The sequence below is a fragment of the Glycine max genome, chromosome 6 (assembly GCF_000004515.6).
Source record: "Glycine max cultivar Williams 82 chromosome 6, Glycine_max_v4.0, whole genome shotgun sequence".
Lineage (NCBI taxonomy): Eukaryota > Viridiplantae > Streptophyta > Magnoliopsida > Fabales > Fabaceae > Glycine > Glycine max.
In genome coordinates this window covers 10,490,029-10,551,739 of record NC_038242.2, presented here as the reverse complement: position 1 = coordinate 10,551,739, position 61,711 = coordinate 10,490,029, and the positions used below count along the sequence as shown (strand labels likewise).

Below are 61,711 nucleotides of genomic sequence, written 5' to 3'. Positions count from 1 at the left end.
AGAGGAAAAATAGGGCACTACTGGCGATTTGTGTTTATAATTTACGTTAGAACCACTGGTTTTGAAATATTTATCGTTTTTTGTATCTATAGCTGTTATTGCAATAAAAGTTTCCATACATTTTATTTTACACCTTTGAAAAAATAAAGTGTGATAATCATAATTTATAATTAAAATATTTTTTATTTCTAACAAAAGAATATATAAATAAAGTAAAAAATAATTTAAACAAACACATCAAAAAGGTAAAAAGATTATTCTTTTTTAAAAAGTGTTTTTTTTAAGAAATTGACTAGATTTTCTTCTTTTTAATTTTTTTAAAAGAAAAAAAATTTAAACAAACACATCAAATAGTAAAAGTAAGTTGCTTCTTTTATTAAACGAAACATTTTTTAATAAGATAAACGAGCTCGATGTAACTATTGTTTATTCAACCAAAGGTGTAATTTTAATTAGGAAGATTTTTTTTATAATTAAGAGAAATATATAGTAACATTTATAAAAAAAAATAAAATGTTAGCATATTACGATTAAGTTAATTTATTATTATTTAAAGAAATTATAAATAAAAAATATTTATTAGAAATAAAAATGATTTTTCTTATTTATTTAAGAAAAATTAACCCTCAAAACTGATTTAAAAAACAAATAACTCTCAAACAACCCTGCTTCGAGATAGGAAGGATCCGATACGAGTTACAATCAACCAGCAGTTTGTTAAATCAGTTTATAAAACGAAAACCACGTAGATCAAAGAAGTACGACTTACGTACAAATTTAATTTAATAATGGAAAATCCTTTCACTCTTAAGATGAATGAATAACGATGGGTGATCCAAAAGATTAATAATGGAAAAGGGAGTATAAAAGTTTAAAGGAGGAGCCAAACTAAGATAAACATTAAAATAAAATTAAAATATGAAACCCAAAACTTAATCCAATCAATTTTTCATTACAAGATTTAGGTAGACTTTAGATAAGGATACAACCGGCATGAAACGTTGAATATCAGTGCTAAAAACAGTAAGGAAAATAAATGGTGTATATTTAAGTGTTTGACTGCAAAGTGCAAAGTACTGTGCCAAAACCATTTTGTAAGAAATCTTTTCGTGAAGCAAACCAATTTTATTGGATGCATATTCAAGTGAGTCAATGAATATTTATTTTCAGTTTATATATGACATGGTTTTTTTTTTTAGTGAATTATATGACATAAATTTTGACTTTATCTTGCTTATAAAATAAAAGAAATTGGACTTGATTTTAAATAATTGAATGTGCCAATAAAATCATATAATGGAATTGGGAGAGGGGGTGGTGGTGGAGGAGGAAGCAGAAGAAGGCGGTAGGGTGTGTAATTTTAAAAATAATAATAGATAGAATGACGGTTAAAAATAATCATTATTTTTAAAAGAAAATCATTGGATTTTGTAATTTTAACAGATTAATCCAATTCAATAAATATGATTATATTGATGCATACTTAAAATTTTAATGACCAAACTAAATCGTTTAAAAACTTAGAATTAAATTAAATTTTTAAAAACAACTTGAACAACAAATCGATGTTTAAACCTTTATTATTCTGTCTTACTTTTTTTGATTATTTTAGTCCTCCGACCTCCTCCTCTCCAAATCAAGTAACTATGCAGTATGTTTTAAGAAATAAAAATAGAAAGGAAATGCTATATAGAATTGTATATTTATTTTTTTGGGGGGCAAAATAGTATTGTATATGCTTATGTATATACATAATTTGGTCGAGTCGTGTATAAATTGGTAAGGTGTGGAGTCATAACGGGCATTGTTGGTGGGGCCAGCTACCAGCTGGAATAGATATAAAAAAACACTTGAAAATTGAAAAATTTGCGACTCCGATTACGATTTTACTCTAGAGTCTAATGGTTCTCTTGATTATATTATAAATATACAACTCAAACTCCGAATTGCAACCCAAGCTATAGGTTTAATAAACGTTGAAACTATTCCTCCTGCGCCATCTCCATTGCTGTTTTCTCTCTGCTTGCTATTACAATCCAATTCAAGAAGTTCGTTCAACTTTGATGCTCAAGTCTAACAACATATATAACCATTGACAGGTTAGCCTCTCTCTCTCTCTCTCTCTCTCTCTCTTTGTTTGTTTTTGCAGCCATTCATTTCATTTGTGTCTGTTGGAAATGATGTCTTCCTCGGTGCTTGTTTGCCTCCTTCTTCGGAAGAGAGAGATTCTGTTTGATTCATTTCAAGTATATGTATCCGATCTTGTCCTTTGTCCATAGCAAGAATCTCGCTTGGTACAATTGATTTTGATTTAGATGGAAATCTGCATTTGAAGTAGTCTTAACTCTCAAGAACACAATCATGTTTCTATTATTTGACCGTTCCTGAATTATCCCGCGTAGATCCTCCTCTACAATCTCCCTCCTCTGCTTGCGCTTTGTTATCAATTATTCACATTAGATTCGAACAAATCTAGTTTTCCTTTACACTTTCTTTACCGGAGGAATGAAATACACAATAAAGAAACATCAGAGATAAAGTAAGTTATTTAGATGAGGAAAAATAAACAAATTATATAAAAAATTATTATTGAAATTTTAAAATAATATAATTTTTTCATGAGATAAATATTTTGTTATAAAAAACTATTTAATTTTCAAGAAAACTAAGAAAAACTCTCCTCTTGTAGTAAAAAAAGAAAAAAGAATAACTCTCCTCTATTTGTTCGGTTGAGGGGCATTTTTTTTTTGTTAAATTATTGGGTCGATCCTAAATTATTTGTGATTTTTCAAATAAGTTAAACTAAAATTTTTTAATTGTGTTCTTGATCATGTAATTTTTTTTAATTGAGTCATTAGAATTTTCTTATTTGTCAAAACAATTATCATATTCTAGCAGTTTCAAGTCACTGTAAAATCTTCACAAAAAAAAGGTCACTATATAATCTAGTTCATTAAGATTAGCTTAGTGGTCCGAAAATAAAGTAAATGTACGAGGACTTAAGTTAGTTGAATCTTTTTATCTAAAAAAATGTTCTTTATTGTTATAGTTATACGTAAAAAAGGTTTGATCTACCTAAAAATCTCCCAAATAGTTTAGAGAAAAACGGAGTAATTTAATCTTTTCTCACTTTCTAAAATTTTGTTTTCTTAACCAAACATTAACAATTTAATACTTAATTTCTTTGAAAAAAATTCTCCTATTATTTTTAACATAGACAAATAATTAGTAATGTAAAAAGGTGGGAGTTTTTTTAGCAGATGCGAATTTTAAGTAGAAAATTTGAACTGTAAACTTTGCCCCTCGTGAATAGAATAAATATAATCGTCACCTACAGCCTCGTGTATTGTGATTTTGTGCCTATTGAAAAGGTGCACGGAGAAAAAGAAGAATGGTCTCATTTTATTTTTAAGAAAAGAATTGCTCCTATTTTTTTTGGAAAATAAAAGATTTATGAATTTCCTGTGAAATTATATACTACTATTAAATAATGCTGTTTCTTTTTTAATATCAAGCATTGTCGAATTTGGGCAAAATCACAGAAATGAGTTTATTTTTAAAAAAATTACAGAAATGAATAATTTTTTTAAAAAAATATAGGATATAATAAATCGTTTAGAACGTCACAATTTTTTTAAAACAATAAAGTCATATTCCAAAATATTACTTTAAGCATTTTTTTTATAGAAATTGTGTTCTTAAAAATGACTTTACTATTTTTTTTTAAAATTTTGGACCCTGAATCATTTTAAAAAAAATACTAAAGTTATTTTCAAAATCATGACTTTTATAAAAAAAAAAACTAAAATATTTAAAGTCGGGATCTAAAATACGATTTTATTATTTTTTTAGAAAAACTATGACATTCCAAAATCATGTTTTAAAACATATCCATACTCCTATAATTTTTTAAAAATCTATCCATCCATTCATGTAAGTTTTAAAAATTGTTTATTCAGCAATTTGGTAATTGGTTGGTTGGTCACGAAAGGAACACGCGCGTGGCTACCAAACTGAGAACCTATGATAACTGGTGTCATTACAGTATGAGACCATGCCTGCCGAGTGCCGATCCTTGTTTACTTTGATTTGGAGTTGGTCTCATGGGTTTAAAATATTTTTGGTGCGAATAGGACTTGAATTACTATCTTTTTCTTTTTCATGTCCGTTTCATTTGGAAAATGAATTTGAGCCATCAATTAAATTTAACAGAGTCACGTTAAATTGAGATAGTGGAATTGTATAAAAAAAATATGCATGTTGGGTGTGATATCAACGCGATTTTTTTCATTAAATGTTTTTTTTATTACAGTGTTATTACTGCGTCTTGAGCAGTTGAGTATATTAAAAAACCTGGAAAGAAATATTTTAAAGAAAAGAAAAAAAAATGTGACCCGTCCATTGAATATGAGAGCATGTTTCAATCATCAGAGTTGTTTTATGCTATAGATTTGTCCAAAATAACCACGGACAAACTGTTTCTTTCTTCCTTGATCTGATCTGCTTTGTCTTTTTTGAACACTTTGGGAAGTAAAATATTGTGAGCAGTCTGACCCAAATGGATAAACACCAATTATGATTTACTGACCTTTGAAAAATGCGTATTTTACGGCTGAATGTAGTTTGACATATTTTTTATAGATCAAAGTGATCGAAAGTAATAGTCCTGAACTCCGACCCCCCCCCCACACACACACAGTTGTTCCGTTAATTGTAGTTGTTCAAGTTAGTTTGTGTACTAATCTTGTAAGTTAAAGGGTCATTACCTCGTTAAATGAAAGTTAATGGATGAAATGACGTGAGTCAGTAATTAAAGAGATTATTTATATATTTTTCTTTTTCAAGTTTTTGTCGGCTTTATACAATTTATATATGACTGAATTGTTTATTTACATTGTATGGTTGTAAAATGAGATAATTACGTTATCTCTTTGTTAATTTTCCATCACAAGCAAATTGTCTACAACCAGAAGATGAAAGTTGGCCCTCTAGAGTCTCATGTCTTCCTTGGCAGCACAATTGTGATTTAAACTATTAGTATTTTTTTTGTTGCAGATATTCAAATTCAGCATAATTGTGATTAAAATTTTGGTCCTTCCCTGGAATGAAAATACTGTTTGTCAATAAATTTGGGAGTGATTTTTGCGGTTATATTTAATGGGCTGCTACTGTTCAACTTCAAAGAAAACCGAAGCACAAGGTTATGAGGAACCCACTGTTCTTGCATCTGTGACACCTTGTGAGTACCATGATCCATCATTGAATGGTAAATTCTTGCAGCTATGCTGTTAAAATTTTGATTTGTCTTCGGCTGAGAACCATCATAATCCTTTTACTTACCCACGTTTCTTGTAATTCTATTCCATCTAGTTCCATTACGGGCATTATTCTCCCTTGTTTCAATTTGTAGATTTAGTAAATTAATGACTTAATATGCTTGTAAGGTTTGCTAATCTTTAATATACAATACAAAATAAACCAATGACCTAAAACTTCAATTTCAAATTCACTGGATTAGTCCTTTTAGTTGCACTTAATTACTGATAGTTGATTATGACAAATGATAATCTAATGAAGTTGTATTTAAAAATATGGCTTTGTTGCTCAATATCAGAACTTGCAATTGGAGCATCGAAGTATTCAAATCTGATTCTTCTCCATGTACACAGTCAATGTTAAAAATGCAGTACTTGCATTTTGCCAGCGATAGTTTCTAAACTCTCTTTTATATCTTCCGCTAAAGATAGGTACACGCACCCCCCTCTTGGATCAAGAGAACATTTTTAAATCATAATGTTGAATTTGATGCTCAAGCTGTGGAAAACACTAAAACCACAAATTCATTTTTTTTTCTGTACTCTTTTTATCTAATATATTTTCGGCAATGTTATTTTGAAAACATGAAATGTCATTGCAATGCATTGAACTTTCTCTTCAAACATTTTGTTTTTCATTCCAAATGCAAAGCATTTAGTTTCATTCAGCACAAGCCAAGGCGTTAATGACCGAAAAAGATTACACAAAATACAGGCCAGTAATATTTACTGTTGCAGTACATCATAGACAAGGGGCTTTGTAGACTTCAGCTTTATATTTTACATTTCTGTTTGTAGAAACCTCCTAAGTCGTGATTTGTCATTCTCATGAGCAGGATATTAAGTTTCAAAACTGACAAAATAAGTTTTTTTTTTTCTTTCTTCACAGTTACTGTTAGTGAAGTAGAGGCCTTGCATGAACTCTACAAGAAGTTGAGCAATTCAATTATTGAAGATGGTCTTATTCACAGGGTGAGTTAGGCTTTTAAGTTTTCCAGTTTAGATGAGATGTCCTTAAAGTTGGCACCTGATTAATCTCTTAGATAATTCACTTCTTGATCATCTTTCATTCCAGGAAGAATTCCAGCTGGCACTATTCAGGAATAAAAACAAGAAAAATCTGTTTGCAGATAGGGTATGTAAATATAATCCATACTCTTCAGTTTAAGATTCATTGACCTCAAAGTTCTTGGAGACTTTGTGCTATAGGCTAATTACTTATAGTATCCGAAGTTGGCAAGTTGCTCAGGATTGTTTACTTTTCAGTAAAAACTTTTTATCAGATGTATCATTTAAATTTTGTTCTACATTGACAGTCTCATCACTTTTGACTCTGGCACTCGTACTGTTTCATTCTGATGCATACTCACTTTGTTTCTCCACAGATTTTTGACTTATTTGATCTCAAGCGCAACGGGGTCATTGAGTTTGGGGAATTTGTTCGATCACTGGGTGTTTTTCACCCAAATGCAGCATTAGAAGACAAGATTACCTGTAAGATCGACCCTTCCAGCCTAAAGATTTCATGTTTTAATGTCTTATTTTCCCCCGAATTATGGAGTTTCCTGTAATAAGTAGTCTATCTGCAAGAAGTATGTACTGGTTATCTATGTTCAGTTGCATTAAAGATTTTGAGTCACCTTCCAGATTCTTATCTTTTTGCTAAATTGAGAATAATGATTTTGCAGTTGCTTTTAGGTTGTATGATCTGAGGCAGACAGGGTTTATTGAACGAGAGGAGGTATGCTTAATTTTCTTTCATTTCCTTGATAAATTTACGTGATTTTTAAAGTTATTCTAATATCATGCTTTGGTTCTCTAGTCTTATCCATAATTCATAGATATAAATGCTTGCTCAATATACGTTTAGAACAACCCTTTATTAGAATGGTTTATCTGCAGTTAAAGGAGATGGTATTGGCACTTTTGCATGAGTCGGATCTTGAGCTTTCAGATGATATGATTGAAACCATTGTGGATAAGGTTCATAAATCGTAAAAGTTTTACCTTATTTTTATTACTCTTAAAAACTCCCTTGAATTTGGCGTTCCTTAATTAAGTTGTGTACCTTCTTACCAACAGACTTTTAGTGATGCTGATATAAACGGTGATGGAAGGATCGATCAAGATGAATGGAAAGCATTTGTGTCCAAGCATCCATCCTTGATAAAGAATATGACACTTCCATATCTGAAGTCAGTATATTCACTCTCCATGAGCCTTATTTTTGGAATTTCAGAAAACTTTTCTTAGTTTTGATGCTTGTCTCCTCCCCGTGTTGCAGGGATATTACCTTGGCTTTTCCCAGTTTTGTCACAGGAACGGATATTGAAGAGTCAGAGATGTGACTCTGGGAGGTTTTGGCTTCACCAATAATGATGCTATACACTAGCATAGTAGTATTTGAGTCATTTTGAATACAAGGTTAGAAGTACTCTTGAGAATTTTTCTATTGGAAAAAGTTCTATATTTTTAATAGAAAAGCTCTAAAAAACACTTCTGGTTTGTATCCAAACATACCATATATATCTTTGATTTCGTCTCTTGATATATTATTGCTGTTAAGAGATGACCTTACCTGCGGTGCCAATACAAGAATAAAATTTCGTCTATGGTTCCCGGGGAAAACAATTTCTACACCTGGTTTTGCAAATGCTCAGACACAAACTGAAGTTCTTTGTAGTTTGTAGTTTGTAGTAGCTGAACCTATGAATATGATGATAGTAATATCGATCTAAGGTTACGAATTGTTCACATGAACTGTTAATTCCAATGCAAGGTTAGCTTGTACATTATGTATATGTATATACGAGAGATGTGAGTGAGTAGGATGTAGCAACCGGCCCATGTTACTCGGCCATTTTTGCTGCTTGTGAGTTTTTAGGTATATATTGAGAATTTTGCCTTTGGATAGTTGTTTGAATAACCGTTAACACGATTACTATCTCCACTGTGCTTCGTTTGATACAGGAACTCATGCTAATACGGACTAATAAAATAACAGCACGTAGATATTAAGTAATGCATGGTAGGCTGGATTTAAATGTTACAGCTATTGGTGGTATGTGGAAGGCAAGAAATGACTTGCTATGCCTATATTCAATGCTTAAGTTTCTTATTGTCCATTGAGATATTACAGCTATGATCAGAAAAGTCAAGAATTAATACTCTTTGTCAAGCAAAATTTACGTGGCATTCAACTTATCTTCCCTAATTGCTCACCCGGGCATCTAGCTTTTTTTACCCTGCATGCATGTGGATCAAATTCATCAGTTTGTCATCGCTCCTCGGCAAGTATTCTGCATCACGGAATTATAAGATTAACTTGGTGATAAAAGGAAGAGGGAAGAAAAAGTTGTGACTTTTGATTTTTCATTAACAAAATATTAACAATCAAACTACTAACATTTGCCGATAACAAAAAAATAAAGTACCGTGGCATCACATATGGAGGAGGGAAGCTAATCGGTGAGCTTATGCAATTGCTAAACATGGATTGAATATAGACTGCAGTGTTAGACTTTTCAATGTTGTGCTTCCCCCCACCCCCAGAGACCTGGTATAATGTTTTTTATGTTGACGAAAATGTCCCTCACTACTACAAAAATAGTGTATATCCATCGTAGACAAGAAAACTTATTTTCATTTTGTATAAACACTTGACTAACTTAGCTATACTATTGTTGTGTATATATAGTGAACCTAGACAACCAAAACTTGTTTCTGTTGTGTAATTAAGAAAAAAAAATAACTTTGTAATTTCATGTATTTATTTTATTTTTAAAGGAGTTGAATTGAAACAATTTTGTAGACTACTTTTCAAAAAATAAATTCTCCAATTTTCGACTACAAATTATTAGATGAGTCCTCTTTTCTGATGTTAATTTTTTTTAAGCCAGCTAAATATTTAATTTTTCTTTGTTGTCTTTTCTTGCTGTGATTGTTATTTTCTTTTTGGTCATCAGCTAAATGATTGCACCAAGCACTCATTGATTCATGTAAGAGGTGGGAGCCAATCCTTTATGGAGAGTCACTTTCCTACACGACGTCACAAATTTAAGTGTATAATTAATTTTTTATTTTGAAATAAGTTTATGAAAAAGTTAATATAATAGATAGTTACATACAAATTATATCTTCATTTTTAATTAGCTTATTTTTAAAAATTTTAACAATATTTTAATTAAATCAGTAAAAAAATGTTTTAATTAAAGAACCGAAGATTATATTCTAGAAAATTACGTTTTTTTTCAAGATTAATTCTCATCCACGCGTGGACTTTGAGTCTCTTCCGGAGAGGCTTAACTTATTGATCAAAGTCTCTTGGGTAATAGAATTAAGTGCTTGTTTGGACACATGTTCAACATACACGTATAATATGCAAAAATTACGTCACTTTGAATCAAATATGCAGAGGCTATATATAACTTGATGCTTCTAGGTGGACGTACGTGTGTAAAAATATAGGAAGAATCGAAACCAAAGAAGCTGTTAATATTATCACCTCATGATCTGCACTTATACGTAAACTTCATGTTTGAATCTTTCATTTAATTTTAGTCGGTATTTTCAAGGCATATATATCACATGAGAATTGCTTTTGTATGTTTCTTGTTTTTGAACTGGTTCTGGAACGCTAATAATATTAGATCGAGAAGCCGAATTAGTATAAAAGAGATTGTATTTAATCATTTAAATTTGATAAAAATGGTAATTAATTTTAATCTTAATTTGGAAGGATTACCCTATCAATTTTAAAGAATTACAATTTTTTTTCTCATTATAATCATTTAAGTTTTAGATAAACTTTTCTATAAATACTTATACAAAAAAATAGTTATAAAAGAAATTATATCTACTGATCAAAATTTGATAAAATGATTATTAATTGTAGTTTCAATTTCAAAGGATTTCCTTATCAATTTGGAATAATTATAACTGTTCTTTTACATTATAATCATCTAAGATTTAGGTCTTGTTTAGATTAAAAAAATCATAAACAGTTCTCATGAAAAAAGAAAAGAAAACAATAAAATGTTAAATTTTTTACTACAAGTTAAAATTTAGCACTTTAACTTTTATAGAAATTATTTCATATAATTTCTCTATAATAGTTAAGGTGATAAGTTTATTTTAACTTATGAGATTAGTTCAATTTATTTTATCATTTTTATTTATTCTCCTATAAATACTTATGAAGAAATTTATTAAAAAATAATCTCATTTTATTTGAAAATGAATCTGAATCTCATTTATATTGTTTATAAACGCAAATAAGTCAAGCTATGAAGTATTAAAGTTTGACATGTCAAAACCAAGTCTTCTTTCGAATTCAATTAGTATTACAACTACACAACTAGCATTTCTAAGAAAGAAAACATACTATAAGCTAATAAAAGCAAAATAATAATTTTCCTTTAAAAAAGAGAGCAAAATAACCATAATCATTTTCGTTTTAATTACAACCTAACCCTCTATAGATAAGAAGCTATTTGATTATTATAATCGTATCCTGGAACATCTCGAAGACATTAATTAAAGAATATTTAATGTTTTTTTATTACTGCATTCTTCCCATAATTATTAATGTTTGAGATTAATATATACGAAATAAAAAATATTTTATGGATACAACATATTATTTCCTATTCTCATTGTAATTATCATGTAAGAAAAATTAATTTATCCTCAAATAATTGTTATTTTAGTTTTTAATATAATATTAATCTTTTTTTATTTATTTATATCTCTTATATATTAATTATAAACTATAAAATTTAAAAATGAACTAATAATGATATAAGAGTAATTTTATAAAATTATTATTCTTTCATCTATTTATTATTATTATTGTCTGGGAAAAATCATTTAAAATTATAATTATTTTTGGATGGAGGGGTATTATAATATTTGGATTAAAATGTCATTATTTAATATTAAATATTACAGTAAGTACTTATAATGGTTAATTAATAAAGATATAATTAATAAATAGTTAATTTTAATTTTCTAAAATATCAATTATTTTGGAAAAATATAATGACTTACATCATCTAAATTAAAGTGAGAGGATTGCATTAGAGAATAAAATACAACAATAACCATAATTTATATATATATATATTATCACAATGCTGCTTAACTTTTGATTTTTTAATTACTACTTTAAAATAATCAAATTCAAAATAAAACTAGAAGATCAGTAGTTATGAGAAGGAGATAATAATTACCTTAAAAATATGTATTAAATAATATATATATATATATATATATATATATATATATATATAATATTTTAAGTATAATAAATATTTTTAATAAAGACTAGTAGTTTTTATTTTTTTCCCTTAAGATTTGCATTTGAGTATTATTGCTCTTTTTTTTTTTTTTTTTATCGCTGTCGCTATCTATGCAAATGCAATTATTAATGAGCTACTAGGGCGAGATGGCCACGGACGGAATCACCCCCGTCTGTCCTCTTCGTCTTTCTGTTTGATAACATCGAAATCGAAAACTTCTTTTATATATAATATTAATTAAATAAATAAATATAAATTTAGCAAATTTATATTCAACATTTGTTTCCCTATCTATTTATCTATCAGAGTCCAACGCCACCTACTGAAACAACTTAGTTCATCCTCTTCCTTCTTTCTCCACCAAACCTTAAACCTTTAACTCTAAACTCGCATATAACCCAATCAAATTTGCCTTTAGATTCTCATTTCCCATCAAACTATATATATTTCTCTCTCTCTCTCTCTCTGTATCCTTGGAATCCAAAATATTCCAACTAAACGTTTCTTCCTTTCATGGCAGATCCTACCCGTCTTTCATTCAGGTTAGATTCTATTATTCTAATCATCGTAACACTCGATAAAAACTGGGTTAGCTTTAATTAACGTTAATCAATCAAAAATTTGTTTTTTTTTTTGTTTGGTTTTCTGGGTTCAGTTCCATACACAGTTTGCGATCGGATCCGGTTACAGTGGATTGACTTATAAGGTTTTAATGGTCCTGCCATCCTTACTGGTCATAAGGGATTTTGAAAAAAGTTTCTGGTTTATTAAAATCTATTATGAGATGAAGTGAAAACCAAATAAACTCGAAATTCGCATTCTTTTCTTTGATTTGTTACTTACTCAATCGTCTATCTTGCTAGGGGTCCTAGGTTTTTTCGTTTATTTTTAGTTATGCTGCATTAATTTAGTATATACTTAGTAGCTTAAACTTAAAACCAGTTTCGAATTATTCGTGCCTGTCAATATCGAGGTAACTTTTTACCTTCTCTTGTCCCTTTTTATATTTATGTTTTTGGTCTCCTTTTCTTTGTTGTTCTCCGCCTGAATAATATTTTCGAGTTTTTACCTTCTAATCATTTTATGTCCTTTGTTATAAAATTAAAGTTCTGTTATTTTGGTCTTTCGAGTACATTCAGTCTGGCTCAATGGCAGAGGAATTATTCGTAATTAAGCATTGAAGAATTCTTTAACTCCTCTCTATTAATCTTCATTGTAATTGGATCTTGGTGTTAACGTTATTAAACTATTAATACGCTTGCTATTTTCTTTGTAGTAAAATTTTTATTTTTATTGTTAGTTCCTGGGCAATGTTCTCATCATAATTATCCATGCTCTCTTGCAGTTCAATCTCATACTTGTCGGTGTTTCTCTAATGCAATTAGTTGTTGATGAATGAGAAGAGGAACCCAAAGCGTCAAAAATCACTGCCTTTCAACATGCCTGTGACAGACTCAAATAATCCACAGAATTTTGATGACAACATTCTTTTCCCCGTTGAAGAGATTGTACAATACCCATTGCCTGGATATGTGTCACCGACTTCAATAAGTTTTAGTCCAGATGATAGTTTAATTTCTTATTTATTTAGTCCTGATAACTCTTTAAACAGAAAGGTTTATGCTTTTGATCTGAAGACCTATACACAAGAATTGTTATTCAGTCCCCCTGATGGTGGACTTGATGAAAGTAATATTTCTCCAGAAGAAAAGTTGAGGAGGGAGAGGTTGAGGGAGCGTGGTTTAGGTGTGACACGGTATGAATGGGTGAAGACAAGCTCAAAAAGGAAAGCAGTCATGGTGCCATTGCCTGCTGGGGTTTGTTCCCTTTATCATGCAATTGATTAAAATGTTGTCTTGTGTTCTATTCAGAGGAGAAAAGTGGCAATAGTTTTTAAATATATATGTTACAGTTTAGTACTTAAATCTGTTAGTAACACCTCAAAAGCACATAGACTCATATTACTCCAATAATCTCACCATGATGCCTTGTTGCCACCAGAATGTTATTTCTGTCTTGAAGTGCCATGTCTGTCCCTTTATAACCCTTGCATGGAACAAGCTGTCAACATTTAGATGTTCTGTATGAACAAATTAACTGAAGCTTCAAATGCTGATTTTTGTTTATTTTTTGTATAGGGTGGCCTATCATTCTTCAATTGTCTAACATAGTTGAAAGGAAGTTTCTGGAGTTATTTACTAACCTCTTCCATTTCTTTATAAAAACTGAGCTTCTTGTACCTAATTTTGAAAGCTGTGTTAACTACAATGATTTCTGTCCTATCATTGCCATTGAAATTGACTAGGCTTATGCCATACTTGATACTAGTATAGGAATCTTGTTTATGTGTATATAACAATGTTATACCAAACTATATATTCTGTTGTGTTTTGTATAGGTGTGTATTAGAATGATATTTTTTTCTCTCCTTTTGTATTTTTATATTGAATTTGATATTGATTATTTACTTCAAATAGTCAAGTTTCTTATGGTTATTTCCTTTTCCCTATGAACAGGTTTATATCCAGGACATTCCCCATTCAAAAGCAGAGCTCAAGCTTCCAAGTGTATCAGGTTCACCCATTATTGATCCACATCTCTCTCCAGATGGGTCAATGCTTGCCTATGTAAGAGACTGTGAGTTGCATGTTCTGAATCTCTTGTCTAATGAATCAAAGCAGTTGACCCATGGGGCAAAGGAAAATGGTTTGGTAAGTTCAGCATTTGGCTGTTCTTTTCCGTATTTGAGTTACTAAATGCATTTGAGTTCTACAACAAGCAGTTTATGATTCTTATATAGTCACCTGACTAACTAATGTAATCTTTATAAAGAAAAATATTTTAGCAATTAGAAGATTATATGGTAATGTGTCCTTTTGAAACTTTGAAAGGTTCATCTACTTCAAATCAGCTGCACATATCGTATTTAAAGTTTTTATCTCTGTCATATGTGTTTGATTACAATTATGAGGCATCTTACTGCTGAATTTGGTTCAGCTTGGTCCTTCTGTCCTTGTTTGGCTTGTTGCCATTGGCCTGGATAATGGTAGTTTAGTGCAGTGTTGATTTTCTTCTAGGGTCAATCTCTAGTAGGACTCTAAGGTTTTTCTTTTCTTATTTATGACATAAAGCTTGATTGGATTAAAATATTTGAAAATTGGAACTTCAAAAGAGTCAATTACTCTTGATCATCCAATAGGCTTTAGGCTTGGACTTGTAGACTTGTCATTCATATGATTGCATAAAGTTTTTAGTTTGCTTTCCAGTAGATGAAATGTTTTGTTTGACTCTTACATTATTTCAGACTGAGAAAATTTGACACTGGGTTTGTGTGTTGCAGACTCATGGGCTGGCAGAATATATAGCTCAGGTGAGATTTACTTTAAAATCATATATTTTTATATACATTTTTAGACTAAATATGGTGCTTTGCATTCCTTGTACGAATTAGTCCTTCCTTCTGCTTCTGACTGGGCAAGTTGCATAATAGATAGGTTCTTTTTTTTTGGTGAATTCATAATAGATAGGTTTTGAAATGATGGCATTATTTACAATTTAATTGTTAACTTGTTAAATTTTCCTTACGTTATACATTGATAAGAACCAACTCTCCTAAAAGCTTAATTTGTTATGTGCTGGCCCTGGAATGGTTTTTATCTTTACCAATAACATGTATTTTTCGGATTTCAGGAGGAGATGGATAGAAAAACTGGATATTGGTGGTCACTGGACAGTAAATATATTGCTTTCACTGAAGTTGACTCTTCTGAAATACCACTTTTTAGAATTATGCACCAAGGGAAGAGCTCAGTTGGTTTAGAGGCACAGGAAGACCACTCTTATCCTTTTGCAGGAGCTTCAAATGTTAAAGTGCGCCTTGGGGTTGTTTCGGTAGCTGGAAGCTCCATTACTTGGATGAATCTTCTCTGTGGGGGCACGGAACAGCAAAACAACGAGGAGGAATATTTGGCAAGAGTCAATTGGATGCATGGAAACATTCTCACTGCTCAGATCTTGAACAGGCACCACACTAAAATAAAGATTGTTAAGTTTGATATTAGAACAGGTCAAAGGAAAAATATATTGGTGGAAGAAAACAGCAGTTGGATCAATATACATGACTGTTTCACACCTCTTGATAAAGGAGTTACCAAATTTTCGGGTGGATTTATCTGGGCTAGTGAGAAAACAGGATTTAGACACCTTTATCTTCATGATGCAAACGGGACTTGTTTAGGACCCATCACTGAAGGTGAATGGATGGTTGAGCAAATTGCCGGAGTGAATGAGGCTACAGGTCTAATATATTTTACTGGGACCTTAGATGGTCCTCTGGAATCCAATTTGTATTGTGCCAAACTTTTTGTTGATGGAAATCAACCACTTCAGGCCCCTATCAGACTTACACACAGCAAGGGGAAGCACATTGTGGTCCTTGATCATCATATGCAAAGTTTTGTTGATATTCATGATTCCCTTGGTTGTCCTCCTAGGGTGTTATTGTGCTCATTGGAAGATGGAAGTGTAATCAAGCCTTTATATGAGCAGTCATTTACAATTCCAAGATTCAAAAAGCTTCAACTTGAGCCACCGGAGATTGTTGAAATACAGGCTAATGATGGCACTACATTGTATGGAGCTCTGTATAAGCCCGATGCTTCAAAGTTTGGACCTCCACCTTACAAAACTATGATCAATGTTTATGGTGGTCCAAGTGTACAGCTTGTTTGTAACTCTTGGCTTAGTACAGTTGATCTGAGAGCACAATATTTGAGAAACCAAGGCATCTTAGTTTGGAAGGTCAGTTCCCTGAATTTTACATGATTATGGCCCACTTTTTTTTTTTGCTTGCTTTTAAATTTATATGCATCCAGATTTTTATGACTCAGTCTTATGATGAAACTCAAACATACAGGACACTGTTGCAATATATTGAATCTAATTTATGAACCATAGTAACATGATTGAGATGGACAATCCATCTATTTAAACATGGAAAATGTTGACAGGACTAATAGAGACAGAATATGTTTTCAATTAAGAAAATCCGAAATTGTATTCACACTTGCATTTCATATTTCCCGTCTGTATGCTTAATGGTTGTGGTAGTGCTCTGATGGTCCCAAATGCTTAGGCCCTTGTCCCTTGAGCTTTTAAAGTGGGAATGTTTTTCCCTTTTTTGGGTAACAAATCGGGGAGGATTTACCCACTTTTTATAAAATGTAGCATGGAAAAATATAGGTTTTGCCTCTATCTGTTTCCAATTATATGGCCTGCTCATCCTTCCAAGTTAAACATTGTTTTCTTTGTTTACAGTTAGACAACAGAGGAACTGCGAGACGGGGGTTGAAATTTGAAAGCTATTTAAAACACAAACTTGGTCAAATTGATGCTGATGATCAGCTAACCGGAGCAGAGTGGCTTGTCAAACAAGGGCTTGCAAAAGGTGGTCACATTGGGTTGTACGGATGGAGCTACGGCGGGTATCTCTCTGCCATGACACTGTCAAGATATCCAGATTTCTTCAAGTGTGCAATAGCGGGCGCCCCTGTTACATCATGGGACGGATATGACACGTTTTACACAGAGAAGTACATGGGGTTGCCATCTGAAAACAAGTTGGGATATGAAAGCGGTTCTGTTATGAACCAAGTGCAGCAGTTGAAAGGGCGGTTGTTGCTTGTGCACGGCATGATTGATGAGAATGTTCACTTCAGGCACACTGCAAGACTTATCAATGCACTTGTGGCAGCTGGAAAACCGTATGAGTTAATAGTTTTCCCAGATGAACGTCACATGCCAAGGCGTCATAGCGATCGAGTTTACATGGAAGGGAGGATGTGGGACTTCATTCAGAGGAATCTGTAAAATAACTTGTTATTCCATCTTTGGTTGAATGGCCAGAGTAGTTTCTCAAGTTTTTTTTACCCAATAGTTGGTTTTATTTCTTCTTGCCTTAAAGCTACTTTGATGGCTATTTTTGCCCACTTCACACCCTAAAAAGAAACTCTTCTGGCTATCAAATAACTGAATAAGCTTTTAATGTGCAATAATTAAAAAACTCTTTAGAATAGCTATTGCTTCCAAGGAATTGTTTAAACTTTGAGACTTCCGCACTCATTGACTTTAGTACTTGCAAAAGTCGCAAGAGTTTGAATTTCTTCCATTAACATTCTAAAAAAATTAATAACCAACATTTGTTGATAAAAAAAAAAAAAACAGAAAATTCATGAAGAGGCTAGTGAAAGCACAATGACAAAACTACCTTTGCATAGAAGAGTGAGAGCCACTTGATTCCCCTCCTTTGGCATTTCTCCTTTCTTGCATTTGCTTAATTAAAATTAATATTATAAAAATGTCTATATTAATATTATAAAAATGTCACCAACTCACCTAGAAAACTAACGTAGATTGTGATTCTGAAAGATCTTCCTTTACCTCTTCATTCCTTTTTATATTTAAGAAATAAATATCTAATTCATCAAAATTAATAAAATAATTAATATTATCATAAATTTAAATTTTATTTAAAAAATATTCATAAAATTAATTGGTTAAGTGATGTCTATATATAATGACATTACTCAAAATTCAATTAATAATTTTTACAACCAATTGAGTTATATGGTTAATAATTCAGTAAATAGATTCGTTTTCATAGAAAATAAATGATATTTTATTAATAGACTTTACAATAAAATAAAAATATAAAATAAAATTGATATTTAATACATTTAAAAGTGTTTTTTTTTTAATTTGAAAGTGATCATAACAACTTAATGGACTTCACAATATGTTTCTTTCTTATAAAAAAAAAATATTATCATTTACTTTTATATATATAAACATAAGTAGTAGTAGTGATTAAGCTCTATTTTAATATGTTAAGTGATTAAATCCTCCTAATTGGAGGAATACAACGTTGACATGGAATATATCTATATTGCATGGATTGTATATACGAATTTGCAATCCAAGGTCAAACAGATAATTAGTGATCCAAGAATTTGCACTCAATTAATCCATGTTGCTAATTGAGATTTCCTATGAGCCTTATTAGACCCAGTTCTCTGTATAAGTCTGTTGCCGCTTATAGCTTTGCAAGCTCGGAGCACCTTGGCACTTTAATAGAATCCTTGTTATGCTGTAAAGGAACAATTCACATATTAATTAAAATAGTTAAAGGTTGGATTTAAGTTTTAAAAAAAGCTAGAACAGTTAATTACTACCTAAAAGTTATGTATTGGAAAAAATTAAGTTAAAAAGTTTATACATAATATATATTTCAAAAGTACGAAAAAAAAATCTTAATGGATTTCAATCTGATTTTCTTTTTAACTCTTTTATTCACCAAGAAAAAAGATTCTGATTAATTTAAAATTTGACTAAAAAATAAATAAAGTTTAATTAAAAATTGTTTTCACAAAATATCAAACTAAAATAATATATAAACAATTTAATCTTAACTTATATTTCCTTACTCAGAGAGTAATTTTTTTAAAATTATTTTTCGTTCTCACCACTTATTTTCTTAAAATTTAATAGTTATAATTAATTACTTATTACAATCCTTAAATCTTGAAAAAATAAATAATAAAAACAAAAAATAACTCTAAAAAAAAGTTACCCATAAAATAACTAGATTTTAGTTCATTTGCTTTGATAAAAAAGAATCTAAAGAAGCTGGTCTTGGCCTCTTGGAGCAGTAGAATATCCACGATCAAATAAGAACAAAATGAGGTATTTGTCACATCTTGCGTCAAATACTTTTAATATTAATAAATAAGTTGTTTCGCTGTGCAAACAAAATAATGAGGTAAAAATAAAAGGAAAGGTGTGAATATAGTGAGACAAATAGATTTTTTTTTTTTGCTTTTTTTTAATATCGTGGCATTAAGACACTCGTGAGTTTTTTTAACGATTTTTATCAAATTTTATGCAACCTTGAATTCTTAAAGTGGTGTTTGTTTGAAGTTATCTGAATATATTATTGGCAATATATGAAAATTGTGAATAGGAAATACATATTTCATTTCTCATATTTGTTACAAGATTAAAAGGTTTTATTTTCCGATATAAAATATTTTCAAGAAAAGAATAACTTTTCATTTTTGCATGTTTTCATTGTCAAGAGGGATAAGTAAGTTAATTTCTATGGATTCAGAAAAAAAAGTTATTTCTATGGGTGAGAACAACATATTATGTTTTTTTTTAAAAAGAAAATTTTACTGTATTCCATTTTTATTTCCTGACATGCAGTAAAATAGAAACAATTAATTATTTTTCAGTTGAAAGAGAGATTATAAACTAGTGAGTCTATAAAATAAATAAGAGAGAGATAATGATATTTTTAATAGCACATAATTAATGAGTTAATCAAAATTAATTGAAATGGATAATTAATGAGCCTTTAACTGTGCAAAATTGCACACGTAAAAAAATCTTTATCATATACTTGACCGATATGAAACATTAGCATGTGCTTGATTAGATTTCAGCTAAGTAGGATTATCTTTAATTTTCGTCAAATATTTTTTTCTTAAAAAATGCAAAAGCTACTTCATAGTAGAACTTTCACACGTGTCCAAAAGACGCGTAACCAAAAACCCCAGTTAATGGACCCCTTATCTGATATTCTGATGCCCCCTCATTAACTAATGGCTTTCCATGTATGCTCCTAGCAAGTTTCCACGCAATTGCACAAATAAATAACCTAAACTTCCAACATCCAATAAAGGCAAATTAAAAAAAGTCATCGTGTTTTCCTCCTTCCATTTAATCCACATAATTTACCTCTCCATTATAATTCTGGCCAGTAAGATTCACCGCAAATTTCTAAAACAGAGCTGAGTTAAACAAAAATTGAATGTGTCAAACTCCGCAGAACAAGAAAAAAAAGAGTCTCTTTGTTGAAATTTTCCCTTGAGAAAAAGTTTTTTAGTTAAAAAATTATGATAATTATTTCTTTTGAAATGAAAAATATTGCTTTTATCAAAATGTAGTATGAATAGTTTCTAAAAAAATCTCTAATATTTTTTAAAACTTATTCTAAGGCATCCTAAATTTTAGAAATAAAATTAATATCAGTCCAATTTTAATCAATATCAAGAGTTATTCCTTTTATTGAAACCCATCTATTATTATTTGGTCAAGAAACCTCTAGTATAAGCTCCAAATTAGGTGAAAGACATGTTAATGGGGCTTCATCAAAGAAATAGGATCCATGAAGCATAGTTTGTCACAAGGTCGTGTTCAATGCGGATACCCCCACCAAAAAGAAGGAAAGAAAAGATGACAAACCTGAGTATTTTTCGTTTTTTTCCCGACTCTCGTCTGGAGCATTGGTCTTAAATCCTCTTTAGAAGAAAGTCAAGCAACAATTACTTATAAAAAGTAGAATTAAAGATTTTAGAATGTGATTGCTATGCATTGAGAGACAATAAAAAGTAGAATAACGTACAACAATACAACATTTTGTTATGTATATTTGGTACTTGGTAGTCAATACATAACACGAGAATCTTGTATTGGATGGCATTATTAAACTCATAGCAAATAATTAATATAATTTATTATATAAAAATTCTATAATTTACATAGTATTATAAAAGTGGTGGTGATGAACATTAGCGATGATAGAGACTAGTGTTAACTTCTAACAAGTCACATAACCAAGATGCACTGAACAAGTGGCCACCCAAAGTCAATATGCATACATTATGATACTAGCATTATTTTCTGTCGGTGAAATGAAAATGCTACTAACTAGCTAGACAACTACAACAACTCTAACGTGGAGTGAGGCAAGCCAAAAATAAAGAACTATATATGACACTGAACATTGTTTACATACATTCCTTATTATCACCATCATCATTGGGTTAAAAAAAAAACTATATTGTAGTTTAGTACATTTGGCAAATTGATTTGGTTTAAACTATGAAGGAAGATTTTGAAAAGTGTCTACAGAGACATTGGAATAACTCAGGTTGATAAGCCAGCAATGAATGCCACTCCAGTAGAGGGCAACCATGACGAGCCCGATATGAATTGGCCCACCGTAAATCTAGAAGCTTCCACCGTCGAATTGATAACCCGATACCCGGCCCAATTAACCCGTTGGCCCAGACCTGAACCCGGCCCATAATTCATGTATTCACCATAATAACACGTGTCTAAAGCAAAGGAGGAAGTGTTCCACTCGAGCCACCCACGTGGATGCACGTGATCCCCTATGTAAGATAGCATGTAAACAGTTCTAGCGTAAAGTTTCCAGGGACGGCCCAGATAAGTGGGGTAGCTACCCTTGGATGCTTCAAGATCCGGCGTGGCCATGATCCTACAATTGTGGATCGAAATGCCCGTGTTCTGATTCGGGTCCTTTCGGTTTTGGGCCGTGATGGTGTTCTTCTGTTGGGCCATGGGCTTTCGGGCCCAGAGGGTGCAGTTTTGGAACACCACCGCGGCGTTGCCGAATATGAAGTCCACGGTTCCGTAAATGTCGCATTCTCGGTAAAATTGACGGTTCGAGTGAACATACATTGTGTCCTGGTATCCGATGATGTTGCAGCGGTACACCACCGCGTGGTCTGCTCCGACGCGGAGGGCCACCGCCTGGTGCCTCCCCGGCCCGGCGTAGTTCTCGAAAGTCATGTCTTTTGCGATGAAACCAGAACCACTAGCAGCTGCAACACAGGATCAGCAAGCATTATTATTATTATATTGTTGAAATTGAATTAAATTATTGGTAGTGAACTAGTGATCTTGTTGTTTTTATGGATTATATTCTGTTGATGGTGAACAGAAATGTGACATTGTTTAGCGATTTTGCAAGCATTGAATGACCCACTTACAATAATTTGATTTCGCTACTTTAATTTGGTGCCTTTCGTTAGAACTTATAGGATAAGATTAATATTTAACAGCATCAGTGTATTATGTGGTTATGAGATCAAGGTGTGTTTCTTTTGTGTTTGGTGAAGGCAGAGAGGGTCCAACATTGTTATTTTTTCTCATATTTTAAAACAAAGAAACGAAATATATATATAAAAAAAACAACGTGTTGCTTTTCTATCATTAATGAAATAAATTAAAAAAAATATTTTCTCAAATTGAATAATATGATTCATTTGAGAAAATATTTTCTATCTTTAGTTTTAAATTTTACTATTAATTATAAAAATATCACATTATTCTTTTAGATTAAGGAAAGGGAAATTTTCGGGTTTGCAAGAGTAGAAAAATACTGTGGGTTTGAATATTAGGACAGAGACACAAGAAACAAAAGAACAACTAAACTATACTATATTAGAGCATAGAAACTCCTGACACATTAAGGGAAAAAAATACATTTTAGATTAAGGAAAGGGAAAATTCCAGGTTTGCAAGTTCAAACCTTGACTAAAACTGCAATTCGACGACAAATCAGCTCAAAATTTCCCCTGAGTGTGAAAGAAATAAACTTTTTTTTTTATAATTAGAGAGAAATTACCACGGAAGTAAATTTGAGGAAGTTCACAAGATCTCGCAAGAAAAATAGTGCAGAATATTATTTTACATGTTTTACCACTTTATTGATTGGGCTATTTATGTAATTTGAATTCTCTTCCACATTTGACTTGGTTTACCATTTTTTTTTTAAACAAGTAATAAAAAAACAATAGAATTGGTTATGGAGATGGAACGCTCAGCTGCACCAGACAAGAAACTAAACAGCAAGGAATCATAAATATGGCATCCTAGAATAACAGCCCACGTGCAACTTGCTCTGATCTACCTCATGTCGTGCATGTTTTTCAACCTTTTGCTTTCGTGGTTTTTCTCTCTTTCTTTTTTTTTTTTTTACAATATTTTGAAAATGACACAGGTTTTCTTAATTTTGAAGAAAAAAATTGTCATATTTTTTCACATTTTAAATATTGCTAACGTATATTTTTTTATTTGGTTAAATATATATTTATATTTTATCAATTTTTTAAAAATTTATAAAATACAAGCAGTACTTAATTACTAGTAAATTGTTTTCATTAGTCAAAGCACAATAATGAGCACTAAGGAGAGGACAAGGAGAAAGAATTTACCGAAGGACGCGGTGTGAAATGTGGTCAGATTCTGGTAATAATTTCTTCCGCCCGTGATGACGGTTTTGCCCTTCCCGTCCCCTATGAACATCACATTTGTTTTCTTCCTCCCCAACTTTAAATTCTCTTCTTCATACCTGAAATTAAATTTGCACCAACACATAATCTTAGATCTTCTATCTATCGCAACCTTGCCATCACCAAACATGCTTCATTTACATATATTCGGCTAAAAGCAATATCACATCACATAAGACATTTTTATTCGGCGTTTATATCCATCCACATGCTAATTCTTTAAAAAGTATATAACATATATATAATATACTAACAACTTTATAATTTTTAATCTTCAATCCTTAACTTGTACAAATTTTTAACACACTCTTACCGTTAAAATGGCAAAATCATTTAATGAGGATGGTGGCATCGAGACAGTAGTAAACACTACATTGTTCTACACCACATGGAATTCATTATCATCACAATATTACATATTTACATGTTATTGTTTTAAAAGGACATAAATAATGTTGTTAGTACTAGTACACCTCTTTTTTAAGTGCAACAGGAGAGGGAAGAAAATGAAATAGGAAAATAATAATAAATGGTGTGATGGGATAAAAGAAAGATAAAAATTTTGTTGTTGAATTTGTGTTCACGTGACTACAGTGTAAGTCCAAGCATTATGATTTAATACCAACAAGAAGTCCACCACGCAATCACCCCCACAATCCACAGTGCACGGTCCACAGACTTTTTCACACTCAGTTAATACAAAACATGAAAACAACGGTGATTAAAAAAAGAGGTAACTGGTTACGTAGTTAAAAGCAAAAACAAATTAGGAGTGTGAGAAAAGAGTGTATTTTATGAAGAAAAAAATAGTATATGAATTGATATTATAAAATAATTTTATCATAGGATAAATTTATTTATTTTTATAATAATTATTTAAAAAAATATGATAACTGAGTTCTTGGGAGTGTAATTTTTTTACATATACCGGCAATTAAACTAGATATATATTTACCTTCCTGCCCTGACGTAGATAATAATGCGGCGTGAACTATATTCCGGCACCTTCTTAATGGCCTCGGCGATGGTCTTAACGGTTCCGTTACCGTCTTTGGAAACCACAATATCTGCTTGTATCTGCGACAGAGGCAAGATCAGCAATTTCCTATCTCGTCGACTCAACCATGTCGGGAAATTATCCTCTCGCATTTCCATTAACCGCCTCCTATTCTGAATGGGGACGCCGGCGAAGTCGTCGCCGGCACCGGCGCCGGAGAATATCGCGAGACAATTGCTCACGAGCTCGGATAAGTCCCTGAGGTTGCTGGACATATGGTCCTTCACTGTGCCGACGGCGTCAGTAAAACCCTCCGCGCAGGTGTCCTGGTTGGTGAGGGCGGCGCTGAGCCACGTCAGCACGTCGTCGTTGGCGGAGCCGACGGCACCGACGGAGACTGTGTTGAGGGAGCGGGCGAGGGCGTCGACGGAGTCGTCGAGGAGCTCGAGGCAGTCGTCGTAGGCGGCGCGGACGCGGGGATCCATGGCGGTGTAGGACATGGCCGCGGAGGAGTACAGAGCCTTGGAGAAGTGCTGCAGCGTGACGTTGAAGGAAATGTGGACGAGGTCCTTCTCTGACGCCTCTTCAGATCCCGGAAAGTCTAAAAGCGATTTGACACACAAGGTCTTAAAGCGTGTCTTGCTGCACGTGCGTGAAATCGCTTGAGTGGGCTTTCCGAGCCTAGTCTCATGGGCTCTCGTATTTTGTTGAATACGAGAGCGGACGACAACTGCAGTTACAGCAGACGCGGCTATTAACAAGACGCTAAAGAGTGAAAGCAAGACAATCTTCTTCCTCCCGGAAGATGTCGGAGGAACGTTGTTGAGGCGCGAGGAGCCACCAGGATCAGAGGGTCCCAACCTTCCATACTCCATTGTGATGTTTAGAGAGAGAATTAAGGGAAAAGAGAGGGATATTGTGGTGATGTGTACGTAATGAATGGTGCCCTTTTATAAATGACGGTGCTTAGTTACTTATACTGGTACTGAGGAGTGAGTGAGTGTGTTTTTTGTGGTGTTGTGTGAAGGGGGCTGGTTGGTGTGAAGTCGATGTCGCAGGGAATTAGCTGGCTGCTACTAATACTGTGCCCTCTCAATGTTATAACACATTCGCTTCTACTTCTAGTTTCTATTCCTCGCTCTCTTTCTATTATTGCTTTAATAATTATTTACCCGAATATGCTAAGTATGACCTAAGGATGAAGAATTTTCCACAAGCTAGTTGGAAACATTACAGGAAAAGATTACGTACACCACATTTTGAGGTATATATGTAAGTAGGGGGAACATAGGGATAAGAAGAAAAAATAGAAAAGAACGAGAGAAAAAGTAACAATTTACGTGATAAAAAAATTTGAATAGAAAATGAAATGGAAGAGAAGGTGAAGGTTGAGTCTATGTATACGTATATTTGTTGGAAACTTTTTATTTCTTGATTATTTTTGTTTCCATTTTCTATTTTTATATTTAATTAATTTACAAGATTAGTATCTTGTTTTCAGTCTATTAATTTACAGGAAATGAAAGTAGAGTGAAAATTTTGTAAATTACAAGTTACAAGTTAAAAAAAAAATGGAAGTAAGCGAAATCCACACAAAGGGACGTCCATACTGCATGAATCATGATCGATGGTGATGATCTTAACTGTTAAGGGAATTCTCAAGTAATCCAATCCCATCCTTTTCGTTCTAATCTTTTTCGCTAATCCTCTCGCCTTTCCACTTTATAATCATGTCCGAAAATTTTCGTGAATCCCCTTTTGTACTTAAATTTTGATTTTGACGTGCTCTTTCTGCTTTGGACCAAATGTTTAACTTAATATATTAGTTATCTTTGGCGAGATATTTTATTTAATTTTTTGTTTTTTTATTAACTAAATTTATTTTATTGTTTACAATTTTTTTTAGTAATTTTTGAAATGAAGTAATATTTTTTTAAAAATTATTTTATCAATTTTTTTTCTAACTTTTAAATTTTATATTTTTTTCTTATATTTTTAATATATTTATCAAATTTTTTATTTATCATTTTTAAATACTTCATGATTTTATTATTTTTCAATCATTTTACATTTTTCAGTTACTTTAATAATTATTTTTATCAAATATTTATAATTTAATAAGTTAATTATTCAGTTAGATTTATCAAATATAAGTATTATTATTTTTTATTTTTATTTTATTAAAATTCAAAATTTATACTTATTATTAAAATATATATTTGAATTATACGTAACTATTGAAGCAAAAAATATACAACATATATAAAAGATATACGAAAAGATATGAGAAGTTTTTATTTTATATAGAAAATTGGAAAATATTCAAGAATGTAGCAGGCGTTTGTTTATCAAACAAATTGTTGTTTTTCAAAATGTTTATATAAAAATTATTTAAAATTTAAGAATAAGAACAAGAGTGTGGGTGACATATTCCACACGGTGGTGAGTTACTTATGAGTTAGGGAAAATAGACAACTTTATTCCCTTCTAGCTAAATAATTTTTTTTTTGTTTTTTTACTCATGTGCATAATATTTATGAGTTCTGGTTATTACTAATTTATGTTTGAAAATTTGACTGATTAGCTTTAGTAAAAATAAAAAAATAATTAATTTTTTTTTGTATATGTACAACACTAATGGGACAAGTTATATTTTGCAAAATTAATTCGTAAGCCAATTTTAAATTTGTAATTTACTAATTAAAAGTTTATAAACTAATTTATTGAATTAAAATATTTAATAGATTTAATTGTTTCATGTTGTCCACCATACACCACTTGAAGCCCTTGTCCACCTAGAAACGTTCTTAAACTTTGCCTTGCACATGTATGTATTTACCGTTAAGGATAGGGGTGGGTAAAATAGCTCGTTATAGCCTTATGGTGTTTTCTTGGTACACATAGCCATATGGTCTGTGACCCGTAATAGGTCTAATATTACATTGGACTATTTAATAAATAATTAATGGTATATTAACAATTTTTTAATTTTTTATTTAATTTAAAATGTTAAGACAATAAAAAAACTCTTTTAATTTTAATAATGTTACCAATTTAAAAAAATATAACAGTATATTTATACTATTATTATGGTAAAAATTTATTATAATATGTTTTAAAATTCTATATTTATTGATTTATTAGTTTACTTTTAAATAGATTATCAGATTATGTCAAACCTTTAGAAGGATTATATTATATTATATTAGATAAACAAATTAGGCTTATGTTTTAATTAAAAAAAAATCATTTGTATTTTCTTATTAAAAGCTTAACCTTTTCGAATCCATTTTTTTATTACCCTTATTTACTACTAATAAACTACACTCCTTGTTCACTTTTTACTACTAATATTAAACCCTGCAACGTATTTAAGTTAATATGTTTATTTTTACTGCTTTTATTTGCTAAAATTATTTATTTAGCTTAATTATACTTTTATTTTTTTTTACCAAATACTTTTGATTCTAAAGTATCACAATTATATGATTTTAGTTTCCCATATTTTAATTGTGCAAATTGGATTCATTACTTATTGGAAATTGTGCGAATTGGATTCATTACTTATTGGAAATGTGAGATTTTAGCCAAATAAATTCCAATTGAGTCCTTAAAGTATTACAATTATATAATTTTAATCTCATATATATTATTTCTCACATATATATATATATATATATTAACAAAAATGCTTAAATTTATTTTTGGTCCTTATAATTTAACAATGTATTTTTTATCTCTCAATTTTTTGATGGCACATTTGATCTCATGATTTTAAAATTTTGCAATTTTGGTATTACTAGAGTGTCGTCTATATTTTAATGGAAATTGCTTATGCAAAATCTGATTAATGACATGACATCCGTGTACTGACACATATACTAACACAACGTAGTATAAGATTGTCACATCAACTTATTAGTATTGTGTTATTAATTAAATAGTATGTCAATAATTTTTGTTAAAAAATTGGTGATAGACCAAGGTGGGCTAAAATTGTTAAATTTTAAATTGGAAAGGATCAAGCATACAATAAAAGTTTTGTAGGACCAAAATTACACAATCATAAAATTATAGGTATAAAGGTGGATTTAAGCCTAACAAAAATGTTGTTGATCTATTAAATGAAGAGACTAAAATTACACAATTATGATACATATAGGATCTAATTGATAGAATTGTAACCTAAGAGACTAAAATCACATAAATCCCAAGCCCAATCAATACAATTAAAATTTGAGGAACAAAAATTATTCATTAGAGGGTCAAAAGTGCAAATAATTTTATTTATTTTAAAATTTGAATATTATTTTTTTATAATTTTAAAAGACATAAAATATGATTAGTGTATTATCTCTTAATATATAGCTTTAATTAATTTTTTTTATGACTTTATTATAACGACTTATTGGTTAAGATAATCGTGCAATATATTCAGTCAAGGAAATTAGTACAATATAATGATATTTAATTAACACTGATTTAAATACAGTTCAATCATAATTAAACTAATAAGACTGTAAAATTAATACTTTAACTAAAACTGTATGAATCATTAAACAAGTTAATAATTTTAAATTTTTGGAATCGTATTTTAAATTATTACTACAATATAATAATGCATATTTAGTATGTATTGATATTTTTTCATTTTTTAAATTGAGGTGGGTATTTAAATTTTTTGAATTGATTTTCTTTATTGACATTTATCATATCAATTTTTTTGGGGTACTTTATACAGTTAATTATAAGACGATTTAATTTGCACTTTATTAGTTTGAGTTCAAGTACTTACCACCCTTGTGCAGGCTGGCAAAATGGAATGGGGTTGTGACTTTTTTTTTTTTAATAAGGGAATGGGGTTGTGACTTGTGAGATTGAAGTATTGGACTGTTATATTATATCCATACAACAATAGATTTACTAGTACTATGATTTTGCAATTATGCAAATTGCAAAATTGGACATTTAATGTCGATCCGCAAACAAAGATCTAGCATTTAAAATATTACTACCAACTACTAACATGAAAAATTGCATATTTTGCATGTGCTACCAATTATTCACTCTACGCATACACATTATTATAGCAAATGTACTTAAGAAATCAGTGCACAGTATGCTTTTAAATAAGACAAATACTAATAAGTATTTTAAGATAAATGTTAAAGAACAAAAAAATATAAAATTATATTATTCATATTTTTTTAAACTAATATTCTAACAACACTCGTAATTAACAAGACTCATAATCAACATTGGCCGCTGGTTTTGGCACAGAATGACATTCTGGATATATAGGTTGGTTGGCTAGTTGACGTTAACAACCATTTATGCCACCTCAGTACTTAATTTAGAATGCACTTTTTTTGCTTTTCAATTGTTCGTTGAGAGGCTTTTCAGATGTTCCTTCATAGGTCAGATTTGCACTTACTAATTAACGTAGTAATTCCGTAACTGAGTCTTCTTTCTCCCACTTTTCTTCAGGGGCCCCAGTTATTATTACTATTGGAGATAAACTAGTTCCAGCTAGCTATTGGCTCAGTCAAAACTGGGTGGCGTCTTCTCTTTCCCACGAAAATTATTGCACTTTTCCCCTTGAAATCATTTCATCATTCATACTAGCTAGTATGAAACCAACTTAACAAAAAATTTAAGAGCATTTATTCTGTTTTATTTTGCTATCACACATTAATGAAATTTATGAATTGGGATTCTTATTTAAGTCTTTTCTCATGAACAACGAATCATTTTTTTTGTAAGCTGGCTAGTTTTAAAAATGTTTCAACTTATTAAGAAGTGTGTACATAGTGGTCCAGCTTTGTCAACTTAAACTTAAATAGTATGAAATTATTTCAACTTAATTAATAATTTTAAGATTGAGATCTAAATATACAATTGTATTAAATATTTTTGTTATTTATAATAATTTTATTTGCTTCAATAATATTATTTTTCATAAAAAAATCTGAGGCTATGACTTCGTAAAAAGTGTATGTACAAATTTTTATCGTTGATCCAAAAGATAATTGAAAAAAAATAAAGACAAATGTTAACCAAGTATTTAAGGATTTGTTGAGAAATTAAAAATGAAAAAATATTAAAAATATTATTAATACATTTTACAATATTTTTAATACGTATTCAATGTGATTTTTAATAAAATAAATATTATTAACAATTTCTTAACCAATAATTGAATATCTCGTTTAATATGGTTATGTAAGAATCAAGAACTTAAGAAAACAGTTTGTAAAAAAAAAAAAGGAACAAGAAAACAATCTATAAATATGCTTTTTCTGAATTTTACATAAACCTATAACTTTTTATTTTAGTATTAAATTGAGAAAAAAATCATTATTAGACAAAACACATGTTATTTCCTAAACAACACTTCTATGTATGGAAATATTATATTTAAATTCCTCCACAATACTAAAAATTTGACATTATAAATGCTTAAAGACCAAAAATTCTAAGATAATATTAAATAATATATGAAAATAAATCATGTTTTAATTTCATATTTTAAAAATAACAAGAACTATTGTGTTTTTTAAAAATAAAATTCATACAAACTATTAGCCATAAAATAAATGAATGAATATTTCACATATATCATGCTGATAACAAAAAATTGAATCATCATTTTAATATTTGATACTGTAATGGTTGAACAAATTAGTTGCTAAAAATGAACAAAATAGCAGTATATTCTCTAAATTATTAATCAATTTAGCTAATGAAATTGTAATTGTCAGTTAAGTTTCTTTTGAAAGAAGATTTGTCAGTTAAGTTGGTCCCTAAAATAAAAAGAAAAATTGGTAAATAATTTTTAAAATTGTAAGCTATCAATAAATTAAGTCTCTTTGTTATTAGCTGGTGTTATTTAACATCATTAAAAACGTTGAGTTGACATGTTAAATGCTTGAATGACAACCAATTAGTGACGTGGTTGCCGCAACTAGCCATCCATATTAAAAAGATTGAGCCACGTACTCTTCTAATAATGCATATTTCACATAACTTGATTTGGGGGGTTTTGTGATGATGATATTTCTTCGATTGATAGATTAGGAGACTAATACACCAGGGTAACAAAACTAATGGGCAAAGCAAGTTTAAAGACGTAGGGAAGAGAAAAAGCAGTTAGTATTCCACTAATATTGTGCTCATTTTTATCTTATATTGTGACAACCATGTATGTGAGCCTGTAAGTTAGTTACTACTTTGGTATTGGTCTATCGATTTTACCTTTTTTTATTTATTTTTTTATCAATGTTAGATGAATCAACCAATAGCGAAGGGACTAAATAATTATTTGGTGATTTATTATTTTGAGAATCATTTTGTTATTTTTTTTTAATTCTAGGGACCGATTTCACCAAGAATATAATTTGCCAACTAAATGGAGATTTGTACAAGAAATGTGAAATAACGAAGACTAATTAAAGTAATTACCCATTATTTACGCAACAGGATAATTTTAAACATAGAAGATATATTTTAATTTATATTGTACCTATATAATTACTAGGGTTATATATATATATATATATATATATATATGAAAATATCATATAAAATATATTTCAAATTATATTTAATTTATTTTAAATTATAAAATATATTAATATTTATTGATTAAAAATAAATACTAATATATATCAATAAAGTGTATTCCTCTTTTGAAGGCTAGCAAATAGCACTGATTCTTTAGTACATATATAGGTAGCAAATTAAATTTAGAAAACAAACATTGTCCATAGATCAAAGCAAGAAAGAGAAAACTGAAAAAAAGAAGATAAAAGCACAATACCATAAATTGATTTTTAGGATAGTTAATGTCTGATGATGAAGCAATTGTGATGAAATAAATAAATGTGTCTAAGTAAGAACTAAGAAGAAAAGAAAGACGCGTGAGGATCTCTAAGTGGCTTACTTACACACTTATCCTTAAGTATCTCGTTCACTCGAGTAAAAAGAAAATAAAAATAGATAATTTTTGAATTAAAATAGATAGTTCTTATCTTATTTTATTATATTTTTTTTCAACTCTCTTTTTCTTAATGCGAATTAGTCACTTACATAGCAGCGATAGCACACAGGAGCCACCGACAAAGGCTGCATGGGCCACAGGAAAAGTCGGTAAAATATTTTAATAAAGGGCGAAAACAACGTCCATTCAGCCCTTTACTTTTTCTAACAGAAAAGACCGACCGAGAGAGATAACACTTTGTAGCATGTTCCATGTTATTATATATCTAAAATAACATTATCTTTATCTATTCAAATAAAAATTTGCACTTTATTTTTATCAAAAACAAAAAAAAAACTTGTACTTTATGGTATACATCATTTTAGACTTCGATTGTATATATGTAGGTTGTATCGTGTCTGGTTGCATGTCGCACTAAATGCCGTATACATTCAACGGACACCGCTTTGTGGTGCCCTCGTCCTGTACTTGTGTCCTTAGGGAGTAGTATGTGGATTTTTCATTTTTTTATAATACTAGTGTGTGGTACCCGTGCTATTACGACGGGGCTCACTTTAAAATTTATAATTTAAAGGGGTATTATTATATTATTATAAATGTTTTGAAATATTGCTTTAGCTTAACATAATTATCCCAAATATTTTTTTTTAATAGTGTTAATATAAATTTTTTTTGGATAGTGTTAGGATTAAAAAAAATCAAAAGATAAGTAAATTTTAAGATAAAATACATGTTACGTAAAAAAAGATAAATTATATGTTAAAGATTAATATTATTATATATGTCCTTGATACAAAAAATACAATTAAATCTCAATGAAAACAAAATCACTTATAATAGAGAGTGTATATATTTTTTTTAATCATTATGATGTTAATACAAATTATTTATCAGTTTTATTGATATTAATATAAAGTATTTTTTTTGAGTGACTTGATTCTAAGATGTTGCTTAAAAAATTAAATTTAATATCATTGGATCAACAACTTGTTAATGAAAGTGCTAATGTAATTAAAATAATCTATTATTACACTATTATCCATGTTTTAAAAAAACATATTTTTTAAGATTAAAATAATTAGTTTATATAGTATAATTCAAAAATTAAATAGTATTAATTAGTTTAAAATGACATATTTTAGTATCACTATATCATTATTATAATATAATATATAAATAATATCCAATATTATAAAAAATAATTTTACAAATATAAAAAAAATATTTCATTGTATGACTTTTTTTTCCTAATACTTTATTTTTCATGTTAAAAATTATTAATTTTGACAGATTTTACTTCTTATTTAACAAAGATAAAAATATTTTTTATTCTTAAATGACTAAAAGAATTATTTATTTATTTATTTATTTAATATTTAATTTTTTCATAATTATCACTATATATCTTATATTACTAAAAATATGATAAAAAAATAAACAATAAATATGAACATTTTACTGCAAAATTACTAAATTAGAATAAAATTTATAATGTTTTTTAACCAATAAAATGAGAGGAATCTTTCTCTTATTTATTAAGAAATGAAGCTATGTAATGCTTCTTGTCATATATATATATATATATATATATATATATATATATATATATATATATATATATATATTTTTCAAAATAAAATATAATAAAAATAATTATATATAAATTTAAAGATAAATACTAAGAAGTAAAAACATAATAATAAAATCTAAAGAAAAAACGTATAAAAATAAAGAAAGAAAATCATATAAAAAGAAACAAGAAAGAAAGAATATAAACAAAAACACATGGTTTATAAAAAAACACAAAAAATAAAAAGGAAGAGAAAACGTAAGAGAGAGAATCACACAGGAAGAAAGAGAAAATTAACTTCTCTTTGCTCAAAATGTGTTCGATTACACTAACAGAAAAAATAAAATGTGTTGGAGAAGTATCTCTTTTATCAAACATGCTGTTTTTTTAACAAAAAACTTGAATAAGAGATTTTTTTAATTATAAAATATTTTTTAATGAAAATAATAAAAGATAAGTTATGCATCTCCATCATTTCAGAAAAAAAAAACTATGGGAAATAAAAAGAAAATTTATGCAGCTGCATAATTTATTTTTGTTAATTAAATTTGATGCTCAATTGTATTTCCCCTATTTTATAATAAATATCGTGCAAAAAAAAGTTTGTTTATTTTTTTTTGCGCAGTATAAGCTATGATAAGATAAGTTAGCTTATTTTTTTGTGCACAAGATAAGCTAATAAGATTAGTATGTTAATTAAACAAAGTTCTAGCTAGCTGGTCTCCTTAAAAAACAAAGTTCTAGTCAAATAAACTATAAGTTAATTAATTAATAATTACTTGTTAAATACGTATATTATATCCCTTTTCATCAAATAAAGAATAAGTTTATCTTTTTAAGCCGACCAAAAAAAAAAGTTTACCTTTTAATTTTAAATTATAGGAGCATACACATGCAGCTATAGCTACCAAATTTAATAGTTTTGATGCTTCCTACGTACCTATATGGCCTTTATCTATAGATCCGAAATGTTCACTTATACGAACATTTTCGGCACATCATGTGTCGATCCCAGGTAGAATAGAACTTTCTTTAAATTGATATCTAGTACTATTTATCCATGGTCATAAGAAAAAGAAATGTCTCGTACATTGCGACATAGTTTTAATTTTATAAAATCGCATTATATATTTTTTATTTATAAAATCGCAAGTTTGATTCATAAATTGCATTAATTATGTTTTTGAAAATTTCATTTGATTGGAAGGAAAATTGGTTGGAATGCCAGTGCCTGTTAAATGTTAATTAGACAACGGCATGTCACATCTCCTTTTTTATTATGTAAATTCTCTTTCTCATTTTTAATTAAGGACTGAAATTTTTCTGAACAAAAATATCGTAAGAACTTTATATGACAAATGTGAATATTTAGTTCACCTTAATATTCTACTCGGTTATAACCCAAACAATAAAGATTTTGTTCATTTTCAACGTAACATAAACTTTAGAATGAACATTTTTTTTTTCAATTTCATTTCATTTCTTTCCATTCTTCTTAACATAATTTTTAAGGATTGTACACCTAATATAAGATTAATTGAAAACTTGAACATTCATGAGCTACAAGCGTAACAAGCTAGCCATATCTTTTATATAGCTTATTTGGTTCAATCTTCCCTTTGAACAATTGAACTTACATGAGCAACAAAGCCATATCTTTAACCTTAACATTAAACACGATGGACTGAATAATATGGCTTCTTACTTTTTCGGCTAATAACTATAATAATCTTTAATTACGGTGAGCCTCACGCTCTAGAATCCACAAAAATAAAGTTTTTTTATGATACAAAAATAAGAATTTACCATATTAGTATATTATGCCAAATGATAATTCATTAAAGTTTTCTATTACTATAATTTTTAACGGGCATTAACTAATACATTCATATACTTTTGCCTTATTGCAACCAATTGACAAAGGGATGTTCACCAAAAAAACACCATTTGACAAAGAGATTGTGAATCAAAAGGGCAGATTCAAGAATAAGGCTGCTGATTAGCCACGAAATTATCAATTAAACAAAAGAGTGTGTAATCATGTGCGCAGTTCCAAGGTGGTGGGAGACATGCATAGCCCTACTCCTAAACCCCAAATCACATGATTTGTCGCATAATTATAATGATTTCTAGATCTGCACCTTCGTTACTCACAATATGGTCACACCCATAGAGTCTAGATATGGGTCATAGTCCCTCTCGGGTTTTTTTTTTTACTGGTATCTTTCATAATAAACAAATTTGTTTTAGTTAAATAAGATTACTATAGCAGGGAACTTCTCTTTCTGAATATTTAGTGTACCTGCATACTCAAGGTACAAGCTTTTTTTAAGTTTAACAAAACAATTGTAATCTTAATTGAATATTCTTTTGAAATATATTCATAGACATTGTTGAATTAGGAATTCTGTGTCTTTCGCTGTTTTGTGTATCAGTATATATGTGTCTGCTAAAAATACTAACTGTTTGCAGTTGCAGCTACTTATAAACCTTCGCAAAATTTAATTTACACCTGATAACATTTTCAAGTTAGAATTATATATATTATAGTATTGTTGGACGTCTTATCATTTGCTTCCTTTCGGCAGAAACAATATCACACTCACTTAAAATCCCATGTTACTATAATGAAACGAGAAAAGTAGAATTGACAGCGACACGGATATAATAATTTTCAAAGAGGACTTTGGTGCTCGGAAAGCTCTTAATTAGTGGAACGTGTTAGGTGGCATGAATAATATGTATATATATCATTAAACTTTTGGTTTATGCCTAATCCTATCCTAACCGTTATCCTATTTTTCTTTTTAGGAACCATTATCATACCGAAAATAAAATTTAATAATAAAAGTGATGAAAAAGAGAAATCAAAGACTCGAAAGCGATTTAAAAACATTTTACAGGAAAATTCAGCGCATACATGTCAAAAGTCATGGAAACATCAAAACAACGTCACACTAATCCGGTTCACTACTAAGTGGATGTTTAGAAGAACGATCATAAAATTAATTAATTTTATATTAAAGTATGATTTTAAAAGATTATTTTGATATAAAAAATTCTTGTAAATTTTAATAAATTTCGTAAGAATATAATGACTTTTAATTTTTTTTAAAAGATTTTTATGATTATGATTTTATAATTTAAATTTTAATGGATTTACAAAATATGAATTCATACGATTTGAAATAACATTGTGAATTTTTAAGATTTTAAATAATTTTGTGATTTAAAAAAAAATTATTGATAAAGATTCATGAATTTTGTTCATTTAATATTTTAAATAAAATCCATCTTATACAAAGAATCCTAAACCTATTAAATAACAAATCAATTTCTCCCAACATATTTACATAATATGTTCATTTTCCTGCAATCATCAATCATATTAATTATATAAAAAATATATATCGCAATGTCTACCAGTCACACAAATACTTACAGTCATTTTCACAATAATGATTATACAAAACAAAAAATATGTCCAACAATTATTTCAAACCTTATTTATATATTTATCCAATTATACATGAGTCAACTTCTCATGTTCATTAAAATTATATATTTCTCATATTCATATATATTTACATTTATTTATATGTATAAGTGCGTAATCAAAATGTCTCAAATTCAAAGAATTGAAAGGATTTCTCATATCATATGTTTTAGGATATGTTAACCATTGGTCGAAAGAGTGACAAAAAAATTATGAATGTCTTATGCTTTTAATAAAGAGACAAGGAATTATGTGTGATAAGAAAAGAAAAATATATCAAGTGACAAAAAAATTATGAATATCTTATGAAATTTTAAGAGTTTGTGTGAGATTGTTTAATATGTATTTTTTACTAAAAAAATTATAAAATTCATCTTAAGAAATAATTCATCAAAATTTGTATACTTTGAATAAAAAATGATTTTTTTAAGTTGTGAATAATTGAAGATGAACGAATTTTATTGATTTTTTTAAAAAATCCTAATAGTGTTGATTAAATACTACAAAACTTATTTTTATTATTTAAAAATTTTGATTGAATACTTCAACACTTTTTAACTAAAAGAAATCTTTTAAAAATTTTTAAAATTCTAATTAAATACACCTTGCTTAGTTAAAATTAATTATAAATTGATATAGTTTATGTTTGAAAGCTTAATTTTAAAAGGAAAGTAGTGACAATTTAGTGTATATTTTTTGATACAACGTAAAAATGAATAAATTATTTCAACCCAGAATCAATTTTAAATTTAGAATTAATTTTTTCATATTAAATCAAACAAGTCAAAATATATTCAAAATCACATTAGTTTGTATTTTAACATGATTGACAAAAATTCAGCAAAAGACCAAACACGCACAAACTAGTTACGTTTTACAAATCACGGTTAATTGATCATGACAGCGCTCTTAAGTTGTATATTCTATGTGTTGCTTGCATGGGGAAATTATTACATAGCTCAAAATTACTAAATATCTATATGTTTTTGACTAATCTTAACGTAACAGGCAACTAAATTTTTTAATTTTAAAAAATTAAATCATGTGTTATGTATAAATTATTTGAGAGAATCGAGACTATAATAATACCAGAGCAAATAATATTTTTTTTGCTCGACTGCTTGTGGAATTAATGCGTTGCGTTTAACGTAACAGACTAATTTTGCATCTTGTCAAATCCATGACTAATGGAAGAAAGAAAGAGACAGAACTGTAGCGAGGATATAAAGGAATATGACCGACTAAACAAGCACTGAACATGCTATTAATACTAAACAATCTTTGTCACAAGCAATACGGATTAATATTTGTAGTTGACTGTAAACACACATAAAATAAATATAAATATTTTTCTTGTAATATAATTTATTATTTAGTTAATGTTAAGATTTGACCCCTGAATTACTTGAGACACAATTCACTGCTACATTGTTGATCATTACATAAGTGGCGGTTAATGATGCACCAGATAATGCATGACCGAAATTTTTTAATAGAATAATGACTTAATGTAAACGTGACATACTTTATAACAGGCTAACTGGGCATATGCACCAGTTTTTCGTTCAAAAGACAAGTGAACTGATCCATCATGTACTGCTCTAATGTCAACATGATGTTAGTGGTTGTCATTGGTGCATGTCCATATTATAAAGTCGCAGACAAGAACTCTTTTCAGTGTACGAGAGAGGGACCAGAGAAAGTGGTTATGGAGTCACGAGATTGATATATGTTAATTTCTTGCCTCCAGTTTATCAGTTTATCACACTTGCCTGAAAAGCCCCAGCTTAATCCAATAATTAATCACATAATGTGATTGCTAATATATATCCCGACATTAGTGAGTTCTGTTTCTTTGGAGCAATTTAAGACAATAATTGTAGAGCAATAAAGGCGCCCAGCAGTTTGTATTAACTAACCTTAATTCATTGATTGATTACGTATATACTCCAGGATTTATGCAAATATTTTTATTCTTATTTAATTTACATTTTTTCCAATTCTCAAATTATTTAAAAAACAGCTCCTTTTTACTCGTGTATTTAATAATTTTTAAAGACTAAAACAAAATAAAATTTAAACATAGATTAATAAAAATAATTATATTTTTTGAGATTAAATATACAACGGGTGACTGAAGGTAGAGAACACATAGTCTACCAATAATGTGGAGCAAAAACAGTTTTTGAGTTAATTGATTGTTTTGTGAACTCTTATTTCTTGGAAGCGGTGGGAAAATGAGGTAAGGAGAGTATTCAAGCTAATGCGGTAAACATATATATATATGATCCATTTGAGAGGGAAAAGAAAGTTATGGAGAGGGGAGAGGTGGTGTACCTTGGGTGACATTAATTCTATTACAACTAATTTTGAAAAGAATGTGGTAGACAGAAGGAGATGGAGGCATTCAACTCTTTCAAAATTGATGCACAATTAATTGACCTGCCTTTTTATTGGGAGGAGGAACAGTTGATATAGGACGCTGAATCTTCTATGAACAAGTTGGATGGATTTTTATTATCGAAAATGTGGCTGAATTCTTTTTAATTTGCCCTAATTGGGGTTCTTAGGAATGCGTTGGATCGCAGTATAGGGATTTTGAGGGAGATCGAGGTGCTGGAATATGGATATTTTGTGAGATAACAATGGTGTGAACCGTGAAATGTAGTTGCTGAAAAATTTACCCTATCGAAATCGAAATAGTAATAGTATCGCTTTGGGTGATTGAGTTGTGCTATTAAAGGCTGTCTTCTTATCACTCCTAATCTTCTTCTGTTTTTTTTTTTTCTTTTTCTTCAAGGTCCTGTAAGGTATTATTCTTTTACTAAATACTCTTTTTAAACACTTTTTTTTGGGGTGGAGACGAGGATAAACACAAAATACATTAGTTTAATTGCTTTTAATCTAGCATTTTTTTAGAAAAAATGGTAATGGAAAATGAGGTAAAAAAATAAGTAGCATTCTGGTATAAAATTTTGATATATTGTTATGGGGAGGCTGACAACAATTTAAGATTAGCAAGGAGTAAAAGCTCGAAGTGTTGAAGAGATGTTTGCTCTTTAGAAAATTTACAAGTAGGTGAGAGGAAGTGATTTTCAAGATCAACGTTCAAGAAGGTAGGAGATCATAGTGATACTACTTTTTTGGTATGATTATTGGGTGGAGTGGGCATGCTAAACAATACTAAGTATAGTAGGTTATTGTAATTACTAGTTCGTGAGCACAAATTACAAGGATATGTTTTAGAATGTCGTCTCTCTACTTTACAGTTTTTGTGCATGTTTGATTTTTCGTTCAACTTGTCGTTGCATGAATTTTAAGACAAATCTAATGGTCCAACGCAAACGGAACGCAAAAGGAAGGGTAGCAATGCTTTTGCAAACGTTCTTTTCTACCAAGTCTGTTTGAAACAGATACACAAACACGATCTAAGCTTTTTTATGGTGCTGCCAGCTTTTGGTTTTTGATCTCCTCTGTTCCGATGCATAGTGCGTTATGCTCCACGTATTGTGTCATCTTGGATGACAACAAAACCCGGCCTGTTAGCGGCGTGCGTAACTCTGAAGATACACTTTTGTCAAGCATGAGTGGATTATAGTGCTTGACAAAAAAAAAAAATATTAGCAAAATCCGAATGAAGATTCATATGCACCATTTCTAAGTGTAACATGCACATGAATCAGATATAAAGGTTCTTGTCAGTAGTCAATCTGAATTGCCTATTCATATAGCAGCCCTTGTAGGAGTAGTGGTATGGGAGCTTATTGAAAGTGAAATCCACATTTGAATAAAGTAACAAGGCATGGTAGTACTGCACTACAAATATTTCTCGGTAGCAGACAAATGAGTCTCGGTGGATACATTCAATTAATTTAAAGGTGTGGCAGATGCAAATTGCTTAGCATGTGAGGTTCATTTCTTCTTTGGGTGGTGGGTCTGAATTTTGCATGAAGCAGAAGACGTGGTTGGTCTGAATCTTATTGGGTGGTGGGTCTGAATGTTATTGGCATGTGCTCTCTAGTGCTGTATTTATTTTGGTTGGGTTCATTTCTTTAATAGAGATATATGCTTATTATGTTTCAATTTTCTTAGCATTTTACAATTACATTGGAGTCTTCCTAACTTATACTCACTTTAAGCATTTTTGTTACTGAAATATATATAGAGAGAAGGAGGAGGGATACCTCCTTCATATGAATCTTGGACTAACTTATATCCCTTCTACCAAGCGCTCTAGTTCAGTTGTTATAAATTCTTTGATATTTGTTTTCGATTTCTATCAATAAAAAGACTTTCATATATATATATATAAGGGACATGTTTAAATTTATTTATTTTTCATTAAATTAAAGTGTAGTTCATTGAAGACTTATATCCATAACACACACCAGTACTCACAATTTACAAGTCCTGACTTTACTACTAGGAGTGGATTGTGAGGATTTGTGATGGTCCACAAAAAGGTCCTAAACCTAAAGGGACTACTTCCCAATGTCAGATTTATAACGTTTCTAAATACTATTTGTAAAGGTACATCAAGGACTTAAATCGTAAATGAGGATCCCACCATTGTTCAATTCCATGTGCTGCTCTGAAACCTGACGTGTGACCCATATTTATATTTAGCTCTAATGAGGGAAGCAGATGCAACGGTTCTGAATTTCTGTCCAAAGCATCTGATAGTAAACTCTCCAAAGTACACTTAGTGGCAATCTTTTCAATTTTCCGAGCTCCAATTTTCTCCACTTCTCCCTCTGCAAAATAGTTAATGTACCCTGAACATATATGATCACCAGGGTTCACAAACAGGTGAGGCACCCATGTAGACAACTCAGCAAACGGATCATCATGCTCATCATGACTAGTGTGATCATGATGATGATGATGACCCTTAAGAGCAGCAGAAATACCAACTTTCATAACACTACTAGCAATGTGGATTCCTTGAGTGATTTTCTGATGATTAATCCTTTCTAATGGAGCTGATGTAAAAGGAGAATTGAAGAGGTATGTTGGAAGATTATAACCCTTTTTAGCCATGTTTTTTTCCTGTAAGCAATGCTATTGCTGACCCCAAAGAGTGTCCTGCTAGCCACACATTGTCAGCTCCAGCTACATCCACCGTGTTCTGAAATGAATGCATGGCGAGTTCAAATCTGAAACTCTTGTGTATTTTGTTAACTATGCATTTAAGGTCTAAGAGGATGTCCCTTGACCTTGTTTCTGCTCTGACTCGGAATGCAATAACATATTTTGGAGTGTTGAGAGCAAAAGTTTTGGGGTAATTGGGTGGCAATCTCAGTTCTAGGATGGCACCAAACATGGAGAAGTCAGCACTATCTACAAGCACATTGTGAAGATGAAAATGGAAGAATTCCCACCAGGGAGGAGAAAGGGATTTGGTTCCGAGCCGGTTCTTCTGGCGGTCGTGTTCTAAGATGTACACTCCCTGGACTAGGCTTGCTATCACAGCTCTTCTGAAAGATGCGCAATTCCTGAAGACATAGCAACACAAGTGAGGTGAGTGATGAGGGAGCTAATTTTTTACAGTTAACACTATTAATTACACGGTATTCTCTTACTTTCATATCAAAGATATAGTAAGGAAAAAATAAACAGTACATGTTCACAATGTTTGCTAAAGTTTACTTATGGTAATTCTATAACAGTAAGATGTTAGATAACAATACATGTTAGCTATCTTCGTGAAGTCATCGTGGTTACATGCCATTTTTTAAACCTTAAGTAATGTCATAAGAATCTATTTAACTACATATTAGCCATATTATAGTAAAATAATTAACAACATAATTGGAATGAGCCGTTTACATTTTTATTTGTACTAGCACAACAACTTGCTCAGACCGTTGACAAAAGGATATCAGTGGTAGGTGGCCTTATTTCTTTTAATCTTTCAATAATCAAATAATTTTTTTTTAGCAAATTGGGTTGTAAGAAGAGAATCATTCTAATTTTGGTTAATTTTGACCCAAAACTAACGTTGACAACCTATCCACCAAGGTAAATAATGAATCCTACCAGTCAACGTAAGTGAGACATGAAGGCCCTGAAACACTGAAAATCTGTCTCAGATATCATTTCACCTCCTCTTCCTTCCTTGTTAACCTGTCAACTTGATAAAAGGCTAAGGAAATTCAGTAAGACGATACATGACTAAATTTGGCAACAACTATGAATCCCAAACATGCTGAAAAAGTGAAAATTGAAAACATGCACAAATGCTAAATGCATCATTTTTCACACGAGTGTTGCTATTCATGATGTGAACAATTAACTCCTTGAGAATCATTCAGAAAACGGTGTAATTTACTTGAAATTAGAGAGAAAGACACAAAATAATTATTGTGGTACTAAACTGTGGCCAAAACATGCGGCATTTGTGGGTTTCATTTCATTCAAAAACAAAAGAAAAATAATGTACCTGGAGAACAAGAAAGCAAGCCCCGCACTACTCTATGGTTTCACCTCACCATGCAGTTTTATCTTCTATATGAGATAGCTACGGTTTTTGAATGACAGAGATATGTATAAAGGAAAGTCCAATGAACAAGTACAAGTACATTACTTTCCAAAATTATAAACCAAAAGTTGCAAGTTGCCCTATTGCTTGGACAAATATAAATTCTGAAGTCAATGAGCAATTAACAATTGTAAGTCAATACTGAGCTCAGTAAGTTTCGTGAGGAAGCAAAGAAAATAAGGAATTCAACTCAAATGTTCTCTTCACGGCCTACTTAGGATATTATTATTCACAAAAAAAAAAAACTATGAGAATTACTAATTTGTTGTAGCTCAACCCTACAAAATCCGTTTGTAAGGTGGGGATTACTCCCCACTTATATTAGTTTATCTTGGTACTATTTTTATTCGATGTGAAACTTCAACATGCCCCATCACCACACCTCTCACGCTCATCAAGGCTACCTGCGTAGAGCATGACAATCATAAAAATCCTTCTACACCTTCCCTCACGCTCATCAAGGCTACCTGCTTAGAGCGTGACAACCATAAGGATTCATGGATAGGCTCTGATACCATGTCAGAAAATGAATTTTTCAACCACCACAAGACTCATCATGATTTCCTTGTTGTTGAGGATCACTAGGTGTAACATGCTCTCATACCTCCCATTACTCACAACCTAATAATACAAAGGAAATACAAGTTGCAATCCAACAATTAGTAGCATGTATAGAAGAATGAAGGGAGAATCCAAAACAAGTTTTAGATGAGTGAAAGTGATTTGGAAGAAAAGAATGAAGTCTGGTTGTTTTGAATTTGCTTTTACTCTTAAGTAAAAACATGATCTACTAAGGGAGTGTTTGTTTCAAGTTATCTTATCCCGGGAATAGGTTGGAAATATCTATTCCTTTGTTTGTTAGGAGGTAATAAAATACCTTGGATATTCATTACTAGCCAAATATAATTTTTTAAAACGCTTAGGAACGCTATTTCCAGTTATGCTATTCCTAGGAATACATAACAAACATCTCCTGCGCCAAATAAAAAATATAACTCCTACGTTAAGTTACTAATTTTACATTCAAGTTGTACCATGACCATGCTTTTTGAGATAAAAAAAAAAACACAGATTACTCACTTCAACTTAATTTCAATCAAAATCAATTTTGTAAAATTAAGATATCCAAATCTAAGTTTGCAAAAGACACATTCTTGAAGAGCAAAGTTGGTGAGTGAGTGACCTCAAGTTGATCTCCAAGTATGACCATTAGGGAGTTGGGAAGGGGATTGACGTTGACCCATTTGCCATCGTGCTTAACCTGAAGCCTTCCAATTCCATTCTGTGTGACCAGGGTCAGGAAGGAGTGTGGAAGCATCCCAAGAGCAAGGTGTGGCTGCGAACATGGTGGGTACAGGTTTGCAATGAAAAGCTGCAAGCCAGAGTCAAAACCACTGGACTCAATTATTGAATTGGATTCTAATCCCAAACTCTCTGATATTCCTTCAAGCAACTTCCTTGCCACACCTCTGATTTTTTTATCTATAGTCATAGGCAACCTCCCTGCAGTAGAAGCAGCTGTGTAAGGCCAAGAAACAGTGAATAAATGTTGAGTTCATTGATTGAACTTGCTTACTTGTAACCTGGTGGTTTGTGGGGGAAGTTGAATTCAGGAAATGTGATGACCTTGAGATAATCTCTCCAATAATGAACATTCTCTGCTTCAGGATAAAAGCTGGTGCCATACCTGATGGGTGTAAAAGGGCCTTTGTCACTAAACTCCTTTTCTTCCACCGGAAAATCATGAAACTCACGAGACTTTTTCTTCACATCCTCCACCAGCTTCTCCGGAATCTCATGATTAGTGAGCTGAGCAGCAAGTGAGAGACAGTTGAAAGTGAATCGCATTAGTACTTTTTTTTTTTATCGGCAAATGTTAGTGTTTGTTAGAATGTTATTTTTTGTTAGTGTTTGTTAGAATGTTATTTTTTGTTAGCAGAAGAGATTGAACCCGGGACCTCTCCACTCTCCCCTTCTCCCTTAACCATCTAACCCACCTTATACCTCCAAAGTGAATCTCATTACTACTTTCTGTAGGGAAAAAAATATTTTGAAAGAGAAAGTTACTTACCATGATTAAACCCCATTCTGCACAGGCCTTGCCAAGTTGGTACAGAGCTTTGGTGTGAATTTGAGGGTCATGTGAAGTGAGGAAAGACAAGTCAATGACTGGGATGGAAGCTGCAAGCTCATCAGCTACATCATCATGGAGGTCTGTGATAGAGTGGTTGGTTGAAGGAATGTGAGAAGCTCCCTTTGATTCTGCCAAGGCTTTGATGCTTGAAATGTCGGATGCATGAACCTTTGGTGCTTCTGGTTCTGCTTCTGATAATGAAATGGTAGCAGCAGAGGCCATGGATATTTGTATTGGTGCTTCATGTTGGTACTAGGTATAATATAGACAAAATATTGTGGTCTCTTGAAGAGGAAGTGCTGGAAGGCTCTATGCAAGTGCAGAAGGGAAAGAGCAAACACTGTGTCTCAGAGCCAGATAAAGATAGAACAATCTTAATGCATCAAAATAGAACTACCTTCTGAATTGAATGAGTCATATTGATAATTTGACCACACTTGACTTTCTGAATGCAAAACTTTCCTTTTAGAAACATTAATTATTTGTTGGGAAGAGAGCATGAATAAATGACTTTACGACATTATCAACATTAGATTCTTAATTTATGAATGAAATTAACGATTCTGTTCCTTTCCACTATTAAGTACTTGGCTATAGATGGAAACAATGATGAACGAAATAAGGTTTTAAGACTTTAGAAGATAGTGAAAAGTCAGTAGAAAAAATGATACGAGGAGAATTCAACCTTTTGTGTAGCAAGCTGTTATAGAAAGCAAATGCTCTTTAATGTCAGTGGCACATAGGAAAACAGTTTGCTAAGCAAGCTTTACTGATGGCATCTCAAAGTTACCAATACACAGTAACCAAGCCATAAACGGTAGCAGCAGAGGCCATGGATATGGTGAGTCAGAACTCGGGTATTGGTAGTACAATATTAGAAATTATTGAATAGACTCGGTGCCCCTGACCATGTGAGTGAACAGAAAAAAAAAATTCTGTTAATATAACTATATAAGAAAAATTTTAATGTTACACCTAAATTTTGGGTGCATCTGATTGAGCGGTTTGCATATGATCCGTTGGATAGCAGTATGTGTGGCACTGATCACTCATGAAGGTTTCATTGGGGTTGTGGTGTCAGTGTCACCTTCTGCATGGTGTAATCAGTTTCACGCACAACAGATGTACAACGTTTAGTCAAAATGAAAGGTTTATTTGGAGTGGAGATTTTACCCTTTTTAGCTAGCTAGGTAGCTATGAATGTTGGCTAGCATCTTCCAAGTTGAGTTCAATTATGGTACAGTAGTTGCTGACACGTGTGCAAAGTCGGAAAGTTACCAAAAAGGATAATGTTTTTAAATTTATCAAATAGGACCAAATTTTAAATTAGTACTAGAGTGTGTCATGACTTTTGATGCCGAAGTCATAAAAATTATAAGACTTTTTTTTAAAAAATAAATTTAATATAAAGTCATAAATTTGTTTACGACTTAAATCGTCATAATTTTTTTTAAGAAAATTAATTTTTAAAGACTTTAAATTAGTTTTAATTTTTAGTTTCTAACGTTTTTGTTTCAATGTTTTTAATATATTTTTTATTAATATTAAAAAATAATATTAAATATTTTTTAATTAATTTGTATCATTATAATTAAGTAAATTAATAATTTCTTACATTATTAATAATTAAGTTTATTTGATAAAATTATTTTAAATGAACTTAAGAAATATTTATTGTGTAAGATTTAAAGATATAATTGTACTAATAATTCATATAAGTAAGTTAATGATTAATATTATTTTTACTTTTTAATTTTATATTTATGTTTAATTTGTATGGTTAATTTTATATTAATATATTATGTTGTTTTTATTTTAACAATTACATTTATTATTTAAAAAATTATGTTGTTAATAATAAAATTAATTAAAAAATATTTAAAAAAGAATTTAATATTATTTGATAAATTTTAAGTTAATATTATTCATTAATATTAGTAACAAAAGTATCAAAAACATTGAAACAAAAACACTAAAAATTAAAAATTACAATTACTTTAAGTCATAAATTGATTCAAGACTTCAAATATATATTTAAAAAATAAAAAGACTTTAAAGTTATAAACAATTTAGGACTTCACATCAAAATTAAAAAAAAACAAAAATTATTTGTTTTTTTACAACTTGAGTAGAAAAGAAATCAAAGTCGAATATTTTTTACAATTTTGTTTTAGAAATCACACATGTTACGACTTATTTCTATTTAAGTACTAATTTAAAATTTGTCCCATTTACTAAATTAAAAAAAATTACCATTGGTAACTTTTCCGTTCAAAGTCCTTGCCTTTGAAGTATTGTTAGTTTCATATTATTTGGCCAAACAAAATAACATGTTAGTACTTAGGATTTGAATGCTAACATGCATCAGCAACAGCTAAATGAAATTCTACAGCACTTAGTTTCTTGAGAGGTTCTCTGAACAATTTTCGTTAATTTTAATCTTATATAGTTATATTGTTCCACAAGATACCTAGGGAGCAACAATATAGGCAGCAGGCACTAGGCAGTAGGCAGGCTCCTCTGTTATCCTCAGAATCGAGCAAGAGTCATAATAATTTTATTTAAATCAAAGATATTTTTATAAACGGTTTCTTTAGCATTTTTTTTATGAGAACCACGTGCGTCGTACTCAATGTAGGTTCTAGTATGCTACTTTAGGACATAGGTTAAAAAGCTACATCACATAAGAAGACTACTAAATTAACACTGATTATTAATCTCGACTAAAATATAACTCGTCATACTTCATGCTAAAAATACATGTGCCATCTACCACCAACCAAACAGAGTTGATTAACTGCTATATAATAAAAGAGCATCACAGTCCTATAAATGCTTCGACCATTCATATATAGGACCATAAGTCCCACCTTTTTTTCTATTAAATGTATCATCATGATAACCTTTTATTGATCTACTTGTAGAGTTTTTATAAATCAGCTCATATATATGTTCCGCTATTCTTAGAATGAAGCCTTGAGATGAAAAATCCTTACTATAGAAATTGTATTTTGTTAAAAAAAATCTACTCTGATATAATAATTATAATCGAGGGACATAAAATGCTCCAAGTTTTAATTAAAACCTTTGGTTATCCTTCTTTCTTAGAAAAATACGCTACCGGCCAAAAGAGAAAACGGAGGTAAAATGCAAGCCAACTCGAACATGGTAACCATTGGTTATTGAGAAAAAATCATTTCATTTACATATTCAGAACTTAGAATGAATCCAGCCTCTGAAAAGAGTCTTTGGCATCATGTTCATCAAATCCATATATTCCTCATAAAATCACGGGTGTTCCTCAAGATTGCCTCCTTTTTACCTCTGAATTAAGGTCCATTTAAATTTGTAGATTCTATAAAGTTTGCGTCTTGGGATAGGGAGTGAGACAGGTCTCATCATTCTGGTAACATCCCTAATTCATACCACTGGAAGCCCTATGAACCCTTTTGTGGACTACGGGACTCGCTTGTAACTACGTGACCAGTCTCATCATTCTGGTAACTACTCATGGTGGATGGGTGAAACCTTCATTTTAGATTAATCCTTCACACATTAGTTCGAAAAGTTTGGTATGAAATATTATTAATCGCTCGTCTTTTGCCATTTTGAATTCAGAAACACGATCAATCACCAGAATGAAATGTAATCATATCTCATATCAATGAACACACGCCTAATCCAGGAACATTATCAATTTATCATCACTCAATACATACCAACTTTCCATCCCGTGTTGTTCAAATTAAGCAACAGCACAGATAGATATATATGAGTATCATATCATTGTTGAGCATTAGTTAAGGCGAATCTCATCCAAGCTACTTTTATCTTGTAATCGTGACTTCTGCTGAATTTGGAAGTAATCTCGGTATTTAATGCTTCTGAACAATGGCTTATAATTCTGCAGTAGCTCCGGCAAAGGTCCAATTTCCTTATCTAGCGCAGGTCCATTCGCCAGCACAACACTGATCCTAGTGTCTGCATTGTTGAGTATTGCTCGGTGCATCACCCTAGCGTACTTCCCATTACTCACAACCTATGTTAGAATGGGTTGCATAATAGCATTAGATATCAAACCAAGGTTAATTAGTAATGCAACAAATGAAAGAGCAAAAGTGGGAATGAGTGAGTGACCTCGAGTTGATCTGAAAGCAAAACAATTAGGCAGTTGGGAAGGGGATTGACATTGACCCATTTGCCATTGTGCTTAACCTGAAGCCCTCCAATTCCATTCTGCGTGAGCAAGGTCAATAAACCTACGTCAGAATGAGAAGGCAGCCCCAGAGCAAGGTGCGGTTGTGGACATGGTGGATACAGGTTCACAACAAACAGCTGATGGCCAGAGTCAAAATCAGTGGACTCGATTATGGAATTGGATTCTAATCCCAAACTCTCTGATATTCCTTCAAGCAACTTCCTTGTCACACCTCTGATTTTTTTGCTGTAATCATAAGCAACTTCCCTGCAAGGCCAAGAAATTAAATTAACAGTGCATAAAATGTTGAGTTCATTAATTGATTGATTGATTGATTGATGTTACTACTACTTACCTGTAACCTGGTGGCTTGTAGGGGAAGTTGAATTCAGGAAACGTGATGGCCTTGAGATAATCTCTCCAATAATGAACATTCTCTGCTTCTGGACAGAAGCTGGTGCCATGCCTGATCGGTTCAAAGGGTCCTTTATTACCAAACTCCTTCTTTTCTTCCATCGGCAAATCATGAAACTCGCGAGACTTTTTCATCAACTCCTCCACCAGGCTCTCGGGAATTCCATGATTTGTGAGCTGATGATAAGCAAGTGAGTGATAGTTGAAAGTGAAATTCATTAGGGAAAAGAAAAGATTTTGAATTACCATGAAGAAACTCCACTCTGCACAGGCCTTGCCGAGTTGGTGCACGGCTTTGGCGTGGATTTGAGGGTCATGCGAAGTGAGGAGAGACAAGTCGATGACTGGGATGGAAGCAGCAAGCTCATCTGCTACATCATCATCATGGTGCTCTGTGATGGAGTGGTAGGTGTAAGGGATCAGAGAGGCTCCCTTTGATTCTGCAAAGGCTTTGATGCTAGAAATATCAGATGCATGAACCTTTGGTGCTTCTGGTTGTGATGAGGAAATGGAAGCTGCAGAGGCCATGGATATTGTTTGTGTACAATGTCACAAATTATTGGATAGAAACCACAATTGTTGACCTTAATTTTTGCACGTAGGCTTTGTCCTTATTTCTTAAAGAAATACACGGGGGGAAAATTACTAATAAGAAAAAAATAAAAAATAAAATAATGAATACATAAGAGATGATGTGATAAAAAAAAAAAAGGGGGCAAAAATGAGATAGCAGACTGAAGAAAGTGTAAATATATATTTATAATAAGAAAAAAAAGGTATTATTTAATATAATAAGAAATAAAAATTAAAACGTGTGTAAGATACTTATAAAGAAATCACGGTTGTTTTATAGATTAAATATGTTTTTGTATCTTAAATTCGAGTCGATTATTTTTTTTTTCTCCAAATTAAAAATTATTTTTAATCTCAGAATTTCATGAAATATTATCTTAATTGGTTCGTCGCCATTGACGATATTAGAGGCGTTGCCAACATTTACATGCCTATCAGCGTTATGTTAGTGTAATTAATTAAACAACATGAAAACGAAAGAAAATACAAATACACCATAAGGAGAGTGTAGCTATTGGTTATTGAGAAATTTTCTTCTACATATTAGAATGAATCAATGAACCCGTACTTCTATGGTTGTTCTTCACGGTTGCCTCCCTTCTACCTCTAATGTCCAGTTTTAACATCCAGAATTCATGCCACTATAAGCCCTTATGAACACTTTTCTGGACCATGACAAAAATTTAACAATCAAAAAATGAAGATCTCGTATAGAGTTTCTAGTTCAATAACTCAGAACAAACCATGTCTTCAAAAGTTCATGAGAAGAAGAGATTATTCAATGGAGTTGCGGGGAATCGAACCCCGTGCCTCTCGCATGCGAAGCGAGCGCTCTACCATATGAGCTACAACCCCTTTTGAACATTGAACCTACTTGTTTAATTTTATTTTATGTTAAGTTATGAATGTCATTATTCATTAATATCAGACAAACTTTATATAAAATTTAAATTCGGTCCAATCAATTAAATAAGTAATATTAAAGGTATGAAGGCCATTAATATGAGACAAACTTTACATATAATTTAATGAAAAATTAATTTTTAAATTTTATAGTTTAATGTGAATCTCATCCTAAAAAATATAATTTATTATAAATTGGAATATCTCATAAATTTAGCACAACTAATTTATCGTAACTTTACATTAAATTTATATTGTTATTTGGATCAATTTTTCACTGTATAACATTAGGGAAGAATTTAGTTATATATGTTTTATTTTCATGTTGTTTTTTAAAAAAGAAGGGGGCCTAAAGGCCCATATTTTAAAAAACTTTATAAATAGTGGGCGAAGTGGAATGTTCTAGACTTTAGTGTAAATATTGTTTCAAGAAAAAGAATAAGAGTGAAGAGTCGATCCAGTTATCACTTACCACAGCAAACACTCTAGAGTTCTAAGCAATGGCGATTATCTCCGATTTCAACGAAGAGGAGCCGAAACCCGCTCACTCTTCACCACCGCAACCCCAATCCTCTTCTTCTTCGTCTTCGTTCAGTGCTACTTTTGACCGGTCAAATCCCATCGCTTTCCTGGAGAGAGTCTTCGAATTCGTCTCCGAACAGAGCGACTTTCTGGCGACGCAGAGCGCCGAGAAGGAGATAGTGTCGCTGGTGCACGCCGCCGGGAAGAAGAAGAGAGAGCTTCTCAAGGCGGAGAGAGAAAATGCCGATAAGAAGAAGAGAGAGGACCTCAAGGTCACGGAGGAGAGACAAAAGGTGGAGAAGAGATTGAATGAAGAGAAGGAACTCAAAGCCGAAGACACCAACAAAAACGAAAGCGCCTCCAGAGGTAAACCTACGAAAACGATTTCACCCTCTTTTTTTCAATGTGCAATTATGTCTTGCCCTAACAATTTTTTATTTCTTTTGTGTGTTGATTATGATAATTATCAAATTGACAATGAGCATTATTACTTTAGGGTTTGGTGATCGCTGCCATAAGGCACATTTTTCAATGTGCAATTATGTCTTGTCCTAACAATTTTTTTTCTTGAGTATTGCGTACTATCAGATCGACAATAAGCATTATTAATTTAGGGTTTGGAGATTGCTTCGATTAGGCACAATTTCCAGTAATAGGATATGGGTCCTGTTAACTATTGCCCTTAGGAATTGGTTAAGGAATCTATAAACTGAAAAGTTTCTATTGGAAGAGTGCTTGAATTCTCTAGAATTAGGCAACAAAAAATTGTATTGTGATTCCAGCTGCTTGTATACACTTGATGTCCTTCAATGTGCATTAGACACACATCTGTTTTGGGGGCTGATATTCTTTTATTTATTTTCTTTCAATACCTGGACAGTTCCAAACAAAGGTAATGGCTTGGATCTGGAGAAATACTCTTGGACTCAGTCGCTTCAAGAGGTTAATGTGAATGTTCCGGTGCCAAATGGAACCAAATCGAGATTTGTTACCGTTGAGATAAAGAAGAACCATCTAAAAGTTGGACTCAAAGGCCAGCCTCCAATTATTGAGGTCAGTTTGTCCTTTAATATGATTGATTATTGAAAGATGTATTCTATGATTTTAGTTATTTTTTCCTGATTGATGATATGATGACTCAGTTCATATTTATTATCTTTATGTCACTTTTCAGTTATGACTATGCTTATAAATGACTTAAAAAATTTTCAGGGGGAGTTTCATAAGTCTGTCAAGCCTGATGATTGCTATTGGAGTATAGGTAAGATGAAACTTTGAAGTTACAATACATGCATTGTGTGCATCCATGAGCTAATGTTGGGGGTGTGGTTTTTTGTTGTTTTGTTTATCGGTGGGGAGTAATGACCTCATTATCTAACACTTTACATCAAAACCTATTTTGCAGAGGATCAGAATTCAATTTCTATTCTTTTGACCAAGCATGATCAAATGGAATGGTGGAAATGTCTAGTGAAAGGTGATCCTGAAATTGATACCCAAAAGGTTGAACCTGAAAACAGCAAACTTGGTGACCTGGATCCTGAGACTCGACAGACTGTTGAAAAAATGATGGTAATCAGTTGATGTTGATGATATTTACGTTAAATTGGTCATATTAGTTGTGGTTGTTTACTCAGTTAGCATCATCGTCATCATCGTTGCCTAAGGTCTTTTTGATATTTAGAATCCACCCATTCATTTGTTGGTTAACTGTTAAAATGTAAGCCATATAAATTCTGATATGTTTGCTTCTGGTTATTTGTCTTGTAATTTGTTGAAGATATCTTAGTTTATTGCTTTTGTTAAGACTCATATAAAAAGACTGAATAATTGAACCCTTTATAATATAGCCTTAGGATATAAACATCTGCTGGCATTGCTTAGATATGACTTTATGAGGACGTTCGTTTGCTAATTGATTTACATTCTCTTGTACTGTTACATAGTTTGACCAGAGGCAGAAGTCTATGGGCCTCCCTACCAGTGAAGAGCTCCAGAAGCAGGAAATGTTGAAGAAATTTATGTCTGAGGTGTGGATTGTTGACTTGCCCTCTTTGATTTATCATCAGTTGCTTGACTGATTTATCTGTTTTGTTTTTGTCTATGTTTTGCAGCATCCGGAGATGGACTTTTCAAGGGCTAAAATATCATAAATGGTGCATTACTATTGACATCCTTTTTTGGGTCTGACCTTATTGCTTGCAGGCTGGTCCAGCTATTATTATACTATAGTGTTTACCTTTGGTCTCAGTTTAGTATGGTGTTATCTCTTTTTGGGTTGTGAAACGCAATGAACTTTGTTCATAGTAGTTTCTTTTTTGGATAGAGAATTTGCAGTCAGATATATATTGGAAACGACCTTTATTGCATACAGGTTGGTCCAGCTCTTCTTATACTTACTGGTGTTACCTTTGATCGCGGTTTATCTTGTTAACACTTTGATTGTGAACACGGTGAAACTGTGTTCATAATAGTTTATATTTTGGATTGGGAATTTGCGGCTAGATGTATTTTCAACTAGAATTGATTTTGAACTATTAGATATGATCGAGATGTATGCCTAACTTAATTTGAATCAAAACATTGAAACGCGTCTTCATTAGTTGATTTTCTAACTTAGAACAAACATGGCTTAAGTGTCAAAATCTCCAAGCAAATCTTGTTGAGACCAAAAAAATAGATGTCGTAGCAGTCAGAACAAATTAAGATTCATTTTCTGTGTAATAGAAAGGGGGCAGACCCAAAAAAAAAGATAGAGAGAGATGACCCAACATTCAGGATAATTAAGATTCTTTTTTCCCGTGATATATTGAGGTTTAAACTTTGAACTGCTTCTAGTGCTATCTCTTTATCGACATAAAATGGGGTTAAATAAACATTTTTCTAAAACAAGTCAGACAAGCGCTAAACAAGGCCTGACAAAATATTTGAGACAACAAAATAAAAAATGCATAGGTAAATTAAGACAAGATTTATGTGCTACAATTATTTGGGGTGCCTCAAATGCGCACTAGTACTGGAAAGATGTGCATATTTGAAATAATGAAGAGTTATGTGCAAGGTAGTATACTGGCATGTTTGATTTTGCGTTATGCATTCAACGATGTGCATATTTGAAATAATTATGAGTTATGTTCAAGGTAGTATATTGGCATGTTTGCATATTTGAAATAATGAAGAGTTACCTTTACATTTTTTTTACTTGTGAACGTTTAAATGTACAGCGTGTTAGGTTCCATCATGAACCTCCCAAAATTGGGTTAAAAACGTCACGATCCCAAATAGCTTGCAGTTACTGCGAAAAATAAGCTCAACACATTACTGCACCAATGCATGTTCAAATTAGGCGATGCAATATGGTTTTTAGAGTAATTTTGAATGGTTGTTTAATTCCTTACATGACCTCATGGTAATTTTTACAAGAAAAAACAATGCAGTATTTTTTTCCTTATAATGTGATTATTACTTGTGGAAGCAATGTCCTTTCACCAACTTTAAAGTAAAGATGAAAAAAAAATGGAGCCAACAATAGTAAAAACTAAAAAGTAACATTATTAGGTCATGTTTTTGTCTATCAGAAAAGCCAACTTCTTGCCCCTAGCTCCTTTTCTACCTTGGAGTTAGCTGTAAGACTGCTCAAAAAACTACTTTTAAAAAATTATAATTAACAATAACTTATTATTATATAACTAATTATATAAAACTGATTATAAAACTATACTGGTGTATAAATAATTATTTCAAATATCTTGTTTTTTATTTTAAATAGTTGTAGTTAAACTTATTTTAATAAGTGATTATTTTCTAATAACTGGTTGGCTGAATTTATGTATTCTATAAGAGCATCCAAACAGGAAGCACAATTACGCATTGATATGTCAATTTTAACATATTGACTCCAAGGGTGACGAAAGTTGAAGCAGCCGTGCGAAGGTTCCCATCTAGCTAAATTTGCCTACATTAACGACTATTTTAATTTAGTCACACTATATACAAGGGTAATTTTTTAAGTTTTGCATTGATTTTATTTTATTTTTTAAATTTTGCACCCACGATTGCATAAAACTCTGCCGTTAAATTAGTGTTTGGTAAAATTCAGCACTGAGCTAGTGTTTGGCAAAACTCTAACATTAAAGTTATTAAAAAAAAATCAAATATTAATTATATTTTTTTACATTATTGGTTATTTGTTAGTTAATTTATCGATTAATCTTATTAAATAATTTTAATTAAATAAGTTAATTTATAACAGGAAACTTTGATTTTCAACACCTAACTTATAATAGTTTATAAGTTTTAAGTTAACTTATCCTGATTTTATCCAACATAACCTTAATAAACATAAATAATTTACAAGCATTATATATATAAGGGCTGTGCAGTAATATTATTTTGCGCATTTATTAATGAAAAATAAAAGTTTCAACAACAATAATAGAAACAGAAAAGAAAAGTCAATGAAAAAGAAAGAGCCTGTACTATTATTTTCATGATTCTGACCTTTTATGAGAATGCGCGTCATATTTTAATGTCTACTCTGTAAGGTGTCCGGTGTGCTTAAATGCAGTTGTAGTTTTGTAAGTTTGTTATCGATCATTTGCCAATTTGGATAAAATGCGAACGGTGATATTAAATTAGAGTTTTAACATTTACTACTAAATTACTAATAATAGATCACCTTACTAATAATCGCCTAACCTAATTGTTTGTTGGAGATTCAACGTCCATTAGAGATTAAGTCAAAATAATATATATAAATAAAAAATAAAATTTATTTTATGTCAATTTTATATAATTGAATTAAGTCAATAATTTATATAATAAAATAATATTAGAATATATTATAACGAATGTTGTTAAATTTATTGTATCACCTTCTATATCAATTAAATATGAGTTTAATAACTATTTACGAATAATATAAAATAATTTTACATTATTATTTAATTTATTTTAAGATAATTATTTTAAAATAAAATTACATATATAATGATATTATAATTAGATATTATGATTAGATGAATTATGATTAGATGATTATATAAAATTTTACAATATTAATATATAACCCTTTTTCATTAAAGATTAAACTAATTTTATAAAATTTAATTATGCCCATAACTCACTTTCTAAAACTTATAACCAATTGTCATGTCAGTATTGTAATGGATGCCGGTGAATAAAAATTTTCATCCTGTTTCTCTCTTTCAATTTCATGTTGATAAAATAATGTTAATAAAATAAGTTTTTTTTATATTTTTTTGGTTAAAAATAATTATCACACGTCTCTCTTAGACTCATACTACAATTAGCGAGACAAAATTAGAGACAGACACCAAGAGAGGATTTGAATCCTCCTTCTACTTGAGAACAAAATGCGTGTAGTTTCTGTACCTATTTGATTTGAGGAGTGTTAGTAACATAATACTTTCGAAAATATTCTTTAATATTAATTAAAATTTATTAAAAATTATCAAAATCATGAGTTTCACATAAATTATGTGTTTTACAATAAATTTAAATTAATAATAATGTGTGTTTAAAAGAATGTAATAGAAAATATTATTTTTTATCTGTCATTAAATAAATGTGTGAATTAATTAATGATCAAAAAACAAATAAGGATAGTATAATTAAGAGAGTAATTAATTTAATTGGGCAAAATTACACTTTTGGTCTCTCAGTTTATCTCTAATTTCGAATTTGGTCCCCCTATAATTTAATTCACAAATTTGGTCCCCCAATTTTATAAATCCTTGCAAAATTGGTTCAGGAAGCTCGATTTAGACGTTGACCATTAACCTCAGATGTTGACTGTCACGTGTCAATGCCTCATGTCAACGCCACGTGTCAATGTCTGAGTGGTTTCCTGTAAAGGCTTTATTTTTTGTAGGTAAAGTTATACTTTTGGTCCCCCGGTTTTACTCCAATTTCAATTTTGGTTCCCTTATAATTTAATTCGCACATTTGGTCCCTCAATTTTATAAATCTCTTTATAAATTGAACCAAAATTCATTATTGGAGAAGTTGTATTTCAAATTTCAAACAAAAATATCATTGTCATACATATGCCACTTAAACAGTCGTATACACATAATACCGCATGAGGGAACAAAAAAAGAAAAAAATAGGGGGTTATTACAGAACTTGTTAAAGAAATCTGAAAATTTCAGATCCAGGTTGGGATTCATGCGCTATTTTCCCAAGTTGAACAACCCCGAAAGTGGGAGAGAAACAAAGAGTGATTTTTCTCTGGGTTCCAAGCGAGTGAAAAACTTGCGATGAAAAAGAAGTGCGAGATTTATCAAGACCTACCATGTCTCTAGCATCAGTAGCTAAACTATTCAAAAGACCAATTTTGCAGGAATAATTTATAAAGAGATTTATAAAACTGGGGGACTAAATGTGTGAATTAAATTATAGGGGGACCAAAATCAAAATTGGAGTAAAATTGGGGGACTAAAAGAGTAATTTTACCTACAAAAAATGAAACATTTACAGGGAATCACTCAGACGTTGACACGTGTTATAGACACGTGGCAGTCACATGTGGCATTGACACGTGACAGTCACACGTGGCAGTCAACGTATGAGATTAACGGTCAACGTTTAAATCGGACTTCCAAAACCAATTTTGCAGGGATTTATAAAACTGAGGACCAAATTTGTGAATTAAATTATGGGGGGACCAAATTCGTAATTGGAGATAAAGTGGAGGACCAATTTTACAATTTTACCGTTTAATTAATGACAGATAAATAGAATTTTTTTAAAAAAAATCCGATAATCAAGAAGCAACCGAGGGAATATGTTACTACTAGTATTTCTGATTTGTTTTTCGGTCATTATTCTTGGGTGCACAACCATCTTATATTTTGGACATGAGCACGGAGGCTTCATGGGCTTCCTGGGCCATAACCCAGCATCAATGTTTCCTTGTGGGATACTTCAAAATTCAATAATGAAGAAAAGGAATTAAATTAAGTTGGTACTGTTGACAAAAATCTGCAACTACTGTGGAAGTAAAATAAAAGCATACTCTTTCCCACCAACAACATGGAGATACGTGCCACTATTTGCCACATGTCCCTTTCCTCATAAAGGTAGATGATAGCAAATGACAACTTCACTTCATTGTCGTCTTCTCCGGTAAGGTCATTAACCTTGTGGCCTATATAATTTCATATAAGCACATCATAATGGTCGAGAAAGTGAAACCCTTTTTGTATCTTCTGATATATTCAGTTTTGGACCCAAAAGAAAGAAAACTAGTAACAATCAAAATGATGTTTTCAAAAGGGAGTTTAATTCTCACTTGTTTCTTTAATTTTAGGATATCGATTAAAGTATGAAACTCTGGTTTGTCTCAGGATCCAAAGTGCCTAGTAGTACATACCTTGATCATGTTTAAATCGGTAAAATATTTAAGCTCACCCTCACATCTATATTCGGGTTCACTTTTTTTATTTATTAACGAAGTTTCTATTTATGAAGAATTATTTATAATTTTACAAATGTTATTAGTATCCTAGAAGAAATAAAATATTTAAATTTTAAATACAGTCAAGTATTTTTAAATTCAAGGCATATATATTCATGCAATTAGACTCAGACTTAAGGGTGTTTTAAATTTAAAATAACTCGTACGTCTAAATCTAATTTGTGTATTTATTAAACAATAAATTATTTCTATAATGTACCGTATATAGTATATACTAATACTAGGGTTCGAAGATCCATCAACCATACGATAAATCAGCCCCACGTGTAATGATTTTCAAAGTGACATATGCTCACAATTTGAATTAGTTTGAATAAAATTGAAGTATTTATAAAAAGAAAAAAATGAATAAAAAGGATCAAATAATTTTTTTTGATTTAAAATTAGTTTATGCATCTCATCTTTTATAATTTTTTTCATTTATAGTCTGGTCATTCATTCATTTTATTTGTTTATAGGTTAAAGAGAATTAGTTGATTTTAACTCATGAAAAAATAATTTGTTTTTATCCTCTTAAATTCTTATTTATTTATTTATTACGATTGTTTAATAATAAATTTATTAACTCTTGGTATTGTATTGTTTTAGAAAGAATAACATTGAATGCATAATTATTGCAAGGTGCACCTCATCTTATAGTTTACCAAGGTAGTAAGATTAGAGTGGACTTGTGTAGAAAATAAGGTCTGATTGGGTATTTTTCACAAATAAAATAAAAAAGGTCTGATTAGATATTTAGATGGTGGAAACTGTATGAATGTGAGGTGATATGTGTAAGTGTAATTTATTTATGTATGTGTGAGCAGTGCATTTTTTGGTGCACGGCAGAGTGAGTAAGATTTTCGACTTGTTGACGGGGTTAAGAAAAAAATTAATTAAATAAAAAATATAGAACTAATATTTCTATTAATAGAAAATTATATAATTATATTAACTAAAAGATAATATATAATAAAAGAAATAGAGCAGGGATTTGATTTAAATATACTATATACAAATGATTTTACACTATTAATCATTATATATAATAAAAATATTTTTTTTATAATAATTATTTTAAAAGTTATATTTATGTAAATTTTAATTAATTT

General features: G+C 30.7%; 6 protein-coding genes, 1 non-coding gene and 1 pseudogene across 9 annotated transcripts; 3 read left to right on the top strand and 5 right to left on the bottom strand.

Annotated features, from left to right (window-relative positions):
* The first annotated feature begins 1,804 nt into the window (after positions 1–1,804).
* On the top strand, positions 1,805–8,499 carry LOC100777818 (calcineurin B-like protein 4). 3 transcript variants are annotated; one of them, XR_001388626.3, is made up of 10 exons: positions 1,873–2,099; positions 5,056–5,266; positions 6,205–6,287; positions 6,391–6,450; positions 6,701–6,809; positions 7,004–7,056; positions 7,218–7,298; positions 7,398–7,510; positions 7,600–7,739; positions 8,286–8,499. XR_001388626.3 is itself a non-coding variant. In XM_003526665.5 (9 exons), exons 2-9 carry the CDS (start codon positions 5,158–5,160, stop codon positions 7,661–7,663), a joined length of 645 nt encoding a protein of 214 aa, XP_003526713.1. In that variant the 5' UTR covers positions 1,805–2,099; positions 5,056–5,157; the 3' UTR covers positions 7,664–8,499. The 3 variants fall into 3 exon arrangements, 2 of the variants coding, with proteins under 2 accessions (XP_003526713.1, XP_003526714.1); XM_003526665.5 differs by having other exon boundaries at positions 1,805–2,099; positions 5,056–5,239; positions 7,600–8,499; XM_003526666.5 differs by having other exon boundaries at positions 1,874–2,099; positions 7,600–8,438.
* A 3,267-nt stretch (positions 8,500–11,766) lies between these two features.
* Positions 11,767–17,546, top strand: LOC100777293 (dipeptidyl aminopeptidase 4). The gene is made up of 6 exons (XM_014776392.3): positions 11,767–12,156; positions 12,960–13,431; positions 14,131–14,325; positions 14,955–14,984; positions 15,305–16,414; positions 16,931–17,546. The coding sequence occupies exons 2-6, from the start codon at positions 13,006–13,008 to the stop codon at positions 17,480–17,482; spliced, it is 2,313 nt and encodes a 770-aa protein (XP_014631878.1). The 5' UTR covers positions 11,767–12,156; positions 12,960–13,005; the 3' UTR covers positions 17,483–17,546.
* A 3,873-nt stretch (positions 17,547–21,419) lies between these two features.
* On the bottom strand, positions 21,420–25,895 carry LOC100776752 (probable pectinesterase/pectinesterase inhibitor 34). Its single transcript, XM_003526663.4, has 3 exons — positions 24,728–25,895; positions 23,695–23,831; positions 21,420–22,299 (listed from the first exon to the last, which is right to left on the bottom strand). The coding sequence occupies exons 1-3, from the start codon at positions 25,642–25,644 to the stop codon at positions 21,599–21,601; spliced, it is 1,755 nt and encodes a 584-aa protein (XP_003526711.1). The 5' UTR covers positions 25,645–25,895; the 3' UTR covers positions 21,420–21,598.
* Positions 25,896–42,154: 16,259 nt separating this feature from the next.
* Positions 42,155–47,435, bottom strand: LOC100812409 (2-oxoglutarate-dependent dioxygenase 19-like; annotated as a pseudogene).
* Positions 42,353–42,874, bottom strand: LOC106799001 (GDSL esterase/lipase At4g10955). Its single transcript, XM_014776944.1, has one exon. The coding sequence runs from the start codon at positions 42,872–42,874 to the stop codon at positions 42,353–42,355; it is 522 nt and encodes a 173-aa protein (XP_014632430.1).
* Positions 47,436–50,189: 2,754 nt separating the features above from the next.
* Positions 50,190–51,736, bottom strand: LOC100776216 (2-oxoglutarate-dependent dioxygenase 19). The gene is made up of 4 exons (XM_003526662.5): positions 51,368–51,736; positions 51,063–51,298; positions 50,647–50,974; positions 50,190–50,548 (listed from the first exon to the last, which is right to left on the bottom strand). The coding sequence occupies exons 1-4, from the start codon at positions 51,647–51,649 to the stop codon at positions 50,306–50,308; spliced, it is 1,089 nt and encodes a 362-aa protein (XP_003526710.1). The 5' UTR covers positions 51,650–51,736; the 3' UTR covers positions 50,190–50,305.
* Positions 51,737–52,476: 740 nt separating this feature from the next.
* TRNAA-CGC (transfer RNA alanine (anticodon CGC)) lies at positions 52,477–52,549 on the bottom strand. The gene has a single exon. It is a non-coding gene; the product is annotated as a tRNA-Ala (tRNA).
* A 442-nt stretch (positions 52,550–52,991) lies between these two features.
* Positions 52,992–55,488, top strand: LOC100775670 (protein BOBBER 1). The gene is made up of 6 exons (XM_003526661.5): positions 52,992–53,485; positions 54,000–54,172; positions 54,332–54,380; positions 54,525–54,691; positions 55,066–55,149; positions 55,234–55,488. The coding sequence occupies exons 1-6, from the start codon at positions 53,098–53,100 to the stop codon at positions 55,270–55,272; spliced, it is 900 nt and encodes a 299-aa protein (XP_003526709.1). The 5' UTR covers positions 52,992–53,097; the 3' UTR covers positions 55,273–55,488.
* Positions 55,489–61,711: the final 6,223 nt, after the last annotated feature.

What these genes read in the sequence shown, in the direction of transcription:
- LOC100776752 (XM_003526663.4), bottom strand. Translation starts at nt 25,644, where the DNA reads ATGGAGTATGGAAGGTTGGGACCCTCTGATCCTGGTGGCTCCTCGCGC. An exon ending in ATCTACGTCAGGGCAGGAAG is followed by an intron (nt 23,832 to 24,727) that starts GTAAATATATAT and finishes ATTTAATTTCAG; the next exon opens with GTATGAAGAAGAGAATTTAA. An exon ending in ATTTCACACCGCGTCCTTCG is followed by an intron (nt 22,300 to 23,694) that starts GTAAATTCTTTC and finishes CCTGTGTTGCAG; the next exon opens with CTGCTAGTGGTTCTGGTTTC.
- LOC106799001 (XM_014776944.1), bottom strand. Translation starts at nt 42,874, where the DNA reads ATGGCTAAAAAGGGTTATAATCTTCCAACATACCTCTTCAATTCTCCT.
- LOC100775670 (XM_003526661.5), top strand. Translation starts at nt 53,098, where the DNA reads ATGGCGATTATCTCCGATTTCAACGAAGAGGAGCCGAAACCCGCTCAC. An exon ending in GCCAGCCTCCAATTATTGAG is followed by an intron (nt 54,173 to 54,331) that starts GTCAGTTTGTCC and finishes AAAAATTTTCAG; the next exon opens with GGGGAGTTTCATAAGTCTGT. An exon ending in TGATTGCTATTGGAGTATAG is followed by an intron (nt 54,381 to 54,524) that starts GTAAGATGAAAC and finishes CCTATTTTGCAG; the next exon opens with AGGATCAGAATTCAATTTCT.
- LOC100777293 (XM_014776392.3), top strand. Translation starts at nt 13,006, where the DNA reads ATGAATGAGAAGAGGAACCCAAAGCGTCAAAAATCACTGCCTTTCAAC. An exon ending in GGGCAAAGGAAAATGGTTTG is followed by an intron (nt 14,326 to 14,954) that starts GTAAGTTCAGCA and finishes TGTGTGTTGCAG; the next exon opens with ACTCATGGGCTGGCAGAATA. An exon ending in AAGGCATCTTAGTTTGGAAG is followed by an intron (nt 16,415 to 16,930) that starts GTCAGTTCCCTG and finishes CTTTGTTTACAG; the next exon opens with TTAGACAACAGAGGAACTGC.
- LOC100776216 (XM_003526662.5), bottom strand. Translation starts at nt 51,649, where the DNA reads ATGGCCTCTGCAGCTTCCATTTCCTCATCACAACCAGAAGCACCAAAG. An exon ending in CAGAGTGGAGTTTCTTCATG is followed by an intron (nt 51,299 to 51,367) that starts GTAATTCAAAAT and finishes GCTTATCATCAG; the next exon opens with CTCACAAATCATGGAATTCC. An exon ending in TGCTTTCAGATCAACTCGAG is followed by an intron (nt 50,549 to 50,646) that starts GTCACTCACTCA and finishes ATTCTAACATAG; the next exon opens with GTTGTGAGTAATGGGAAGTA.
- LOC100777818 (XM_003526666.5), top strand. Translation starts at nt 5,158, where the DNA reads ATGGGCTGCTACTGTTCAACTTCAAAGAAAACCGAAGCACAAGGTTAT. An exon ending in CCATGATCCATCATTGAATG is followed by an intron (nt 5,267 to 6,204) that starts GTAAATTCTTGC and finishes CTTTCTTCACAG; the next exon opens with TTACTGTTAGTGAAGTAGAG. An exon ending in ATGACACTTCCATATCTGAA is followed by an intron (nt 7,511 to 7,599) that starts GTCAGTATATTC and finishes CCCGTGTTGCAG; the next exon opens with GGATATTACCTTGGCTTTTC.